The sequence below is a fragment of the Ammodytes marinus genome, assembly GCF_949987685.1.
Source record: "Ammodytes marinus genome assembly, chromosome: 15".
NCBI classification, from domain to species: domain Eukaryota; kingdom Metazoa; phylum Chordata; class Actinopteri; order Uranoscopiformes; family Ammodytidae; genus Ammodytes; species Ammodytes marinus.
This window is the reverse complement of record NC_137219.1, coordinates 4,582,966-4,645,962: the sequence shown is the minus strand read 5'-3', so window position 1 is coordinate 4,645,962 and position 62,997 is coordinate 4,582,966. Positions and strand designations below refer to the sequence as shown.

At 40.8% G+C, this 62,997-nt stretch overlaps 2 protein-coding genes across 3 annotated transcripts; both read left to right on the top strand.

Moving 5' to 3' along the window:
* Nucleotides 1-12,359: 12,359 nt before the first annotated feature.
* Nucleotides 12,360-37,601, top strand: rab11fip5a (RAB11 family interacting protein 5a (class I)). The gene is made up of 5 exons (XM_080041831.1): nucleotides 12,360-12,992; nucleotides 26,815-27,326; nucleotides 27,856-28,447; nucleotides 34,321-34,477; nucleotides 34,849-37,601. The coding sequence occupies exons 1-5, from the start codon at nucleotides 12,643-12,645 to the stop codon at nucleotides 35,104-35,106; spliced, it is 1,869 nt and encodes a 622-aa protein (XP_079897957.1). The 5' UTR covers nucleotides 12,360-12,642; the 3' UTR covers nucleotides 35,107-37,601.
* Nucleotides 37,602-41,492: 3,891 nt separating this feature from the next.
* Nucleotides 41,493-57,426, top strand: sfxn5a (sideroflexin 5a; the record flags this gene model as incomplete). 2 transcript variants are annotated; one of them, XM_080041764.1, is made up of 12 exons in its annotated part: nucleotides 41,493-41,566; nucleotides 41,701-41,727; nucleotides 43,766-43,820; nucleotides 44,188-44,213; nucleotides 44,349-44,402; nucleotides 44,599-44,655; nucleotides 45,267-45,332; nucleotides 46,634-46,724; nucleotides 49,093-49,208; nucleotides 49,613-49,698; nucleotides 53,205-53,322; nucleotides 56,065-57,426. In XM_080041764.1, the coding sequence occupies exons 3-12, from the start codon at nucleotides 43,769-43,771 to the stop codon at nucleotides 56,140-56,142; spliced, it is 744 nt and encodes a 247-aa protein (XP_079897890.1). In that variant the 5' UTR covers nucleotides 41,493-41,566; nucleotides 41,701-41,727; nucleotides 43,766-43,768. The 2 variants fall into 2 exon arrangements, with proteins under 2 accessions (XP_079897890.1, XP_079897891.1); XM_080041765.1 differs by lacking the exons at nucleotides 53,205-53,322; nucleotides 56,065-57,426 and having other exon boundaries at nucleotides 49,613-49,702.
* Nucleotides 57,427-62,997: the final 5,571 nt, after the last annotated feature.

Below are 62,997 nucleotides of genomic sequence, written 5' to 3'. Positions count from 1 at the left end.
ACACACACACACACACACACACACACACACACACACACACACACACACACACACACACACACACACCACTGGGAGCAGATTAGCCCCTCTCCATGGGGGATGTGACGCCCAGAGAGGAAGTATCAGAGCAGGACAAACACAAGGACAAATCACCCGGCCGTCGGTCACTTAATATTCAGCACAGACACGCAGACAGCAGGAGAGCCAGGCCTTCCTCAGACCTGCAGACACACATTTCCTTTTCTCTCCTCGGCTTTGTCCCCCCCCCCCCCCCACCCCACACACACACACATTTTGATCTCCATTAGCGGATACTGAGATGATTGTTGGTTGTCAATGGAGGTTAATATAGGGACATTATTTGAGTGGGAAAGACATGGATGAATTTATGATCCACCATTATGCTTGATTTTAATCGGTTTTATATAAAGCACTTTAAAAATGATGTTAAGTTTCAAAGACAAAAATATTTTCTTTTTACATTAAGGATTTATATATTGTAGAGGAAATGGCTTGAACTGCTGCAAGACACTATTTGTATAATTTCACGGTTAAAGGAGTAGACACGAGTACAGGAAATTAAGAATCTCAGAAATCGGTTTATTGCCAAGCAGGTTATCACATATGAGAAATTTGCATTGGTATTTTGGTTCACAATGGTCACAATACACATATTAAGAAAAAATAAAAGTCGATCATCACAAACTTAAAATAAAAATGCACAATAACAAAAAAAAATTAAATACTTAAGAGTGTGCAAATCTTTACAGTATGTCAAGAAGACAAAATAAGACACCAGCATTTATTAGCTATTTTTTTTAGAGATGCTCTTCTTCACTTTGACTTTGATTTCAAACAATATAAGTTACAATAACAACACAAAAATAGCCTAAGTTAAGAAAAGACAAGATAGAACTTATACAGTATATGCAGAGAGAAATTGTTGCAGTTGCATTAGAAGAAATGACTGCAAAAATCTGAACAAAATTAACAGTAATTTTGCCTATTATATTGCATTACTTAAAATATATTTATTTCTTGAAATGGCACTTTGAAAGGTCAGAAAATCTTTCATCTCCTTGTCTCTTATTTCTGCAAAGATGGATTTCTGACCAACAGATGGCGTCAAACACAAAGTTATTTAGACTGAACTGATTGGAGCCTATTAGAGCATCACTTGATACTGACTATGTATCTGTATTGAAACCCTTAAATGTATTGAACTCAGTATTGTAGAAAATAAAACTTCTTCACAGCTGCATGATCAACTTTACGATTGAAAATGTGTGTGTGTGTGTGTGTGTGTGTGTGTGTGTGTGTGTGTGTGTGTGTGTGTGTGTGTGTGTGTGTGTGTGTGTGTGTGTGTGTGTGTGTGTGTGTGTGTGTGTGTGTGTGTGTGTGTGTGTGTGTGTGTGTGTGGAAAGAAGACAGTTCTACGCTATAAACAATATCAAGAATATGTCATAAATTCCTCCTCGTTGCTGGGTGATTGGCAGCAGCCGGGCCGGGGTCAGTGCTCGTATCTTTCCCACATGGCCCTCAGCCGCAGTTTAGCAGATAATTAAAATATAACTCGGACAAAGACCACTAAGTCGCTGGTTAAGCGTTACAAAGGGAGAGCCCCACGTTCCCCAGAGCTGGTAAACCAACACCGCATTTACTGAAGAAAAACACCCCCGCGCACCACCAGCTGTTCACCGCAAGTGTTGTTGAGTCGGACCCATCGGACCGCGGAAAACGAGTCCGGACCGCGGGAGGCAAGAGGATGCGTTCATGGGCCGTGGAAAATAATAAGAGAATGAAATTGAGCCAACTGCTCAATCATAAATCATCATATCTAGGCCACCATATAACATAGTTTACATTAGGCTATACTTTATAAAAAAAAAAAAAAAATTAAAGAACATGACCAGATTTCTCATTCTCGGTTAGGCCTATATTATTCAGTCATGTGTTGTTTTGACAAAAGCCTTCATTCATAAATCAATTTAACAACTGTACAGTTAAGAATAAGACAATGTACAAGGAGGTGTTCAGGCCTTTTATCAATAAAACGTGTGCTCCTGCATGTCAGTGCAATGACTTGCTGAGGGCCTAACAATGCACTCATATAACATAGATAAAGAGACTATAAACTCAATGGATTTGCCCAAATCATACTCCCTGTCCGTAGATTTTTTTTTTTTACAATGAGAGTCTGTACAATGTTGACATCGAAACAGAGTTTGACTATGCACTGTAAAATCCTGTTCTTTCTACATTTTGACAAAGTTTATGAAAAACTTGAGGTCTGCTGCAATTCTCTTTTAAATCAAATCTGAAGACTTTTCTGTTTCCCATTTAACCTGTAATTATTTTTTCTATTAATTTTTCTATTCGCTTTTCTAATGTCTATTCTATACTTGATGTATTTTAATCTTGATGTATTTCATGCCCCTGTAAAGCACTTTGAATGGCCTTTGTGTCTGAATTGAGCTATATAAAAAAAGTTGCCCTGCGTAGTTTAGAGTCTTATAAAAAAAAGGTTTGTTTCATCCTCATCTAGTTGGAGATGGCTCTTTTACATTGACAGACCTGAACACAGCTTGGTGGAGGCAGACTGCGGGGACTGAGAGACTGGGAGTCTGCTGCTCTGTGGGACTTCATGGCTTTTGTCGCTGAATTAATCTCTTGTGCTTGTGTTTACAAAAGGATAACACTCATCTACCGTCACAGAGCTGATCTCCATTTCACAGATCTCTTCACAATCTGAATAGAGTCCTCCAAAAAAAATCCTTCTATCCTGACCTGACTTTGAATAAAAGTCTCAAGGATGTAATGAAATAATACTATTCTAATTCAGACCCCTTTAAACTTCTACTTACCACAGATGAGGCAGAAAATGATGCTTTGATTAAATGAGTTAAAAGAATGCACTGAAAACATGTCTTTTCGCCTGTCTTGGTATAGAATAAAGGATACTGTGTAGAGGTTGTTACCATGAGTTTGACAGCTAGTTTCAAATCAATCTTGCCTATATTGCATTTAAAAAAAACAACCAAACTGATACAAATGAAAGTCAATGGAGGGACAACAATGATGAGTAAGTGAAAATATGACTAAAAAACGTACAAACTATCTAACCAATTTAGCATGTCCGTAAAAGGTGTAGTAAGAATACTTGTTGAGAGAATGCACCATATGGACTTTGTATGAGAAATAAACCGGCTATGTGAGCCATGTTTAGCTGCTTGTATGTCACACAAAAGAAAATCTCTCTTTACCTCAGCACTTGTTTTTAAGCAGACACATTTTTTAGTTTGGTTGAGTTTTGCCCTCCCTCTCTCTCCTCTCTCTCCCTCTCCCTCTCCCTCTCCCTCTCCCTCTCCCTCTCCCTCTCTCTCCCTCTCTCCTCTCCCTCTCCCTCTATCATCTCCCTCTCCCTCTGTCACCCTCTCCCTCTGTCTCCCTCTCCCTCTTCCCCTCCCTCTCCCTCTCCCTCTCCCTCTCCCTCTCCCTCTCCCTCTCCCTCTCTCCTTCTCCCTCTCTCCCTCTCTCCCTCTCTCTCTCTCTCTCTCTCTCTCCCTCTCCCTCTCCCTCTCCCTCTCCCTCTCTCCTCTCCTTCTCCCTCTTCCTCTCCCTCTCCCTCTCCCTCTTCCTCTCCCTCTCCCTCTCCCTCTCCCTCTCCCTCTCCCTCTCCCTCTCCCTCTCCCTCTCCCTCTCTCTCTCTCCCTCTCTCTCTCCCTCTCCCTCTGTCACCCTCTCCCTCTCCCTCTCCCTCTCCCTCTGTCTCCAGTCTCTAGTCCATGATCTCCTGTTCCGTCCTGATAAAAACTCATTACGGCCCCTCAGACACCGGATCCCCCTCCTCACAGTCTAAATATTTGGGTTTACATAAAGCCCAGTAACACCAGTATCACCAGCGCTCACTTCCCAGTAACAGCTGTCACTAACCAGCAGGGTAATATGACAGAGGTGAGGTCATGTTGAGGTTTCTGGTAGTTTGTCCATCACAATTATGTCAATGAGGGTTCGGCTAAATAACAGAAAGTCCCTTTTTATTTAATGCTATTAAAACATAATCAATTATTATTTCATTAGTACTATCAATTAGAATCAGACGCTCAATCTCTACCCCTTCTGAGAATTTACAGAAGCTACGGTGGCCTTCAAAGACAAGAAACTGGCAACTTAAGATGGCATCATCCACCACTGCCTCAAGTCTTTCCACAATATCAAGTGATGAGGTGAATATGCATTTAGTGATGTATTCTATAGTACATCTTCTTTCTCCAACAACAGGTGCATTTCCAGCAGGCACCCTCTCTATATAAAAACGCATAAGGCCGGTAAGGTTTGTCCGTTCTGTGCCACTGATACATGGCGGTGCAACATGGCGAAGCACCTCGCTCCTGTGTAGATACAAAGGGTTCATTCTAAGGTAATAAAAGGAACAACAACTTTTATTTTCAAGCGATAATACACTTATTAAAACATTTATGAATATTATATTCCATTTCTACTAAGTCTGTTCTGAAAAAAATGCCAAGCAATTCTACACACTGCACCTTTATAATGTCACAACTTTTCTTTAATTCAACTTTTTGGATTTCTTCATCCAAGTGTTTTGCTCATATCATGTCTGAATCTCGTGTGTTGTGTGTGTTGTGTGTACATATCGTGGGCGTGAGGTGTGTTTACAGGCAGTCACAGCTGTGTTAAGAATCTGTGTCGAGGACAGGAGCGTTTCATTACGTTTATCAGGGGTGAGACAGTGAGCCCCTGATTAGGTTTCTAATTGCCCAGTTTAAACTCTAAGTAGGCCATTTGCACTCCGCTGCTTGAACTGGCTCCATCGCAGGCCTCTTCATCTATCTGTTTCTCTTGGCTCCACAGAAAGTGTGTGTGTGTGTGTGTGTGTGTGTGTGTGTGTGTGTGTGTGTGTGTGTGTGTGTGTGTGTGTGTGTGTGTGTGTGTACGTGCGTGTGTTTGTGTGTGTGTGGCAGCTGCTGGCCCTCATTGTCTACCAGTGTGTGTGTTCATATGAGTGTGTGTGTGTGTGTATATATCTATCTTAAACGTGGATTATCCGGTGGTTATGTAACAGCTGTTGAGACCTGATCAGTGGGATGATTGGCAGCTCGGCTCCCAGAATAGATGGAGGCATCTCTCTTTGATGAGGCCCCGGCCCCCCTGTTATAAGCTCCCTTCACGGGGCTTTCTATAGAAATCTCTCTGTCGACTTTTTGATTGGCGCGGATAATATCTTAGTTAGACAGATTAGTTTGTAAACAGATATCGCTAAAACATCCCGGGCTTCTCATTTGGAGCCTGTTAGGCGCCTTTATGGCCTTCTCCCGTGATTAGAGGAGGTCCAGGGATTTCTGACATGGCCCCCTTAGAATCCTACACAGCATTAGGAAATAAGAGGCAATTTGGAGCTGTATCATCATGGAGAATTGTACAACAACGTGGTATGGGAGTAGCTGTTTTGTATCACAAGATTTTTTTTTTTAAATTTGAATTTTTCAGAGCACTTAAAGGACTTCTTGTCTTCAATTTAAAGTTTTGATGTGTGAAACAGAGATGACAATAACAATCTTAATAGGCAAAGTTAGTATCTTAAAGTGTAATGTGGTGCTCAAACAATCAGTTGATAAACAGCACTTTTGATAGTGAAAAGATAATGTGATAGTCAATACAATTGATGAAGTCATCCATCAAGTAGATTTTTTCCATAATTTTAAATTGAATATTTTCATGTAGAAAACTTGTAATTAATTGATTATGGGAACTAATTAATTGACAAAGGAAATAAAAGAGCTAGTTGCAGCCTTGAGAGAGAAGAGATGACTTCCCAAATATTTCCCAGTCAAACTTGTAGCTGTTGTTGCCTGTTATGCCCATTAGAGGGCGCTGTACACCTCCAGCTAGCCTCCAGTTAACCGAGTTAACCCATGAGCACTGTGCCTGACTGCAAACTGGACAACGTGTGTTAACAGGAACTGGAATGCAGCATGGAAAGAAAGCAAGAAATAAAGGTATGTAAAGTAATTAAGGTGTTAACAGACTTTCAAGTGACCATCAAAACTCTCCCTCCTTTGTGGGTAAAACCAGAGGGGGCCCATATAAATAATGCAAAGCGTGTCAGCCATTCCTACACATTCACTGCGCTTTGATTTGCATGGATGCAGCACAAATGTGTTTATGAAGTCATCAAGGTCACAATAAGGTCAACATACTTCTTGCATTGTATGTTTTTCTTCGGTTTTGACAAACAAAAAATTCTACATTAAAGTAACTCTAAGTCTAATTTTTTGTAGGTTTGTAGATTGTATGAACTTGTTGGATGTTTTATTTATCAGCATGTAGAGTTAGCACTGGTATATCGTAATTTACGAGGGTATCTTATGACTACTTCCTTTTTACCTTCTGACCTACATTAAACAAAATAGTAGAACTTACAATCTTCGTTTCTTGCTGTCTGTTCAGAAGGTCAGAACTGAATTGGGAAAAAAATGTGTTCAGGTTTGCTGGTCCCTTCACTTGGAACAAGTTTGAAAATTAATGGCTGTTGAGAGGATGTTAAATGACTTGGACAGAGACAGATCTGGAGGTAGATGTTTTGCCTTATTTATCTATGATTGTCGTCAACTTTATGAAAAAGTTGCTGCTTTACTTGTTATTTCATGTTTTTAATGTATTTATGTATTCTTTTGTTTATATCTATACGACTGTACTGCTGCCTGTCTTGGCCAGGACACTCTTGTAAAAGAGATTTTGAATTTCAATTAGGTTTTCCTGGTTGGTCAGGCATATCAATTCAATGTTATTTTTTTTTTATTTTTATTTTTTTTTGTGAAATCATATGAACATATTTTTTTATTGTATTTTCATGCTTTTAATTTTAATTTTTTTTGATATGTCTGAAATAAAATTTAATCAATCAATCAATCAATATAAAAACCAAACTGCCAACCTTACTGAGCTATAAACACATGTTTTATTTATTTGAATATGTATTTTGATGCAAGTCAGGACGTAACAACCATGACGCCTGCCTGCTGCCTTCACCACCTGTATGATACGGTAAGAAATATCTGGATTTTTCCAACTTCATCTTTCAGCCAAAATCAAATCTCTCAATGGCCAAAACTTCACATTGGCAGCACTCACACATTCCTCTAGCATCTTCCAACTCACAGAAACTCCATTAAAAGTCATAAAAAGTCAGACTGGTCCATTTATCAAAAGCCCTTTTCCACCTCCACGGTTGATTTATTTGAAGCGAGAATGGTCAATTCGGAGATATCAAACCCTCTCGCTTTTGACAACTGAGGCCCCTCAAAACTAATTTACTCTCAAAAGGTCATAACTGCCTTTTTTAATTAACGTTCCTATAAAACATTCTGAATATATTACTGGTATCTAAAATAATGTGGCCACTGTGGACAAATGGAATTTTAATGGCGGTGATGGCGCTGGACGTGTGGGAATCAGAAGAACATCTTAAATATTTAAAATATTCTCTGTAATAAATATTTGGCAGTCAGTCGCTTTGTGCAAAATACATCATAAACAAATCACAGGTGGAAATAAGCCAAAAGAGATGACAGAAAGTCTGAAGTAATAATTGGTTGAGGCAGCTTTGTTGATGAATAGAAATTACAAAGGGAGGAGAGAGAAGGAAGAGTTAAAGGTAGAAGCAGCGATTATGGAGAACGCTTGTTGTCAAAATAACTTTTATCAAAATCAGTAAATACCTCCTCACGATCTACTACTGTCTATGCACTGAAAGGAAATCCAGTGTTAATTAACTAGCATAGGCTCTGCAAACTTGTTAGCTATGGTGGCCTCTTTTGTTTACTTTATTTACATACCTGTTTACAGAGCCTAGGCTGTGTTTTTCTACCAGATTTGTTTTCAGAGCACACACAGTAGACAGGTAGCGGATCATGAGGAGATATTCACTGATTCACTTTTTACAACAATTGTTTTCCAGAATTGCTGACTCCACCTTTAATTGCTGCTGGATCACCCACATTTCCAGCCTCCCTCTTGACTAAATAAACCCTCCCTTGCACTTGAGATTTCATGGATACAAAGATTTGTTAAGTGGCCTCTGTCTCCTTGGTCGCCTCTTCAGAGAGAGTCTGTTTACTCAAATCTTTACCTGAGTGGAAAATCTCAAGTGCCTCTGTCAAAATACCGTCAAAGAAATCCCCTCATAGACAGACAAAATCATCCTTCTGACAGCACACAGTGGCCCATGACATTATATTTCATACGTGGGCGACAGTAGACTAAAGACTATACTGACTAGAAAAACAGTCACTTAGAAATTTGGGTACAAGTGGCACTTCAGACATTTAACAGCTACTGATAACGGGACTATGTCTTCAGCTATAGTGAAGCTGCTTACCGAAACAGGGATCTTTAAGCCTTTAAAGGCCTACTTCACCGGTTTGAATATGAAGGTGTATTGAATTCTGAGATCCTATGTAGTATAAATGTGCAAAAAAAATTAAAATCGGTTCATCCTAGCCTGAGAAAAGGCAGAAAGAGTGTTTTTTTTAACCCTATATTTCTCTTTCTCGTGACATCACAGAAAGAGAAATATAGGGTTAAAAAAAAACGTACTTTGTAAATATTACTGTGATGTCACAGTAAAAGACATCACAGTAATATTTACAAAGTAAGTTTTTTTTAACCCTATATTTCTCTTTCTGTGATGTCACGAGAAAGAGAAATATAGGGTTAAAAAAAACACTCTTTCTGCCTTTTCTCAGGCTAGGATGAACCGATTTAAAAAATTATCGCACGTTTATACTACATAGGATCTCAGAATTCAATACACCTTCATATTCAAACCGGTGAAGTAGGCCTTTAAGTGTGTATGTTACTTTAATTTTTGATTTGTCGAATTCAATGTATTTAGCAGTTTAGCCGAGTATCACAACTTTTTGGAGGAATGATCAGCATTTAGTTCTATCTAACTTTGACTTTCTTGGGAAATACATGTGTGTTTGAGTAGAAAGGAAAAAACACAAAACTAGACAGATCTTATAAATGTATTAGTGGTCCTCATGTAAGCATTATTTGGAAAATGCTTGCAAAAAAGTAATTAAGTTCTATTAGATATAAAAAAAAACTTAACCTATCATCACAAAAGTAAAAAGAATCTTTAGAAAATGATTTAAAATATTTCTTACTTTTAGGTGAAAGTTGCTTCGGGTTTTGCTTTCAAACCTGCACTCTGGTTGGATGATGTATATTCACATTCACTGCATGAAGGATACTAACACCATTACTCTGTGTAATTGAACCAATTAAGTTCTTCTAACCTAAATGAATGATCCCTTTAACCTGTTTGTCGATAAATAAGCTTGGATATGACTAATGCAGCTGAGGATATCCACTCTCCTCAGTGGCAAATTCTTCACTATTTATTGATTTCCACATATAATCTGTGCCCAGATCAGCATTATATCACAAACAGCAGCAGCAGCAGCATAAACATCAACTGGCCTGGTCCTTCCATCAGTCACTCTCTCACTCTCTCAAAGCCATTTTCCACCATAGAGACATGACCTCGCAGGCCCGGGGCTGAAATAGGCCACACAACGTAACGACACAACGGCACAATACAAAACCAAAACAAAAGCGAAAAGATAAGACAATTTCTGGTATGCCAAAGATCAAAGAAGTCATGATTTTAAAAGATAACTAGAAATACCGCCTGGCGATTACATGCGCCCCCACGAGGCATTACATTTGCCGAACGGTGAAAGTACAGTGGTGGATAGGCAATGCTTCAAAGAACGTAAAGCTCATAAGAAGCTACACTATGGTACAAGATCATTGCTACTTCACAATATGAAGGTCGCAGTAACCTTTGACCTTTGACCATCACATTCTATTCAGTTCATGATTGAGTCAGAGTCGACATTTGTGCAAACTTTGAAGAAAATCCCTTAAAGGGGTCTCAAAATATTTATTTTACAAAACGTGAGGTTTGACATTGACCTACAAAATGTAACCAGTTTATCCTCTATTCAAATAATGAGTTTGTGCCAATTTTTACAAAATTCTTCACGAAAATCCGAATCTCTCCTCACACCTGAACATGGCAAAAGTTGACTTCACTCTAAAACCAAAGTGAATTTTATTTTAATTCGCTGCAGTATGAGATAATCTGTGTCATGATCTTTTGTCGTCATGTCCTGGAAACATGTAATGCAGTGGAACTATCATGTGAAAACACCAACAACAACAACAGGATGTGCCAGAAATATCAGCCAGTATTATCTCAGATGCATGTGGTTCATTTACTGTTGTGAGGCTTGTGACCTTTAGCGCTTTGGTTTGGAAAATCCTGCCTGCAGCATCTCTGATACATAATAGCTCACCTGAAACCTGCCCTGTACCATGCACACTGTAATCACCTGAAGACGAGATAACATAGCTTTTTTCCACTCAATACTTGTAATACTTAATACAACTTAGATAATATAGGCCGTTATCTTAAGATCACAGTTAAATCACCCCATCAAAAATAAAAAAGGTTTCCGTTTATCTTAATTATCTTTTTAAACAAAACTTGGGATCTCGAAAATAATGGCTAGACGAAATACATTGAAATCCATGCACTCATGAAGTCATTTTACCCAATAAACACTTCCACCTCATGGTGGCGCTAGAAGAAGAGCCAGTGGATTACTAGTCAGCAGGATTCTCCCTCTAGAAGACATGAATGTGTGAACAAGGTTTCATAACAATTCATTTAGTTGTTGTTGAGATATGTCAGCCTGAAATGAGGTGACAGACTTATGTTGTCTGGCTAACAACCGAAAATAAACTTGATAAAACAACTGACTGCTTGCTTCTTATTGTGAGTTTGCATTTAAAAAACAGACAATAGGCCTAACAGATGTCTAGCTCCTACAGATTTACGACCTGGTTCATACTCACATTTATTCATTTGGCAGTTGTTTTTGTTCAAAGTGACCAATACAAAAGAGTTGCTAACCTCGCCAAAGTAGCCCCTGAATAATTAGTTACAAAGTGCTTAAATTCATGTTGCATCGCTCACACAAGGGCTACAAGGTTTGCAGGTGCATGAAGCTAAGACATAATGGAGAAGGAAATTACAAATTTGTTTTTAAAGACAGTAAAAAGAGGAAGAAAGAGCATAGCATATGATGTTGAAATATCTAAGATAGCGCTGTATATTTATCCAGCAGACTTATCTCAAGGAAGTAGGTTCAGTAGGTCATATCACATCTTCCAAGTTTATTGTGAAATGTTGTTTGTCTTTCCCAAAAGCCCTTTGAGCAAAGCGCTAATGTGCATTTGTTATCTGATCATCACATGTGGGCTGTCAGAGAGATAGATAGATGGCTCACGTAGCAGAGCCATAATAACAAGACTACAAAAATGGCTGCCAAAAGTCTGGGATATGTGGTCCAATGAGGAGCATATCTGTACAATCAACCTCCACATCAGTTCTAGTAGTTTAAATGCTTTAAAAAGGGTCAATAATGCTTTGTGCATGTTTACTTTGTAAATAGTCTTCTTTGCTACTTTGAAAATATCCAGATGAAAGAAAACATGATGATATGGCGTGATCATAAATAAGCATGATTTTAGGCTAGATAATCTCCATGACAACTCCATCCGTTTATAAAGATCAACTAGGCCTATGGTTGAAAGCTCTGGGAAGAACTAGTAAATTGGTTCGTGGACCCTGAGTTGTTATAATTTGTAATATTTTTTTGTCAAATGAAAACAAAACAAATTCAAGCCATTTGGTTTTCCTTGTGAAGTAAACTGAATGTAGGCCTACAGTATTTGGGGGTTTCGACTGTTATTTGGTCAAAACAAGAGACTTTATGTCACTTTAGACTAGGCTATGTTGTGATTTTCACAGTTTATGGAAGTTTTAGAGATTCATCAAGTCTAAATAATGACAATAGCCTAATCATTATTTGCAGACAAATCTCTATGTTGAATAGCTTACATCTTTGCTTCTGTAATTGCATACAGTTTCCAAAAAAATTAAAATGCTTTTATAGCTTTCAGGGGGCCCTCCATCAGGGTATCATTCTGCAGGCGAGTTTTAGCCTCGGCTACATTCCTGCGGAGGAGTGGACAGGATTTGGTTCAGTGATGCAGCTCGCGAGCAGACACACCATCCCCATCACACCCTGCATTCCAGCACGAGCTCGCAGCATTGTACTAGTCGGTCTGAGTGCGCACGCGGCCCATGTGGTTTTGTAGTCGAAGTTCAACTTCCTCGTCCTGCAGAAGAGACGAAGAAGAAGAGGCAGGAGGAGGATAGAGGCGTGACGTCGCTGCCCGCAGAGAGCAAGAGACAGGCCCGGACGGTACACTGACATGGACCTATTCTAAAGGTAGGCTACGGTACGGTATCTACGGAAACAGGGACAGGCGAACGAGCACGGACCAACCGGTAAAACCAACGGCAACTTTGCAGAGACGCCACACTACACACACACAAAGCCATAATGCGGCACCGCCACCGCCCGCCGACCTGATACTGATGTGACTGTGCACAGACACACACCCAGAGGAGCAGGTAGTGAGAGGGCGGACACTAGCAACACCTCACGCCGGGTTTACCTAGCCTCTTTACGGGGGGACATGTCCTCGCTTACCGTGGAGGCTGCGGAGGACCAGAAATGGATTCCCACACACGTCCAGGTGACGGTATTGAGAGGCAGGGGCTTACGGGGCAAGGGCAAGCACAACACCAGCGACGTGTACACCATCATTCAGCTGGGCAAGGAGAAATACTCGACGTGCGTGGTGGAGAAGACGACCGAGCCGGAGTGGAGGGAGGAGTGCTCGTTCGAGCTACTGCAGCCCGACGTGAACAATGACTTGGTGCTCACCGTGATGCACCGGGCGGTCATGGGGCTGGACGTCTTCCTAGGACAGGCGGTGGTCCACCTGGAGAAGATCTTCAACGAGACCAGATACGTGAAAAATGAGTGAGTTTCAGCTATAGCCTACATGTAATAGTTTGTGTATGTATGTGTGTGTGGGTGTACTTGTACAGGTATCTTTTTGAGGACCATATAAGGTTTAAAACCATTTGAGTGAGGGATTTTTTGGGAAGTGGGGACATTGTGCCTGGTCCTCACTTCTTCAAAGGCCTGTCTGAGGGTTAAGACTAGGTGTTAAGGTTCAGGTGAGATTAGATTAGGTTTGGGTTAGGGTGTAAGGGTTGGGGTTATGGCATTTAGTTTAGATGGTTAAGGGCTAGGGAATGCATTATGTCAGAGTGTCCTCATAGAGATAGAAGTACAAGAAGATAGTTTGTGTGTATTTTTTTAGCCTACTACTACTGTATGTCACCAAAAGCTACATGAATAGCTTCAATTGCCTTTACTGTTTCTGTTTTCACATGTTCCTTGAACTCACCAGGGTTCTTCTTATGTGCTGTTTTTGGTTGCTACACAGTTTTGTTTTTCGGATACAAACACAGCTGTCAAATCTCTAGTGCTGCTGCATCAGGGCCCTGCAGACTGACACACCCTCCCTCCCTACACACACACACACACACACACACACACACACACACACACACACACACACACACACACACACACACACACACACACACACACACACACACACACACACACACACACACACACACACACACACACACACACACACACACACACACACACACACCTAACTGACTCCGAGCAGACCTTCTAGAAACATCACTCTCACCACCTCCTCCACTCTGTCCACCTCAGGGGATTCTTCTTTTGTTTTGATTTGGATTCGTAAAACTGTTGTTGCCCAATAGCCGAGGCCGGACACAGAGCAGGAGGTGGGGTGGATTAATGCCTGTCCCAATTCCAGGGATTATCTAACACATTCATGATCCCAAAGGCTCCAAGGTATTTTTAGCATAACATGTTGTTTTACTTACAAAAAGACCACCCCACTGGAGCACAGGCTTGGACGTAAAGAAGTGATACAAAGATTGATGTTGCATATACTGAACAATGAACATTTGCCAAATCTTAAAGATTCAACATTCAAGACTATATTTTTCGTATGCACAAACATTACAGCAACCCTGAAATTCTCGAGTCTCAGGCTCCCTCCAACAATGCAATATAAAAGAAGAAAATGTATAAGAGAAAAATAAGTGAGGGGAGCCATCTGAGGTCTAAGTAAACATTAAAATAGTACAAAGACATAGTGCAAATACAAATTCAATTGTCTAGAGCTCTTCATCAACCCTAAAGGAAACTCTTTTTTTTATTAGCATTATGTCATTTTAGGTAGAGTTATGATGACAGTGTTTTGGTGCACCAATTTTCCATGAAGCTTAGTGTTATATTGATAGTCCCCCATAATGCATTTTCACACACCTCCCAGAGAGCAAGCCCAAAGTTATTGCATCCAGATGTAGATGTAGGTTTGATCGTTAGAAGTGATATTCTGCACTCTTAACTTGTATCACAAAAAAGCAATGCATTATGGTCAATTGAGTTAACTGCCAGTTAAGGAATAATACTAGTTTATTTTGTGAATGATATCTCCCTGTTTGGTTGTAGATTTGTGCAGAATTTGGAGCCTACCAAACAGTTTTTGATTCAGAGATACCGACAGCTAAACCTGGCTTTTACTGCTGATGTTTTGGGTAGCTAAACATTTCCTTCTATCAAACCATAATGAGACGGGATAGCGCTTTGTTTACGTTCTCCCTGACAGAGGGAAATGACTTGTCGACCTTAGAATCATCTTATTAAAGACCAACTGTGGTCAGAACGTCTGTTTAATAATTGGAGCTTAGTGTGTGGTTGCTCCCCTTTTTTAAATGTCATTGCTTCATCCAGGATTACAGTTTCTGTTCATTAACAAGATCTTAAAGCGATAGTGCACACATTTTTCCATATAATGAATGTCGGTTACATTCAAGCCATCGCCAAATGAGTTGACACAAAGTTGATGAAGCCTATCAGCTCCACAAAACTCTCTCTGTATTTCTCAGTATGGCAGCGTTTACGAACTGGTGTCACCCCCCCCGACACTGGCGCAGGAGCTCAAGAATGTTTTGGTTGTTGATTTTTCTGCTAAGAGAAAAATCTGGACGACAGCAGAAGGTATAAAATCCATGCGTGATCACCGAAAAGGCTAACCTCATGTAAATGTGCCTACAGTGTTGTTGTAATTACTCAGAATTTCTCATGGGGGCAACAGAAGCTACACACACTATAGCTTTAATAAAAAAATCAATGGTCAAATTTAACCTAAAAGTGCATTACCAGTAGGTGGATATTTAACAGGTGCCATAGTATTGTCAGGTGGGTTTATTCTTTAATTAACATGAATCCAGTAATCCACAGAGGGCATATTATTTTGTCTCGGCGATAAGCACAAATGTTCCCCTAGCCATCTTTTAGTGGACTGTTCCTGAGCTGAGATAGAGGTGTGAATGTGAGATGAAAGGGGAACCAGTCTCCCTCTGTCTGCCCTGTTAGGAGCTGGTCACTTGAAGGTTACAGTCGGCCTGCGATGTTGAGGCGTCAGCAGTCTGGCATCTTGGTACATTCAATGTCTCCGTGTGGTATTCAGTGAATCTGGGCTCGTCAATGGAAACGACACATCCAAAGGTCAACACGGCTCATGTATGACAGGTCTTTGCAAAAACAAAAAAAGACATAAATCATCTGGGGTTTGACGGGAAACTTCCACCATAATAACATGTGCAGCATTTTAGAATAAAGGTTGTTTTGTGTGCTATAGAATGAGATGTACTCAATATCAAATACATGTTTTAATCGAAGGATTTAGTCTAAGGATTTTAAGATTTAAAACCTGAAGAAGATTGATTGTCTAAATGAGCGAAATTGGAGCTGACTCTTGTTTTTGAGCTGTAAATAAAAGCATAACACTCATTATAAAACAAGTTTAACATTATTCAGATAGCCTACTTCTACAATATTCATTGCCTACATTACCTAATACCCACAATGCTACTAACACTGAGGGTTTGGTCGTAGATTTGGTTGTGTTATGCTAGCAAATGCTAATTTAGCCTCAAGCTGAGATGAGGAGTGACGATACGAAGAGGTCTGGTTAGCTCATTTCTTTTGACCGCCTCAGATTTGTTTAAATTTCAGGAAAATCCCTACACTGACTCAAGTTACATGTCACTTGAGGACTTTTGTCAGACTTCGTTCAGCTCCGTCTGAAGCCACAAAAAGCTTCTTACAACACTTAAGAAGTACGTTACGTGTTAGTAGGCTACTCCCTAACACCTGCAAACATAACTTGATGTGTGAAATTGTTGTAGTTCCCCTTTATTTAAGTTTCAACATTTTATTAAGAAAGTCGTTTCTTTCACACTTTTACTGTGAGCTGAACTTGTCAGGGATGTAATGCACTGTCCTTGCTACAGACACAAACTTAGTCAAGGATTGAGGGGTGAAAAGGACCAGCCATAGGAGTGACACTGCAGTTATTTTGCTTTTACATAGGTGAAATGCCTTGACGTCAGATTGATCATGATTTGATTTGATCTTTTTGCAGCTTTGGAAACTGGTTGAGAGTAAGTGAAAACAGCAAACTGTCTGTGTAGAGTTATGGTAGGCCACTGATTACTTTCCCTTTTAGGGTGAGTTGCGGCTTTGGACTTTTGGGCAAGTAAAGCGACATGATTTGTGTTATCGTTGGTCTCTCGTGATAAAGTAACGAAATATTTTGTTTTGTTTTAAGGTGAGCTTTATTTCCATGGCAATAAAAACCCAGTGAGAAATTAATGATAAGTTGGCATAAAATCCTATAAAAATGCACAGAAAGAAAACCAAGTGCAACCAATAAGCTGCTTAGGTGCCTTCAAAACAGGCTCAACACAACACAATAGTCAATGAACTTACAGATGACTACATAACATTTCTGGTGAAAACACATAGATTGCTTTTAGAGGTCATTTTCAGGGGCATTTTGTATTAGAGGTCGTGGACCTAGGCTTGTGCCAACTGCCAAGGCTCTTTCGCTTTGCAATTTCTAATATTTATAAAGCCCTTAAGAGAAGGCAGGGGCTCCACAATGACACAGTGCCCCTGGTCGTATATTAACGCAAATGGAGATAGGCTACAGCAGGTCGGAATGGCTCTTTTATCCTCTGACTAGTTTTACTCTGTGTAGGATTCATCGGTCTCCATTGTGTGATCCTCTGATTCAGCGTGTTCCAGTCACAGTCGGTGGAAATGACAGATGAGCTTTAAATTTAGAAAGTGGTTATGTGGGAGAAAATGAGTTTGTTCTGCACGTGACATGATGAAGGAGCAGCAGGGATGATTAAACTGGTGATGTCGGGCCAGAGGTTCGGACTGTGGTCACATGGCTGGGACTGGAATCGTGAACATTGCAGTCATGAACATTGCAGTTTTAAATTAGGCAAAAGTCCAAAAAGAACCAGAACCAAAAAACAATATGAACCCAAAAACATGACAGCATAAGGGTTAAGTGTATTTTCTGACATTTTACACTCTTAATGATTCATCAATAATAAAATAATCGATGGTTGCAGCTCTGCAGCGAGGCTATAAAATTGAGTACCAAACAATAAAACAAGAGTACAGCACTCTTGAATATAAGAGTGAAAACCCAGAGCAGCTGTCATCATGGCATGGGTGGCATCGGAGGATGCAGTTGGCTGTGAAGTATTTGATGTGTTTGCGTGTTGAACTATCAGTGCAGAGCAGGTTCCTGGAAAGGTGGGCGTCGGGTGAATTCCCCTTGGGGGGGTCACCCGAACGAAACTACCAAAATAAACCAAAATAACAGTGCAGGATCAAAACACTGTGGGCAAAAACTATAGCAGGCAGCAACCCACGTTATAAACAAAACATCAATTTCAGTTATTTATTGCGATGTTTAAACTTGTCGTTCATTAGACAAATTTCCTCCTAAGAGGGTTAATTAAAATGTTATTTCTTTCAGGGATCCTTCACGCTATTGGTCGGCTGGTTTTTGAGGATTTAGATAATTGGATTTGGTCTTTTTTACTGTACATCCAGTCCTTTCTAATCCACTTCTTTCTCAGTTTCACATCCCTCTGAGCTCTGATGCTGTGTCAGACCTGAGTGTTACTGTGGCAGGCCTGAAAACTGAACCTCCATCTGCTGAGTGAGGCAGAAAGTGTGTGTGTGTGTGTGTGTGTGTGTGTGTGTTTGTGTTTCTTTCCATGTGTGTGTGATGTACATCCAGAAAAATCCCCCTACTAAGAGTCGAGAGACTTTGTAGCAACTGCCAGGGGGAGTATGATCTAATGGACATCAAAGTTATGTAACAGATGACCAGTGACCTGATAAGTCATCCTACATGATATTAAATGTGCGTCAGCTTGTTTGAGGACATTTATCAGATTAATTTGAGTAAATGTCGTTCCATAGGTTGCAGGACTTACAGCAGACTAGCCTAGATTTTACCACAACAGCAAAGAAAGGAGATGCGTGCAAATGACTGTTGTGGTTCAGGCAAAGGCCCTTTAACCATGTCCTTTTGGCAGAGCAGTGGATGCAGTGTTGTTGCCAAATCTAGGTCATTGTGTGACACAGCAGCCTAAGTGGTCTCCCCTTCAGTTCCTGTCGGTACATCAGCTCTATTCAGAGCACACTAAGCAAAGGAATTAGCCAGCGGGCTAACGTAAACAAAGCAGCCAATGCTAAAGGATGCTAGTACCGGCCATGAGTGGTCGAATGTTATTAGTACATTCTTTCAAGTGCTGTACTTTAGTTTTATTTTGAGGTACTTCTACTTTGAATATTTCCCTGTAATGCTTTTTTATATTTCCACCCTGATAAAATATTGTGATTTTTGTTTGAAGTGAAACCCAGGGAGTTGGATAGTTTTCTTTAATTGTGTTTCAGCCTGATTGGTATCAATGAGTATCATTGTTGAATTGACCTGTCTCCACTCAATGTCAAAATCCAAATTCTTCTTTTGAAACTGTTGGCTGTCGACGTTTTAGACATTCAAGTCTGGCTTTGGTACATACATGTCGTATTGGTAGTGCAGAGGTTAAAGGAGTGAAGTCTGTCCTAATACAGAAATCCACGGAGGCATAGTGTCAAATTGCTGGACAGTTTCTTCTTTTCTGACAGAAGCATCTTGACACAAAGTTAACTGGAATCTTTTGTAATTCAGAAATTGGCCTTGAACTTCACATAAGATGTGGCCTTGTAAAGTAGCAGCTTGGTCTCAGGATATGTTGGTTTGGTAGCTGCAGCACCGGATTCTGTTTTGGGTGATCTACTTTTGCTCACTGAGTCATTGTATTGTTGCTTCACACTGAACACCCACCTAACAAATTTCAAAGCTCAGCACCGTTTGAATGGCTTCACTGAAACTCTTTTCAAAGATGATCAGTCAGGTATTTTGGTAATCCTTTTATAATGCGTTGTTGTCTTGCTGCTATCACAATGTATTTGTTATGTGATAAGGGCATAAGAACCTTAGGTCTTCCCCTTGATCATGAGATATTGGTTATATGATCACAAACCTTTATCAATCTCATCCATTTCATTATCTTCATCACTTAATTATTTAATGATCTCAAGAGAACTAGCTTGTTTTATGAAGAGCAAAGATTAAGTTTTCCATCAGATTTTCACATTTTCCAATCAGAATAGGTTGAACATATTACAATATATCTTTGCTTACCGCAACATAAACACTTGAAAGTTGGAGTTTGAGAACTACAACTAGTACAACAGACTACTTATGTATTTTTTGGGTGTATGTATTTGCTCTAGCTAAAGGTCACCTAATATTTACCTGAAGAAGTCTGTTACCGTCTTCTCAGTATGCTAAGGTTTGACAGCCTTTGCATGTTTTTATCTATTTGACGCAACCCTTACTTACTCTTAAAAATCCTCGATCCCCGATGTGGGCCCAAGGAGCCTACAATGCTCGGTTGTGTGAAAGTATTGGGAGGGAAGTTGGTGGTGAGGTTAGAGCTCATCGCATCCAGATGTGGAATGTGGTCTTGGTCTTGGTCTTGCGGCCGGTCCGTTCATGAGGCAGGAATCCAGGCCACATTAGCGGCATTACCTAGGGCGCTCCTGGAGGGTTTGTTGTTGGCCTAACTCATTGAAAGAGATGTAATGGGAAGCTTCCATATGATGATTCAAGTGAAGTAGAAGTTAACCACATTACATCCGCAAGACCCTTTCACACATACACTGTGACTCTGAAATAGTTCTAGAGTTTATCCAGGTGAGCAGTATTTGTGAACCTTGGGGGCCCCCTATAGTCCTCTTTCCGGTTGACATAAATATTGACGGGTATATTGCGCGAGTGGCTCTTGACTGGAAAAATACAAATTTGAGTGGCTGAAGGAGGAGAGTCATTTTGAACAATGATGGCGAACATGTCAGAAAACTGGAGGGATGTAGAGATCCCCAAGCTTCTAGCGGTCCGATCCGTGCAATGTAACGTAAACACTGAGGTCTCCGCACCGCACCTTTTGCGTCATATCCGGCCTCATGCATCCTGCCACCCAGGCACCACCCCTTGCCCAAACTACATGGACCTCTTCCAACCTATATGTGTACAGGTAGATCCGCACATTACCCAAATCTGATTCTCTGGATATTGTCTGGAGTTCATGTGTGAAAGGAACGTAACTGGCTTGGCGTCACCTTTGGGGCGTCTTAAAAACTAGACATGGATTGAAGTTTTTGCAGCGTTCCCAGCACCTTTGGCTTTATTTGGACATTGCCCTTTGCTGTTTTGCTGAATCAGTGTTTATTTTTGCAGCAGACGCAGTTGTTGAAAGAAAGCTCTCCGAATGTCTCTTCAGCCTAATTAATCAAAGATTTCACACTTTAAGAAAGTCCCCATTTCTTTGGACAAAAGTCCCCAAACTATGAAGGTGAACATGTCATAAACTCAGCATGTTAGCATGAAGACGTTATTATGACGACTTTCATTCCTCTGCTCTGGGATTAACAAAGGATTATCTCATTTTAACATTTAGCTCAAAGAGACCATTCTACCTTAGTACAACATCACTGAGCCGGTAGCGTGGCTGTATTAGTTTAGTTTCTAAATGTGATGTTTTCCTTTTGTAGCGATGCTTTTTTTCTGAATTCATATTGCATCAAACTCTCTTTGTAGAGTATGTTGTATTGTATCTCACAATCAACCCCCTGATTCAAAACTTAGAGCGATACAACCTTACATACCAATACGTCTGGTGAATAAAGTGCAGTTACATTCCACAGCTGACACATATCCTGCGCCCTTGGCACCAGTTTTTATTTCAGAGAGTCTCTTCTGTCTGGCTGTGATACCACCCAGGCTCAAACAGCCCCACAGAGACTGAGAACATGCTGGATAAAATAAGATGATAGCCTACTTGTCTTGTAATTTCAGCCCTGTCCTGCCTCGATGAGTGGTTTCTAGGGATCTAGATCTAGCCGTTCTAGGGGACTGGCCATGGAAATTAGCAGTCGCTATAAATGCTGTGATGCAGTACATTGGAGAACGTTTCTATGTGGTAGCATCTGTCCCTATCAAATAAACATGAAACAAAATCTTACGTGTTCTACGATTGTAAGCCAAGGCCTAGAATCAGTCGTCAGTAGATAGAGGACGGGATGGTGTCATGCTGGTTTGGGATGGGGTGGGGAGTGTTGTGATTTCCTGTTTTGGAAAGATGAGGGAGCAGATATGCAGTTCTGCTCGGCTGCTCTGGAATGGTACTGTTTATAAAAAATATGAAATCTGTGTAGACTCCCACTAACTCCCCCTCCCCATAAAACTGGCAGAACATTTGCTTATAGAAATTGTTTTGGAACAAGGATGTCCACAAGCCTTCCAATGGATGTTTATAACCAAACATGCATTTACAGTTTCTGCACAGTGGCCATGTCGAAGGCATCAGTGTGGGAAGTTGCTTTCGGGTAAAAACTGGGTCCTGTCCTGTAACAGACTGTTCTCTGCCTGACTACGTGGGTTTTCAAAAAGTAGACTGCAGCTTTTGTCTGTGTTGCAGTTTCTGTATTTAGGGCCTCATGTGCGTTTTGTTACGTGAATGTTTGTTTTCGTCAGGCTTTAGCAGAGATCACATGATGTGCAAACACAGGTGCATCTACTTAAATAGACCTGTATCTCTATTTTTTTTAGCATGGTCTGACTCTTCAATGTTTTTTTCAGTCAGCAAAAGCAAATTGTTTCTCCATTTATTTATATATATATATATTACAGTTTCCAGTGCGATTTGGCCTACTTAAGTCACCAAAATCTACTTACTCTTCAAATCCCATTTTTGCAAGTTTTCACTCCACGATATCTTAAAGTTGGAGTCAGCTATTCTGGAGAATACTTGTTGTCAAAATCAGTTAATGTCGCCCAACAATCTGCTTCTTCTCTGTACTGTGTGTGGGCAGAAAAAAAATCCAGTGTTAATACACAGCCTAGGCTCCATAAACGGGCATGTTGACAGCTACGGTGGGCCCCCCTTTGTTTAAAAAACAGTTTACAGAGCCGAGGCTGTGTATAAATTGTTAGCTGTGTGTAATTTTCTTCAGCGCGCAAACAGTACATACAGGTAGCGGATCGTGAGGAGATTGATAACAAGCCTTCTCCAGAATTGCTGACTTCTCCTTTAAAACCAAAAGTCTGAGCCTTTCATATTTGTGCCCTAAACTACAATCCCTGCATGCTCCGTAGTATGATGATAGGTTGTAGTAGCTGTATGTTTTGGCAAAAGAAAACCCTTACATAGCTCCACGGTCCTGTGTTTGGAATGTGAGCCCCACCTTGGCTACAGGGAGTTGGCTGCTCATATGGAGGAGGCACTGATACTATTGTTGGAGCATCGGTGTGAAATATGAGTCCACACCTAACAGGCATTTGAAGGTACAGACAGCGGCACTGATATATAAATTTACACACTTGAGCAAGAGCCTGTATACTCAATAGTCAGAATAAAAAGACTCAGGATCTTCGGAGGTGTGTGTACTTCAGTATTACACGTAGCCTGATAATCCGGAGATAACAGGATTTGATCTAATGAAGTGCTCCAAAGTTAATACATTATCTGGATTAGGATACTTAACTCAATGTCGAGTTGATTTTTATGCAAATTCCAAAAAAACTAACAGCTTAGTTTATAGTCTATGCACTTGCTTCATACACTTGCCATTTTTAAGATGGCAAATCTACACACAATTAAGTAAACATAACACAACTTTTAATTTAACTTAAGATATAAAGAAAACAAAACTCAAGGGCGAATAGTTTTATTTACTTAACTTGTTCAAGGCATCAGTATCCTAGATTTTCTTGAGTAAGATCAACCTTTCAAATATTACAGGGTGGGTGTGTCACTCCATCCTACGTCTTTTAAAAGTCCGTCAATGATATCTGGATGAGGTCATGAAAACGACGTACATTCCCAACGTCTGCTCATTTGGCACATTTCCTTTTGTTGCCCTGCTTATGTGAGATCTAGGGTTTGTTGTTCCCGCGGAGCTATAAAAAGCAGCAGCAGCATTCCTCTCTCAGCTGCGTTCCACCTGAAATGTTATTTGTGATTCTCAGAGCTGCACTGGAAGCAGGTCTGGTTGCTAATTGTTTTCACTGGCATTCTTCTTAGGGTGTTACCGTGTTTTTCGGGGCTGAACTCAAGGTCGTGGCAGGATGAAGACGATTACATAACGGCCTGTGCTGTGAATTATAAGGCTTGTTTTGAGTGTGTATTATTTTTTTTTCTTTCCTCCTGCAGCCTAGAATTACGCCAATGTTTTTGTTAGAGCAGGGAACTTTCCTGTGTATTTTCCTTTTGGCCGGCAGTAGCTCAGGCTAAAGGAACCGAAGGGGGTCGCTGGTTCAAGTCCAGTACAGACAGTGTTGACAGGTGGCTGAATTTGCCAGTTCGACACTCATAAGGTGACTTTGAGCAAGGCACTGAATCCCTGATGTTATTTTATTTCTGTGGGTGTTTTTAATGCAATAATACAGTTATTGTTCTGAAGATTGCCTTTTTTTTAACAGGGTCAGTGCTCAATTTAATAACAATTCCACCAGAGAATTTCAAGCATTTGTTTTTAAAGAGGACCTATTATACTACTTTTCTGGTCTTAATTTCTTGTTTTACACTGCTATAGAGCAACCTGACACGAATCACATCACAAAAAACTATGTAGATTTTCGGGAAGCTCTTTCTCTTATTTTGGCGATCCAGCACGTCCTGTCAACACTTGAGTGTGTGTGCTTCGGCAATCTCCGCTCCCTCCGCCTGTGCATCGGCCAACTCCGCTACCCTCCCCCCCCCTCCTGCAAACCCCACTCCGTTGTGATTGGTTACCTTCCTTCCGGAACACTTTCAGTGGCGGGAAGCGCGAGCATGGACCTATAAGGGCGCGAGGCAGACGCGAGGCAGACGCGAACAGGGAAGTGACAGCATTACCATACATGGAAACATCCGCGTGGGGACTTCACGAAGTTTTATGCGACGTCACGAATTATGAAAGGGTAGACCGCTTTGAAGACGTGACTTCTCGACTGGCTAGAATAGTGTTTAGTGCTCGGCACAGACACCCCAGACGGTCAGCAGGGAATACGTCGAAATGCATGTAAGTCATTATTTGATAATTTAGTATGGTTAAGCATGACTATGAATCATCATAACAACGTTTATAGGTCATAAAAGTCAAAAAGCATCATAGGTCCTCTTTAAAGTAAAATTTTGGGCGAACCAAAAATCCCAGTGAAACTGACTGCTGAGTGCACTGTACAAACCAGGGGCAGCCTTTTTTATATACTTTTTAGAGGTGTTTGGGTCAGGTGCCTTGCTGAGTTTCGTGCGTTGTCATGCTGTCGGTTTACAGAAAAAAGGGAGGGAAGTTTGTGGGAGGAAACAAAACGATAGCTGTGCTGTACGTGTGAGTGTTATCTTCTCAGATCATACACACATCAGTAGCTTTGCTTTAGTCTCTCTGTATTCTTTCATGTTTGGTCTTTGATGGTTAAACCTGCGTTCATACATCTGTCTGCTTTTGCACATTTGATTTTTCCACAGCGTGACATGTACATTTTTCTCTGTGACTCGACAGAAGTCTGACAGACATACTGTTTTATATTTATGAATTAAGACTGCACTACGCTTGAATGAAGACTTTTTTTTAGGATTTCACAACCACATAAAGTTATTACAAAATGATTGTTGTATAACTATTGGGAGAAGATTCTTCTTAGTTCCTTCATGGTTGAATGCACTTTATTGGAAGTCGCTTCGGCTAAAAGTGTCAGCTTAAAGTGTCAGCTTAATGTCTGCATCTGAACATATTCACATTTTAGTTGAACATTTTGCCTCTGCCTCATGACTTTTCACCTTTTTTTTAATCTTATCTACATGCATTTATGATAAAACTAGTTTTAACCGATACAATTAAACAATTATTTATTTGAGGCAGCTCCATCCCGATTCAACTTATCCTTTAATTTGCAGTCTGTATACTGTTAAACCTACACATTGACCTGTTTAAATTGTACTTTTATCAGACAAATATTGTGAAATGTAGGTCAGTAGCTAATGTGTCACTCAGCCTCACAGGTTTTTTTTATATATACGAACAATAGAGAAAGGCCTGTGGTCGAAGTGTGAGGAGAGAATAGCCAAGCAGCACAGGAAATGAAACAAATAAAAGCAGGTCTTGGTTTCAGGTTCAGTTTACTGATAATTTCCCTTCGGCAGCAGCAAGTGTCACAAACACATGTTAACGGGGGAATTTTTCTCAGTCATATTATGTATTTTAAACTGGTCACAAGTTAACAGATGAGACTTTCCCATGAGTCATAGTGTGGGGAACTTGCTGGCATTGTCACCCACCCACCCACTGGTATGCTGCCTTTCAAAGAAATGCATCTCTGTTCTAGTCCAGTGGTGAAGGAATTTACAATTGCGGCAAACTGTTTTTCACTCGGGGTCTGGCATGTTTATAAGGGGCACTCACTATTAAATCAGGAATCAGCATTGTTTAAATGCATTGTTCTTGCCTACGGGGTCTGATGAAAAAAAAAACAAGAGGCCTCTCCAAGTTATTGTGTGATGCCTGGCCACACACAGACACACACTCATCATACCCTGTGTGGGGACAGATTAGCCCCATTCTTAACAGATACAGTCATTCACTATATATATACTATTTTTCTCGACCCGACTCAATTCTGAACCAATTAATGACTCAGTGAAGTGTTTGGGGGATGTGGTTTGTCAGTACACCTTACATGTAGTTTGAAATTTGAAAATGTATCCACATTTTTCTAATTTTCCACTCTGTGAATCCTGTTTCACACTTGGTTTTAATTATGTTACCATCATTTAAAATGAATAATTAGATTTGTCAGTCAAGTCAGTCAGTCATTTCTTCATGATTTTTTTTCTTATAATGACTTTCTCAACGTTTCTCTTGCATAGAAATGCTGGACTCTCCTGCTTAATGAAATGATATACTCCATATGTATGTAATCAATGGCAACCTTATTTCATTATCAGGGCTTGAGAATTCATCTGCATCATTTGGCACAGCTGACAAGTTTACATACTTAATACTACAAGACCCATAGGATTCGGCTATGCCATTGAAATAGCAATAAAGTAGTGATTTCAAGACACTGCGCCATTCATCCAAATTTGACCCATTTTGCTCGATAAATGATCAGATACTGTACTTGATTGAATGACTCATTATGTCACTTCTAAATGAAATGCATAATCCCTATATTCCTATCAATCTCATGTCGATTCCTTTTCCCCCTCTGCTGCAGGTGGTACAAGCTCAACTCCAAGACGGGTAAGAAGGAGAAGGAGCGAGGAGACATCCAAGTCACCATCCAGTTCACGCGTAACAACCTGACAGCCAGCATGTACGACCTGGTCATGAAGGACAAGAGTGCCTCCACGTTCGGCAAGTTGAAAGAGCGCATCCGGGGCAAGAAGAGAGCCAGCGAAGAGGACTCTCAATCGGCCGTGCTGCCCGGCGGCTACGGCAACCTCTACAAGATGCGCCAACGGCTGCCTAGCGACGGCGGCGGTGAGGAAGAGTATGAGGATGACGAGGGTGGGGAGGCCCGGCGCAGTAAGATGAGGACCTACTTCCTGAGAGGGAAACTGAGGAAATCGTCGGACACCCGCTCCAGCACGTCGCTGGGGTCGGAGAGCAGCGAGTCGTCGTCCAGAGGAGGCAGCCTCAGTCCCACGGCGGCCATTAGCCTGGTGGTCTCGGACCTGTCCAACTCGCCTAGCAACAGCAGCAACCTGACCGCAGATAACAGCCCAGGTGAGAATAGACCACAAGAAGAGAAACAATGAAGAATATTTCACTATTTTACACACAAATACATTCATTGGATGGATGGATTGTTAGATGTACTTGGAATTTTTTTTTTTATAGCAAGAAAATTGGAGTCATTAAATCTGTGCATCTCCTGTTACATACTCAGTTGATAGTGTGCCTGCAAACTGTGAAGGATTAATTATCTTCAAGTGAAGATCCCACACGTGTATTCTCACAGTTATATAGACTTTATGGAGTTGTGTGCTCCCCTGAGTGTCATCCACTGTGCATTGTTAAATCACCTGATAGGAGAGATGTTGAACCATGAAACACATTATACTATAAAACATTACGTAAACACACAAAATTCAGAAATGTTTACACCTCTGCCAGTAATATTGACCCACCCTGCTCGGCAAAATTGTGTTCTTTAAAGCCATTAGAAAGTTTTATCACCCAATTAGACCTGCTTACTATATTTCTCACTCTCCCTTTCTTTTTTTCTCGCTCTATTTTCCCCTTATGTTCACAGAGCACACAGGCAACACGTCGCCCAAATCCTGCTCTCTCATCTGCGAGTTCGGCGACGATGACGACGAGGCTGGCGAGATCACCATCCTAGTGCCTCAGCCCACCGTGTGCGTTAACGGCAGCCATACCTACGACTTCCCCCGACAGCCCCTGGACCCAGGCTCGGGAAACCCTGTAGATTCCTTAGGACTGGGACTGGGACTGCAGAAGTCTTTGCCTATGTCCGTATCTCTGCAGAATCTCAACCCGCGTACGACAGACGACCTCCCTCTCCCCAAAGGCGTGGTAGTGGGAGACGGGCGTCGCTGGTCATTCGACAAACCCGATGAAGAGGAGAAGGCGGCCATAGCAGCGGCCCTGGAGCAAAGCGGACCCATGGTGGCGGACGACGAAGACGAGAGTTTAGGATTTGACGCCGTTTCGCCAAAAGCAGCGTCTTCCTCTTCGTCGATGACGGAGTCGGAAGGTCACGGGAAAAAGCCGAAGAGGAACTTTTTCTCTCACGGCGGGAAAGGGCAAAAGGATGAGACGGAACAGGGAGAGGAGAAACACAGGGGATGGTTCGGATCAAAGGAAACGCACAGCAAACCCAGGTGAGAGATAGAGAGAGAGAGAGAGAGAGAGAGAGAGAGAGAGAGAGAGAGACACACACACACACACACACACACACACACACACACACACACACACACACACACACACACACACACACACACACACACAGACACACACACTGTGATCACAGAGAGAAAGCTACTCACATACTGACAGGTGCATTTGTTACAACATCACAACAGATGATAAATTATCATTTCAGTATGAATATGGAGCGAATTAAGAAGGTCAGAAATGACCCAGGAGTCTCCTGAGAGTTTTTACCTATACATAAAGACCCCCCGCAGAGGAAAACATCTACCCTGGCTTTGTCTAAAGTTCAAAATGCTTATAAATAGCTCTAGATCTCAGTTATTAGCACATATTTTCTTTTACAAAAAGACTCATAAGCCTGGCTTTAGCTCCACTTGCTGAATACACAAACAGGCAGCTATCAATCTTATCATCTCACTCTTGCAATATAAGCATTTAAAGGGTAGCCTAGTATTTACTGTGGGGGTATTTTGGTTACGTGATATCTCAGTGTTATAGCACCTAAAGTTAAGAGTATATGTTGTTTACCAGACTTCTCCACTAAAACAACCTACAGAAGCTTACATTTGAGAGAACAATGAACATTCACCCAACAGCAGGAAGGTTCAATTGTATCTATACTCTTTAATCTATACTTAGAGAAGTAGCTTTATGTTGAAAATTATTGAGTAGTTGTTTCATTTTCACTTCCTGTGAAGCAGCATGGCTGCTAGAAGTTGCTCTGTACACGTCCCTCAGCCCCTGGTCTCTGGTTACAGCAGGTATCTGCAATGCAGATGGAGGAGGGGAGCTGCTCTGGGGGAATTAGCTCCATCAAGCTCAAGCTGCATGTGTGTGTGTGTGCACACTTTAATATGGTTCAGTAATAACAACAAATTCATTTGAAAGATGATGATGTGAGCTGGAACACTCCTCGTCCTCTGTCAGGTTTTGTGTGTGTGTGTGTGTGTGTGTGTGTGTGTGTGTGTGTGTGTGTGTGTGTGTGTGTGTGTGTGTGTGTGTGTGTGTGTGTGTGTGTGTGTGTGTGTGTGTGTGTGTGTGTGTGTGTGTGTGTGTGTGTGTGTGTGTGTGTGTGTGTGTGTGTGTGTGTGTGTGTGTGTGTGTGTGTGTGTGTGTGTGTGTGTGTGTGTGTGTGTGTGTGTGTGTGTGGGTTGGGCAGGGAGAAGGGAGAGAAGAAAATGCCATCTTATTTTATTTCCACTTCTAACACAAGCACATTCTTAAGTTGGTCATTTATTTTGTGGGTGTCACGTCCTGCACTGTACTGTTTATAGTGCTGCTCACATATTGAAAGCATTGCTCATGCAGTTTGTATTTATAGTCTTTGTATAAATATATAAAGTTAAACTTTTAATTCAGGTCTACAAGAACGCTTAAACAGTTTTTTTTCTATTAAAACCCAAGTGGTGTCATAATATTTCTATACACTGAGCCTAAACACAATATTGGACTGATAAGCAGTTGCCGATTGAAGCGAGGTCAGCTACTCTGGACCATAGTATACTGAATATCTGCCAGCTCTGTAACATTTTCAAATTCTACACACACCACATGCTTTTACATCCTTGAGGGAAAAGTGCCAAGTTGGCACCGGCAGCAATAAGGTATCGCTACTCCAAGCAGCATCAACTTTTCCTGCAAAATGAAACATAATTGGCCAATGAAAACACAGAAGGCACCGAGGTGGATGTTTTGGATGTGGATTGGTGCCAGTTTTTTTAAAGATATGAAATCAAAAAGTAAAGTGAATATAAGACTCTAACTCTATAGGCTGATGAAACTGTAGATGCTGCCACCAAGTGTCCAACTAATTATGCTACTACAGCTTGATCAGTGTGTTCTAGTTATGAGCCTTAAGTAAAACAGAGTTTAAGGGGAATAAAAAAGGTCTGTACATTTTTAATAAATCGTGTAAAAACAGATTATACACAAGCCAGTCCGTAAAATTGTAGGATTAAGATGTGATTTGAGACCTTAAACTTACTGCAGGCCTGTAGTTCATCTGTTTTGAACAATCTTCACTAATTAAGAGGACTGTGTGCCCTTCCTTTCACAGCCTGGTGGTGTCACCTAAAGTACAGTCCCCCACTAACCCCCACCCACCACCCCTCCCACGTAGTCAGCACCCCCCGGGTCCCCCTGTAGATCCTGGTTCCCCACTGCATCACTCTAACCCTTTCTGTCGCTCACAAACCACATCACCTCCCATGTCACCCTGCAACCCTTTCTTCTCACTTATACAGCAAAACCCTTTCTATGAAGACATTCTAACACCTCAGCCCTCAAACCCTTCTTCACTGCCTCCTCTGCCCTATCTCTCCACTGCTCGTCCCCCCATAGCTACACTCTTTCCGCAATCGAATAACCCTAACCCTTACCCCAATCTAACCTATAACAGCCCAGCCTCAGAGGACTCCATCATTGGTACAGATACAAAGCAGGAATTGAAGGCCAAATTGGAAAGACGACCACTACCTCCGATTCCAACGAAAGAGGAGGAACGTTTAAACAACAATTTATTCAAAGACTTTAAGTCTGCCGGGCGGCTGGAACCAGAATCGGAGTGGGACGAAGGCTTTGAAGCGTTTGCAGCTGGCAGGCTGCAGTCTCCTGAGGAACTGACCACAGATTGCAACACACAGCAGAACACTCCCAGTGACAATCCACTGGAACACTGCAATATTAAAGGATCATCGCAACACATAACAGATGCTGTTCAAAACACTAATGTGAATGACGCACTACAGCATCAACCTTGCACAGAATTGATATTCCAAGCACATAAAACCATCGTCCAGGCGACCAACACTAACACGCATCACTTTGACGCATTTGCACAATTCCTTGAGACAATCCCAGAGCACACAAGCTTTGAAAGCGACCCAATAACTTCAAATTCTCCTGCTAACTCACCAAAACTGGATGCTTGCACTGAAACTAATGAAGCTAACAGTACTTCTACTAACACAACCGATTTAACCGACACTAATCTGCATCAAGACCCCCATCAAGCCTCGTCCGTAAAGCCCAACAACGTCTCCCCAGATCATACGTCTTCAGGAATCGGCAGTTCAGCAGAAGAGGATTTAATCTCCTGTCTCTCTTCTTCTTATTCGGACAAATTCTCTGCATCGTCCTCCGAAGAAACTGAGGCACAGAACTTCGAAAGCAACATCCTCTACTTTGAAAAATCTGTCGAATCAGCTTTGGATAAACATTTGCAAGCCTTACACTCCAAAGATGACATTACTGACAGGTCAAATGATCTGTCTTTAGTTGCCCAGGACACTTTTATTGGGCACAGAGATGGTGATGAAAAGGCGGATATAAACGGGTCTGTGGCACCGCAGTCCCCGGTGCTCACAAATCAAGAGCCTGCGATTGCTGCAATAGAGACAGGAAGTGAGGATGCAGTTTCTCAAGCACTCTCAGAGCTACAGCCAAATTCTAACGGCTCTCCACAGCATGACAATGAAAAGGAAGAAGAGAAAGGCATATTTGAATTCAGTGGATCTCCAGAGGATCTTTCAAAAGTCTTAGATGAATCCTTTGTATCTTTAAGTAGCACAACAGATGCGATTTCTACAAATAATGAACTCTGCTCCGCAGACCCATCCATAAACATCATAACCTCCTCTACTGGACTGAGGCAGAATACTTCGAAAAATACTTTAGAAGGGCAGGATTCAATCCAGAGTTCTCCCATACCATTCGGGCTTATTGGCGATTTCCTCAATACCAGTAGCATCACCAACATTCCTAGCGAAGGCTTTGACGACCCACTGTTGAACACACCGGTGTCCAATCAAAGCACCAGCAGCTTTCTCACAAGTCTCTACGTCACCACCTCGTCACAGGATTACCAATCCTGTGGGTCTGACCAGTCCTCCAATTTCTCCTGGCCAAACAAGATGCTACAATCCGCCAACTCAACGCTCTGTGGGGAACCAAGTGACCTTCAGTCGACTATTGAGGATGTTTTGGACCAAGATGATTCCACCAATGCACCCAAGCCGTCTACTGAGGAAATTAACCAAACTGAACAATCTGAAGAATCCATCCTCGAAGCCAAAGACAAGACGTCAACCCTCGAGCCAAGGTTCACGTTGGGGGATGACTTTGATTCAGAATTTTTCACTGCAGAATCGACAGATTCTTATACAAGCTGTGATCCAAGCAAGATCGCAGAAGGAGTTGCCGAAAGTCCACACGTCAACTTAGATGACGTGCTTTCGAATTGCCCCCAGGCGGAAAGCGCTACACTACACCGCTCCCAGTCCGAGGGCACCCTGATACCCACCTTTGACGAGCTCCTCTTGCCCTCCTTTGGGAGTGATCCTGGTGCAATACAGGAGTCAAATTATTTATCTAAACCCGGCCCTGACCTCAACCTTACCTCTCTGACCTCCTTTGCTCCTTTTCTAACTCCTGGCAGTAGTAGCTCCCCTGTAGTGCTCTGTACCTTCCCTTCTCTTGCAACTGCTATAGTGAGGTCGCCACCCGAAACGACATCAACGCCAAAGCCTCAGGAGACCCCTCAGCAGGCAGCCAGTCAGCAGAACAGGTGAGGGTTGCAACATGTGGTGTAAAGGTGGAAAAGGAAGCACATTTTCCCACTTCCTAAAATTCTATCCTGTGGTTTCTTCAGTCTGGTCTCCCTGTACTGCTTCGCTTCCGCCTGCTTTTCTTCTATGCCGCCGACTCTCCAGGGGTTTCTCCTTTTTGTGGTGTGACCTTCTCTCACTCACACACACACACACACACACACACACACACACACACACACACACACACACACACACACACACACACACACACACACACACACACACACACACACACACACACACACACACACACACACACACACTGGTGATAACAGGATTCCCTTTCGCAGGTGGCCTGTGTGTCCTGCCTCTGTGGTAACGGGAGTGGAAACAAAGCCTCAGGCCAATTAGCAGTTATTATTTTGCCCTGATTCTTACTACACACACCCCCTCCCTTTCCAACACACACACACAGACACAGACACACACACACACACACACACACACACACACACACACACACACACACACACACACACACACACACACACACACACACACACACACACACACACACACACACACACACACTCCCACAGGGCTAGCTAGTTTTCTCACACACCAAAACCCGCCTTTTATATCACACGAAAAAAGGTGTTGTTGTGTCACTGATAGCATTTCCTTTTCACCTCGAGGTAATGGCACATTTAACACAATTTCTACATGTTTGATTGCACCAACGCATGCAATTACCTCTTTTAATTTTGAGCTAATATAATTTCAATTTTCACAGTATTCACTTTAATGGGGAGTCTTCTACGTGTCTAACTTCCTTTGCTCTTGATCACTAAAATGGAAGGTTTCTGGGATTCTAAACGGTCGGTCTTTAACATCTATGTCTGGTGTCATACTGGAGGTCCAGAAGACAATGCATTGTGCCTAAATAATGGTTTAACCTAAAGCTAAAAAGAGATGCATGTAATAAACATATTGAATATTACACTAATGCACTAATAGACACTACATTTGTTGAAACTTAATATTCCACATGAATTGAAATAAGCCTCGAATATTACCCGTAGCCACAAGAACGTTCAGTTAAAAGTGGCACACTCCAGATTCTCAGACCTCCAGCATGGCAGCCAGACGGATTCCTAACAGTACTTGATTGTCTTCCTTATAAAACATTAGAATCCCCATTAGAGGTGTTATCATATGAAGTGTGATACCTGACCGTATGTGTCCGTGCTGCTTGTGTTTCCCCCGCCCAGCCCCCACCCGGTGAAGCCCCTCAGCACTGCCCCGCTGGCGGAGGAGAGGCGGACCGAGGGCCGCTCTGTTCTGGCCACCGGCCTGGAGAAGCTCAAGTCCACCATCCACCCAGGGAGAAGCAGCCATGTCAGCGAGCAGGAGACAGAACGGAAGAAGGTACAGTATGTTATTATTATAAAAACTGTAATATACAGTATAGATTATGTAATGCTGCAACACTGCCCTGCAGAGGATGAAACAGTTACTTTAATTTTGAAGTTTATATTTGTATGACCAAGTCATTAACTCTGCAGAACGCTTGTTGTCAAAATCCTGTTTAAAAAAAAAAATCAGTGTATCAGCTACCTGTCCGTACTGTGTGTGCACCCAAAATAAGGTGTTCATACACAGCCTAGGCTCTGTAAACGGGCATGTTGCTAGCTACAGTGGGCTCCCTCCAGAATAGCTGAATCCACCTTTTAAAAGACATCACACTGCTCCTTATCTTTCTAACACATTCACTCTGCTCCCTTCCTATCTCCCTTCAGTCCCTGACGGAGGGCGCGGGCTCGTACTACCACCTGAACCACAGTGAACTGGTGGCCCTGCTGGTGCAGCGGGAGTCCGACCTAGAGCGACAGAAGACGGAGTTTGAGCGCCAGAGATTTTTACTGGCGAAGCGCGAAGTGGAGCTGAGGAGGCTGAAGCCGCAGGTCCGAGATCTGGAGGATTACATAGACACGCTGCTGGTTCGCATCATGGAACAGAAGCCCACTCTCCTGCAAGTGCGCTCCAAGTTAAAGTGACGAAAAAAACAAAGGAGTTCCACACAATCCGTTCACTCTCTAACCTCCACAACAGCTCTTCTAGTCTTTTCACTGCTATGCTGTCCTTTTTGATACAAATATCTTAGGCACCGAGAAAGAGATGTCCAGATGGCGACGTTTTTTTCCCCAGCCGGCATGCTTTTTCTGTGCTGACAAACACGTTTCCTCGTCGAAAAGGTTAAAGAAGGTCTTGGGTCGGTTCTTGAATGTAGCGGGTCCCTCAGGTTGTTTTCAGGTTCTCATATAGACCACAGTTGGTTTTTAAGTTCACAGAGAAAGGAGATTTTTGAGCCCAGAGGGTTCCAAAACCCAAATGCTTCCATGTTTTTTTCCGGGATCCTGATTGTAGAATTAATGATTTGACCTTTTCACCTCACCTGTCACTGCTATCACCTTACCACAATAAGAGAGACATGGTAGAGTTTCAGTCCATAACACCGTATTATCCAATTAAATCCTCCAGCCATTTTTCAAAAATATACACTTTTTGAATATTGTCAGAGTTCTGTAGAGAGAAAGGAGCTAAAAATGCTGGTGGTTTTGCCTGTTTTGGGCCATTAACTATATATTGCATTTACTTTAAATCAACTCTGGCCTTTGCTGTAACATACCATCGGGTTTGGATTGATTTTATACCTTCAAGGCAGCCGTTGGTTGCAGATAATTTCCGTTTGGAAGCTGGAAATATCAAATGATTTAAACAATTCAAAGTTAAGGGCTGTTCAATGCAGCTGATATCAAATAGGATGCAAGTTCCTTCAAGTGCTTTTTCATGCTTAATGCTAATCTAAGCTAATCGCCTCCAAATCCATATTTACTCGAGATTATAGAGAGCTCTAAGTGTTCTCATCTAACTCTTGGCAAGAACGCCAGTAAGCGTATTCTTCTAAATGTTGAGCAGTTTCTTTTGAACTGAAATGAACTGAAACCTGTAGCACTATCGAAAATGTTTTGGAAAATATCCTTTCACTATTTTACAGTATTCACAATATTGGGTTAATGAGGTAAATTCATGCTAAACCACCGTCATGTTCTTGTAATTGACCAACACCAATCCTATTGGCGTCACTGTTTCTACACGGTGTATATGATGTTTTGGATTGACACTCTACAAAATGTTCCCCAGTGAATATCAAGTGCTCTGACTTAGTTTTTTAAAACTACAAACCAAATGAGCGGCGCTGGAGTCCGGCCTTGTCACGTGCACATTTGCTGGGAACTGTTAGTAGCTTACGAATGTTCAAAAGTGTTCTTAGCCAGCAAGCGAATGGTTTATTATTTTTTACTACGCACGATTAAGTGCTGTTTATCTTTTGCTTGCTCTCTTCCTTAATAATTTTCCCTCTTTCTCTTCAATGGGCATGTCTTGAATTTACCCATAATGCTCAGCCTAATAAGCTAACTGATTCTAGAATGGGTCACGGTGTTATCAGGTGAAGACAGTATCACTCAGTATCACTCAGTATCAAAGTCAGTGTCAGCCATCACAGCCTCTTCTCTGTTCTCCGTGTGTGTGTGTGTGTGTGTGTGCGTGTGTGCGCGCGCTTGTGTGACTGTGTATGTGTGTGTTTTATCAACAAGGCCTCACCGTTGAGAGAACGCCTGCAACATGCTGGTACTCGACTTCCCTCCCTCATTGTCTTTGTCACATCTGCTTCCTTCTCAAGCGCTACTGCTTTAAAGGTGTTACAAAGGGATTTATAATGCATTTTACAGCATATATGCCGTATTGAAAATGCCAAATGCTGCCTTATTTTTTGTCTTGTTTTGAATTTAGCACTCCATTTTACTTGTTGGGGGGAGGGGTGGGGGCTGGTTTTGGAAAAGTAAAAGCCATCTGTTCACTGAAGATTAATTCTGTATTTTTACCTTCTTCCATGCTTTGTTATTGCATTGTTTAAGATCACTGCACAAACATAAATTGTATGCATACCAATACAACATTGGCAGAAACAGTTATTTCTTGTGACATGCCAAAAAAAAAAAAAAAAAAAAAAAAAAACGCCTTGAAACTTAAATCTATGGAGCAGATAGATTTCACCGTAAAGTATTCTGATGTGATGCCACTTTTAACAGCAGTTTGTGGATGTTCTTGCACTACTTAATCGTCAGAACATAAGTCTACTGTATCCGTCCGTCGATATCGGTATATAGTTAGATCTACTCTTAACACCGTACTGCACTTTCTATTCGCTCTGTGATTCAAGCACTTTGGGCTTCTTTTGACACCACAACCATGATTTGCCAGTAAAAAACCATCCCAAATCCGTCCCTGCCATCTCAGTTTTCTTGCGGCCCCATTTGCAATATCAAGTGCATAGACATATTTTACTGTGACTCTGCACTTATGAAGTTCAAGAATTAAATGTCCCTCTTCCATGTCTTCCATATATATTTTTTTTAATTTAAGTTTAGACCGATTGTATTTTTGTCCTCTGTTGTGTAGCTGGTGGAATGTGCTTAAAGGTAGAGTGTGTAAGAAGATTGGAAAGTTTACAATTCGTGATGCAATTCTTGTTTCACAAATTTTGTATATTTAATAAAGAATATTTTGTGTTTCTTGCTCACCGTATGTTTGGTTGTAAATCTTTCTTTGAGGTGTGTGTGTGTGTGTGTGTGTGTGTGTGTGTGTGTGTGTGTGTGTGTGTGTGTGTGTGTGTGTGTGTGTGTGTGTGTGTGTGTGTGTTTTATCACAGGGCTGATTGTGGTTATACAGTATTTGTTGATACAGTAGGCTTTTTAAATGTTTGAATTTAGAGTTTGTTTCTGATAGCTATTACCTAATTGGGAGTACTTACAAAATCTACTTATCTTGTTATATAATTTCTTTCATGATACATATTTCGTATAAAGTTTTAGTTTTAGTAGCCTATATCATATTATCCTTTCCTATGTTAAAAAACAAAACTCCCACAAGATGAATAGTGTCCTCGATCACAAGCAGTCCACCAGACTATAGCCTACACTGAGTTACACAATCCATTGAACATGTGCATCCCCTTGAGGCTCTCTCAGTTTATGTTATGAATGGGAAGGGTTCATATTATGTTGTCCAACCTCTGCACATTTCACTACTCCTGCCACTGGCCGCCACTAGGGGGCTATGTTATACTCTAGAAACCAGCTTCCGCCAACAACACTGCAATTCATGCTGACCATAGATAGTATATAAAATGCTGCCTCATTCTTAATGTGTTGTGCTCCAAACTATAAGACTGTAGCTACAAACTAATGCATACACGTTTAACCGGCTAAATTATCTTTAAAAGAATAAATGACAAAGTGTGTTCCTCTGGGAGGTGTAGTCTGCTGTGCAAAGGTCTAACCTGCATGCTGTCAAAGCAGCCCAGAGAAACTACATTACCCGTGATGCAACGCGGTCACTTATCAGCTGACCGTTGAGCGCGCAGCTCTGCAGCTGCACTTCCATAAAGTTTGGGTAAACAAACTTTTTTTTAATCATCCCAGAAAAGGAGAAAACTGGTGCAGGTTTGTGTGTATTTGCAGCAGCAGCAGCAGCATGTCAGGATATCCGACCTTCCAGCATGGCAAGTCTCGCTTCGACCAGGTGTGTTGGCTGACTAATAGGCTATCTTTATTAGAAACTGTACTTTACACTGTATGTTACTGTATTTCAAGTGCCAGGCAGCTGCAGACATATGGCCTACTGAAATTCGCGATAGCCTACTAACCACCAGATAGCCTACAGTCGTTCAGCTGTAGCCACACTCACTCACTGTGTGCGAATGTCAACATTACATGCACACCAGCATTGTTTACCTGGGGTGTCTTGTGCAAAATGTATCCGAAGGGAAAGTGTGAATTTAATTTGAAAACAGCCAGGGTCATTTGAACTAATATAGTTCATAAAATCCCAATGGTCAAAGTTCTGTTGGGGTCTTCCCTTCTCCAGCTGTTCCTCATGTTATTGTGTATTTTGTTCTTTGAATAATAATAATATAATCATTTTCCGTAATGAACTTATGACTAGAGGAAAGAAGGGACCACTAGTAACCATGAGGTCGCAGGTTCGATCCCCAGCACTGGACAGGAGAGTGTTAGTAGCCTATTCAAACTAGTGGGGGCTGGTATTACCGACGAATTTCAATGTGCCCTGTGTACAATTGACCAAATTGACTTACTTAGCCACCTAACTTATAGTACATGGACTGTTTTAATTAAAAATCTATGATCAATAATGGAAAGACTTAGGAAAATAATGTCCATTGGAAAAGCTGTCAAAAGCTGCTTGAAGCACTGGTAAGATTAGTTCCCCTTTCTTCCACTCATCACCAGATTGATTTTGGTAAATAACTACATTTAAAAGATTAAAAAAAAGAAATTCCCCCATGCTGTGCTTTTGCCATATGTTCAAAGCGCGTGATTCAGATAACAGATTTTAATTCAAATTAGCAGATAGTGTAATTAAACTCAAGTTAGTGAGGTACTGGCGTCTCTCAAGTCTATGTGGTTATGTGTCTGTATCCCCCGAAATGATTCCTTATGCTCGGTTATGAATAAATGATTAAGAAAAGGTATTTTTGGCACTCAGTCATTATGGAAAGTAATTGCAAATGGTGTGAGTGTATCGGGCTCCCTAAAAAGATGCGAATAGGAACCAGTTTGTGAGACGTATTAATGAGGAGGCTCCACCTGGTGTGTTATATAACAGCTGGCATGTAGCGCTGTTTACTGGGTGACACCTGGAATATCACTCACTCTCTCTCTGCTTAAAGGAACAATCTGTCTAGCATGTGGAAAAGTAATGGAGTGCTAAAAAAAAAAAGGATTTTCTGCAAACTTTAAAAGAGTTGCATCCAATGTCTTGTGTTTATGTCTCAAAGACAGTGATGTTAAAGATATAGTGCGTAACTTTTTTATGCAAACAAATGTGGGTTACATTCAAGCCATGGTCAAACGAGTTGACACAAAGTTGAGTAAGCCTATCAGCTCCACAAAACTCTCTGTATTTCTCAGTATGGCAGCGTTTAAAAACTGGTGTCGACCCCCCCCCCCCCCCCAGACACTTGCGCAGGAGCTCAGAAAAACCTCAAGAAGCGACCTAAGAAAAATGTTTCAGTTGTTGATCAGTTGGTTTACCTCATGTAGCTGCGCTGACAGTGTTGTTGTTACTATTCAGAGTTCTATATGTTTGTATGGTTTTTATGATGTTTTTTTCTCCCTCTCTCAGAACACGTTTTCTGGTCGGTTTAGACACTTCCTGGATGTGATTGACCCCAGCACACTCTTTGTGACAGAGGTAAAGGTTTCTGAAACTTGTATGTTGTCCAAAATTCCTATATAATAACTTGTATTTATACAGCCGGACCTTAATACAAGTTCCCTTTTTAGCTGACAGAGACAACTTCCCTCATTGAATGACTGAGGACTTTTATTTAACCCAGATTCTCTACAGGTGAAAATACCCCCTTTTCCTGTCCAAAATGGTAGCACAATAATACACAAAAGGCATTTGATTTTCCTTGTGTTGTGATCATTTTTTTTGTTCATGGATTCATCAGTGCACTGCTGCTCTGGGTAATGAAGCTGTTAGTGGCTCTGGTGACAGTAATCGCTCCTGGGATGTGATGAGGTGTGGACATGTGGGAAAGCTGTGATGGGGGCAGAGACACACACACACACAGACACACACACACAGACACACACACACACACACACACACACACACACACACACACACACACACACACACACACACTACTCACCCACACCCCTTGCATCCTGCTGTGCCAGGCCTAGCCTCAACTTGCCCTTAATGACGAGAGTTGAACAGGGCAGCCGTGATTTTAGAATACACACACACACACACACACACACACACACACAAATGACCTCATGTGCACACAAGAACAAGTTCACACCTAACACTGTCACACACAAATGTAGAGAAAGGGACACACACACACACATACACAGATGGCACAAGCTCATTAGAACAAATTGGGCCCCATGACCTTGTATTTTGCCCGACATTAGACAGTGATCGCACCACAGAAAACTGCTCATTACCTTTTAGGAAACTCATTTGTCAGACGAAGATCAGCATGAAAGTTTTTAGTAAAACACAATTATCACACATCAAACCGTGTGGCTAAGATAGTCGAAATAAAATAAAAACATCTTGAAACCAACCAGGACTCTTCAGGTCAGGCTGCCCTGACTTAAAACTTTGGGTGTGTCAGAGAAATGATCATTTTCTAAGGTATATTCTCATAAATGAATAAACAAACTTTACTAAGAATTGCATGTAGAGAAAATATGTAAAGTAACTGCTGGATCTGCAATAGTGCACCTTTTTAACTTCACCATTTACTGACTTACAACTATTTTGTCAAACCAGAAACGGCTGCAAGAGTGCGTGGAACTGCTCAATGGTTTCAAGCGAGGAACTCTGCCTGTGGGAGTGACTGATGCTCAGGTGATGGAGAGAAGCATTTTCCTTTTTTGAAGAATAAAATTGAATCAATTTGGCAATGTTTTAAATGCTTATTTGCTTTTATTTTCTACAAATTAAAGTGTTTCTCTTGTGTTTATTATTATTTGTCTCCACAGCTATGGCAAGCACAGAAAGTAAAGCAGGTACTTTGTCTCTCTCTTGCGCACACACACACACACACACACACACACACACACACACACACACACACACACACACACACACACACACACACACACACACACACACACACACACACACACACACACACACACACACACACACACACACACACACTCACACTATCTTTTCTCATCTCTTGTTTTTGTGGTAATGTGTCAGTAGATATGCAAACAAAACTTTCACCAGTCTTCACTTAAGCTTGACCCTTAACTATTTATACAACAAGCATTCGGACAAAAACATCTATAAAAAAAACCTAGCTTTAATGATGTGGTAAATACATTTAAAATAATATGAAGCAGACAATTATTAACTTTAGTGCTAATTAGCATTAAGTGCCAACGTCTAAACATGTCTGACAGTCACTGAACTGCAGGTGCAATCGGTTAAACAGACAGAAAGGTATCTAAAGAGTTATGGAATTGAAACAGCTTTCTTTATTGAGCTCAATAAAACTGGCGTTAATTGCTTAATTAAACTTAATTTTTATAGATAGATTTCCATTTTAAATAACTAAACAGAGTATGAAATTAAGTTCTGTATTCTTTTGAGATTTCACTTATTGATTATATTCACATAATGAGTTGCCTTGTCCGTTTTTTCTAAATGTGTTAATGCATTTGAAAAAAGTTTAGAATCGTTCAAATCTATTTTTTTTGTTCAACCTATACTCGGCTCTAAAATACATTTGATCTGGTATCTGTTGGACCATGATATATTATAGCACACATATAAACATGTCTCTGACTATAATAAAAATGCCGCTATGTCAGTTGTGTTATGTGTAAACAGTATGAAGAAATCTTCCTAGCTGAATTGGATACAATTTGAATATGGAGTCCAAACATGAGGGGCATCAAAAAGGCTCCACAATCATTTTCTCTACCTGTATTGCTTGGTATATGTTTTTTTTTTTTCACTTTTTCAGCTGTAAAAAAATCTAATGTGAATCAGTGAAACCTGATCTCTGTAAACGGTAGTCTGTCTAACAATCAATCAACGCACTCTATCTAGATGTAATAAATCCACATACAAGAGGTTAAAATGGGTCTTATTTCATATACTTTCTACTGAAAATGTTCGCGTTTTGTAATACCATGACCTCTATGGCTGTAGGCCAAATTACATGGAGCCATTTTGGGGCAAAGTTCCCACATTCAGACACTCTGCCCTCATGCGCGGCGCTTCACAGGTTCCAGATTAGCTTGGCGGGCTTCAGAAAAAAACAGGATTCCTTCCGTTCTTTTAGAATCAGCCGATCTGATCCACGCTGCATCAGTACGGGAACGAGATCTCTATCGCTCTTATCTCGTGGCGGAGAGGATACGGCGCTGTCGTTTGTCTTTGGTGCGTTCGTATGTGAAGACAGGCCAAGATCAAAGGTTAAAGAGATGATGATAAAGCGCTAAGCAAAAGTGTTCTGGTTATATATCAGTACTAGAACCAATACAATTCATTCAGGGATAGAGGGCAACAAATACATCTAAGAAAATTATAATGTCATGGAAAGCAAACTGGGCTAACCTCCACGCCATTCCACATTGATGCAGTTATTTGTGTAAAAGCAGCCCCAACCCAAAGTATTGCATATAGTGAATGAACATCCTTTTTTATGTAATATTTTAGAGACACTGGGTTTTTGATATCCATAAGCTAGAAGCCTTAATCATCAAAATGATTCTTTTTCAGTTGCATATTCACACAAATTGTTAATTTTTTCCTTATAATGTAAAACCTAAATAAACTATTCATTATTGTTGTCATGATCAGGGTAAAGGACATTTAATTAGTTCAAACTAATTAGTATAAGCTGTAATAGCACAAGTTTGTTATATATGTTTCTTTATAAACTTTTTTTTTTAAGAACACAAAAACACAACTGAAAAAGTGAATTTCTTTCACTTTTTAACCCTACAACACGACTTTCTCTGAACCCATTAACCTGAATCATTCACTACTCATTATCATCTGATTCTGACCATTAATCTCTGACTACAGGCCATGATCCACCCTGACACGGGGGAGAAGATCCTCATGCCCTTTAGGATGTCAGGTAGGTGGCGCTGGGTGTGGAAGTCTTGGGGGAAGAGGGGGTCTCGAGGCTTGTTATGTGGCCCAACACGGAGGCCTTCACCCTGGGTATCTGTCAGGGCTCCACGGGGCTCTGCAGGTTGTCTGGAGAAAGGTCACACTCAGCTGGGCGCTGATTAAAACCAAATCTCCCACGGTGATGATGGGGAAGTTCTAGAAGGCCTTTCGAACTGAAGAAGCAAAACAGTAAAAAAGTACTTTGGTCCAGTTTCAGTCAGAGCACCTTTTCCGCTTTGAAATGTTGGAGATAAAAGTTTTATTTGTCAAATATGTGTCCACTCAACATTATATAAATATAAAGAATAAAAATAGTCTCTGTCTTTGAACAGGTTTTATCCCTTTTGGGACACCAGTGGTGAGACTTTTTACATTTTTTAATCTACATCCATTTCTAGTAATGCAAATCTTCACATTTATTGTTATTAATCCATTGTTTAGCTTAATTATCTGTGTCTTGTATAGGTAGTGAACCCTTGTTATCTTTGTGTAGGTTGTTGGACTACTTCTCCCAAATCAAACATTGGTGTCAACTATCTTCTGGCAGGTAAGTGTTTACTTCTTGACCTGTTCAACCCAGACTGAAGAAAGTGAGACACATTTTGAAAGCTCAATTTGAGCTTAAAATATTTGATCCACATACTGAATCTTAAGGGGGATAACAACTGGTGAGCCCCTGTAACCACATAGTAACACATCAGGTGTATCAGCACATCTACTAACCAGCTCCTCTCCTTCCACAGTGGCTAAACCAGAGTCACAACGCCTGTGTCAACTACAGCAACCGAAACGCCTCCAAGGTACTGTATCAGGATTTAAAGGTCCTACAAGGAATTTTTAAATATTTCTGAAACAGTCTCATTTTTCCTCTGATGATCATAAATAACATGTAACGGCAAACGAGGCTATCAGTGCAAAGAATACTATTTTCATAGTTTTTCCGTTATGCCTTTGTCATGGGTACGCTCACCCTGGAACCGCAGATGGCGTGGTAAAAACACACTACTACTTTTGTCCACAGGGGGCGCTAGAATTTACGCAACCCGAATGTTCCTTGTTGCCACCTTGAGTGATTTATCTAGTTATGACTCATTTAGGCGGATACACCGTGTACTATATACAGCTCCGGAAAGAAGTAAGAGACTAGTTTGTATTTTTTTCTTTTTTCTTCATTCTACATACAAAAAATGCTCTTAATGACAAAAAATGTATTGGAATTTGGTAGAAATGTTGTCAGTAGTTCAATTATAAAACCAAAATGTTCATTCTACTCAAACATATGCCTATACATAGTAAAACAAGAGACACTGAACATTTGGAGTGGTCTCTTAATTTTTTCCAGAGCTGCATATACAGTTGTGAGTTGCGAAAATTGCTTTCCTATTGTAACCTCACTTCCTCTTCACTGTAGCCGGCTCCAGCTTCCAGATTCGTCCAGGGATACGTGGGAGCGGTGACCAGCGCAGTCTCCATCGCTGTGAGTTCCCATCATGCATCTGCTCTTGACTTAACAGGACTAATTAGTTGATATCATTATTACACAATTTGCCAAGTCACTTATTGAAAGCATGGGGTGGCCTACAGTATACAGTATATTAGCATTACATTTGACTTTTATCTTTATATTCTTAAAGCTATAGTGTGTAACTTCTGTTGCACTGTCAGCGTGTCGACTATCAACAAGAGTTAAGCCTTTGGAGATAGCGCATGCATGGATTTAATTCATCCCGCTGTACATCCAGGTTTTTTCGTAGCAGTTGAATCAACAACTGAAACTATCTTAGGCGCTTCTTGGGATTTTTCCTAGCACCAGCCCCATTATCGCCATACAGAGAAATATTTTTTTCCTACATAAAAAGTGTAAAACCTGCAATTTAATTATTTTGTTTTGTATAGTTATGAAATATTTCAAAGGTTCCTTTAAAGCAAGGTTTAAAAGTTGTAATGTAGTTTCAGATGCTTTCCCACACGACTCCATTATATTTTTTAACTATTTTGACTGGAAAAAATTCACACAAGTTAAATATCAGCATGAACCTTTAAGCACCAGGCCTCACAATAACCTTATCAGTTGAACTTTTTCTCCCCCTTACCTTTTATATCATCAAAGACTCAAATGTCAAAAGAGTATAATACATGTTCACACACCTGCCTTGTGCCTCGGACACAGGGCTCAAACCGAGACCAATTACAGGTCCCGCTGGGCGCTTGGCAACAAGCACAGAAAAAAAAAAAAAAAGAAAACTCACGGGGAGTCAAGAGGGGGCGGACCGACGAATGGGAAGGGGTGTAGGAGCGCTCCAATTAAAGGTCTGCTCTGGTGACGACCCCCTGCCGGACTCTGTATAGCTGGGGGCTTCAGAAGTGACATGGTGGGGTATGTGTTATATAGCAGAATATATAGGCACAAAGTTGATTAAGCCTATAAGTGACTTAAAACTTGCTCTGTATTTCTCAGTATGGCAGCGTTTACAAACTAGTGCTCAGAAAAATCCCAAGAAATGTTTCAGTTGTTGATTCAAACCCATGCGCGATAATCGAAGGCTTACCTCATGTAGATGCACTGACAGTGATGTTGTAATTAATCTGAATTCCTCATGGGGGGCGACAGAGGTTACGCATTATAGCTTTAGTTGTTTTTGCAGAAATCCGGGAATTTTATGCATTTCAACCATACCATTTATGACACTTGTTTTATTACTTTGTGCTTTTTTTACTGTTTGCTTTTTTTACTGTTTGCTTTTTAAAGTGAAATATATGCGTTTGGGTTTTCTTCAGGTTGGATTAAATGTGTTAATCAAGAAATCCAGCCGTTTAGGCCCGACTACCAGGCTACTGGTGCAGAGGTTCATCCCCTTCCCAGCAGTGGGTGAGTTCACAAAGCCTTGCAGAGCAGGGATTAGACCCAGCGCTCTTCTAAAATGGCCTTTTAAAGTGAATTAGTAGAAACTTGAGTTCACAATGGAATTTTGGTTACCTTTAAAATAAACTTCCAATGTGAAAGGTTTCCGTGGAAATTGAAGATATCTGTCAATACATTATTTAGCTTTTTCAGTAAAAAATAAAACATATATATTACATTTTTTAGTCAATACTTATGTAGCATGTATGTTTTCTTAAGCATAACTAAGACAGACGGAAGGACAGACGTGTAAAAAAAAATTAGGAGGTAACCATAAACAAATATTGCTGAATTTAATGCTTTGTTTCCTTACTGCTTGAGCTATTTCCATGATACACAAAATTAAAGAAATTAATTCTTAAAAAAATAAAATAACAAACCGACCTTATATAAACTCTTTCGGTCAACCGTTTAAACTCATTTGTATCCTTAGTGTTGTTAAAATGTCTTTGTCTGTGATCATTAGAAAATCACTGTTTTTGAAATCCAAACACAGCGGAGTGATTTGTTTCACTCTGCCCGTCAGCGTTACAAACGTGTGTGGAGCCACAGAGCAGATTGTCCTGCCACTCTCCCACAAACACAGTCACACCCTGGGGCACAGACCGTGTCCCAGGGTGCCCGAGGCTGCTGGCTCATAATTAAATTGTCTTGCACGCACACACACACACACACACACACACACACACACACGCACACGCACACACACGCACACGCACACACACACACACACACACACACACACACCCTTTCGTAGCACGGCGGTTCTTTCAATTAAATCAACAGGTTTCTGCAGCGCTGCCTTTGCCTGGTAATTGGCTCCTTGTTAGAACTCTGCTGCCGCAAACAAATTGGATAATTACCCCCAAAGTGGCGTCTATATGTCAAGGCCTCGTTTACCTGATTTCTGTTTGTTCATTGTTGTTGTTGCTGTTGTCGTTGTTTTGTTGTTGCTAGGCCCCGTATAAAACGGTAATTAAAACGGCCATTTGAGGTTGTAACCTGCTTGATTTTGTTTGCTTACTTAAGGGTAGATTTATTTGTAATAACCCAATCAAGCCTTTTGAATTAGATCATAAAGACCTTAACTGGATGGAAAACTATTGCCGCTAGAAATGTATTGGCTATGGGGATGATTCATTTGTTGTGTTTAGAAAATGCATTTCTCATTATCTATGATTATTTAGGAAGCAATTACCTTAAAGGTTCACGGATGCATTTAGTGTACCGCTAGTTTATTAGATGACAATTAGAATGTACAAAATGTAATTATTTCAAATAATTATAAATTGCTGCCACATAGTTTAACATGCAGCTTTACAGACTTTGAAGTTAGTTTAATAGATGTATTAGTATGTGTATTAAGTCATTTGAAAAATGTGTAAATTATCAATTGATAAAGGCATTACAGTAATTATAATCACTTTTTATTATATAATTATTTGAATCGAATATAGGAACACTTTTTTGAAAATGAGTTTATGTTTTGATGTAGTTTTTCTAATGCCTTGCCAAATTCCCACTATCTTTCCCTTTTATTAATTGGTCTGGATAAGAAAAATAAAAAAATCCCTTGTAGGTAAAAAGTGCTATTTGCTCAGTCAATTGAATTCCCCTCACAAAGCGAGCGACCTGCCAGCCCCGCAGCCCTTAGCAAAGATAACTCTGAAAACGCTGTTGTCTTAAATTAAAAAAGCTTGCGGCGCCCGTCACTAAACTCTCTAAAATGAGTTTTCCTTATTCCTATTAGAGTCAAGGAGAAAGGTCCGTCTGTATTAACATACATTTGTGTTCATTTTGCCTCTCGTGAATAAATCACAGGGTAACAACACAGCGCTTTGTCGACCTATCAGTCACCTTGGTTACGCTGTTGGTGGCTTATTTGACTGTTGCTTTAGTCAAAGTTCGGCACACACACACGCACACACACACACACACACACACACACACACTCGCACAAAGTTGTTCAGTTTTATGGATTATGACGTTCATGTATATTAACTTAATATTCCTAAGTATGTTTTAAACAGTGTATAATTGCTTGAGAATTAAAAAAAAATGTATTACCTTGAATGAGCCTTTTATAACATGCTGCACCGCTATGTTTCTACAGTAGCAAAGAACGGACATCCTGACAAACTTAACGGCCTTACACGTTTTTGTATATAATGGGCGTCCTGGGAAAATGCACCTGTTGGAAGACGAAGAAGTACTATAGAATAAAAAAACTAAATACAGGCTGCTTGATCTGAATCTCAAACCAGAAACACTATTTGTACATTAGTAAAATTAGACACTTTACTTTAATGTTTTAAACATTCTCCCCTCTCTACAGCGAGTGCAAACGTGTGTAACGTGGTGCTGATGAGACACTCTGAGCTGTCGGAGGGCATCAGTGTCGTCGACGACAACGGGAACGTGGTGGGGACGTCCAAAGTAGCTGCCAAGCATGTATGTGACTCAACACAACTTTTGGCCTAATGTGAATTCATAATGTGCAGTTTTTTAATGTAATTTACTGTATGTGAATGTGGAAAGCTTCTTCAAAGTATGGGGGCAATTTATAAGATTCCTTGAAAGTTGAAATCCTCAGAAATTATGGCAGATCAGGTTGAAATTATTTAAACATCTTTTTCTTTTTTTAAGTTGATTTAGTTGATTTTTGATTTGATTTTGATATGTTATGGGATCTTTGAAAACTTTATACATTTATTTCTCAAATTAAATGTATGTGTATACAATATAGTGTGAATGAGGAGGTATGAAGTTTAACTCTCAATTTGAACATAATTAAAATACTGCATTTTTCTTCTTGATATTAACACAAATTGAAATCTTTTTATTTTCTGTGACAGGCACTTCTAGAAACGGCTCTGACCCGAGTTGTCATGCCGATGCCTATTCTGGTTCTCCCTCCCATCATCATGGCTGCTCTGGAAAAGTAAGTCTTTTTATCTTTCATGAATTGGTCCGTTTTCTCAACATTAAAATGGCCATGAGGAACTTTCACTTTTTGTTGATCTGGACAAATGCTGTAGTGTTTAGTGTTCAAGTCAGTCACAATGGCTTTTGGTCTTGGTAAAGGCATGAAGGAAGTCTAGCTTTGCCTCATTAACCTCTTTATTTTCCCCTGTATTTTTCTGGCGGTGTAGTTTCTGTAGGTGGCGCCCTTTTCTTTGTCTATTCAGCCATTGGGATTTTCTGCTCAGGATTTTTTAACAAAGCACTTTTCACTGGAAAAAGACACCTATGACTATGTACATGTTGAATCACTGTTTGAGAGGCAGTTCCTTAACTAAATAAGAATGTAATGAAAGTGGTAAAGGTTCTACTTTTCTCATATTATGCTAATTTCATAGCTTAATCAAAAATGCAAATGACCCCTAATTAAATGACAATTCACAAGGCATTATAGAATTGTCAAAAACTTAAACATTGCACAGTCTCGGGCCACTTCATCCTTGATGGTGAAATATAGTAATTATAACGCATACGAATGTTTATTTGTCATTCTATTGCTACTACGAAATGTGTGTTGGCACTGTAGTATTGTAGTGGATGAACCCTTTCCCACCACAGTGTTGTGAGATGTGCCTGTAATGAAGTCTTAATGATGAGATGTGTTCGTACGGCCGGCCTGTGACGGATGGCCCGCCTGTCTCTGTGGTGTGCAGAGGAATGTAAAGCCCTGACAGCACTTGTCCCGACCGCGGTGAACAAGGCGGGCTGCCCAGGTGTGTTTTGGATTCTAGCCAGCTATATGAATGAATGAATGGAGACACACACGCACATACACATGCACCTATATGAACACACGCACACCTATACACACACACACACACACACACACACACACACACACACACACACACACACACACACACACACACACACACCTATAGACATACAAACGCACACCTATATGAACACATACAGATACACACACACCTATAGACATACAAACGCACACCTATATGAACACACACACACACCTATATGAACACATACAGATACACACACACCTATAGACATACAAGCGCACACCTATATAAACACACACACACCTGTATGAACACACACACAGCTATATGCGCATACACACACACACACACACACACACACACACACACACACACACACACACACACACACACACACACACACACACAGTGAGTTTGGGGTCTGTGAGGTTGACTGTGGTTTCAGGTGAGAATGGCCCAGCTCTCCTCTCTGTCAGCTCACCTTCACTGGCTCTCAATGGAGCGAGAACAAGGGGACAGAGAGTTTCCCCCGGGCGGCCCCCCCCCTGATGGATTACTCTGCTGAGAGGAGAGGGTTAGGGCACTGACAGCAGCTTCTGGAGAACGCTGGTTGTCAAAATCACTTTTTGACAAAATCATTGAATATCTGCTAAGCTACCTGGGTACTGTACTGTGTGTGCGGTGCGCTGAAAAGAAAATCTGGCATTATTACACAGCCTCCTAACTATCAACTAATATGAAAACAAAGAGTATGTAAACAAAGAGGGCCCATCGTAGATAGCAACCTACCCATTTACAGAGCCTAGGCTGTGTATTAACACCAGATCACACAGTAAGGACAGGTGGCCGATCGGAGGAGATATTCAACGGTTTTCCAGAATCACCGACTACTGCACTATAAATGAAAAGTTACTGAAAAAAATCTGAAAATTGCCCTGATTCTCTCGAAAGAACCAACTCTGAAATAGAGCGGGAGGATGTTGGTTCATGTAAGGACACACAATTGGTTTCAGTCAGACCCCAATAATAACATACAATTATACTTTATAAACAGAAGAAATGGTGGAAGTCCTGGCCGCATGCTGTTCTACCAATCAGAAAATAACTCATGAACTTATTAACATTTTAACAGCAGCTTTTTCTTCTTCCGCTGTTGACAAAGAAACGCCTTCTGGCTTTTATTTAATCATGTTGCATTTTCATGTTCATAATCACCCCCACCTCCTCTGTGAGGTGTTTGTTTATTGTGTAAATTAGAAACCGGCTTCACAGTTTAATTGTTCCCCCTCACATGCCTCTGTTTGCACAGTGCAGCAGGCTCTGCAAGGCTAGACAGAAACATAATGTTTGATATGTATTTTATTTGATGAATACACACACACACTTAAAAACTTAAATTATCAATTTATTTGGCATTTGGCATTTCCTTCACAATGTGAAAGGTTCATGCAAACACAGATCGTACTGCACGACATTGGGTCATTTAATTCATTTAAGATAACATCAAGTTTTTCCACATGATTTTAAAGGTTTTTTTAAACTTTTGGCCAAACCCTCCATCACATCGAACCTTACAACTTTTTTCTCATTGAGTTTCGTCTTTGTAATCCAGTTCTGAAGTGTGTGTGTGTGTGTGTACACGTGTACGCCTGTGTCTGTGTGTGCGTGCGTGTGTGTGTGTGTGTGTGTGTGTGTGTGTGTGTGTGTATGTGTGCGCCTGCCTGCCTGTGTGTGTGTGTGTGTGTGTGTGTGTGTGTGTAGCCTAATTAAAGCATGGCAGCCATATGTGTTAATGAGCTCCCTCATTAGCCGTTAGCTCTGCTCGTTAGGCGGAGAGGCGTTGCTGGTTGGAGCGGTTCGTTTCTCAGGCTCCTGCTGCGTTCCCTGTCCCACTCACTGAACAGGGGATTAGACTACGGAGGGAGGAGGACATGGGCTGAGACGGGGACATTTATTTCTGGAGAATTGTCCTCAAAGAAACTATTTTGTTCTAATTAAGAAAATACAGCTTTTTAAATTTGATGGAATTTTTTTTTAATTTTTTTTATTACATTTTTTACAAACTTACTATACATTTTGGAAGAAACATAGACGAGTTATTTAAGTTCACACAACAAATAAATGACTATGTTAAATCATTTTAATTCCTTAAGCGATACAAAGGAAATATTCAGTTGTAAACGGGAAGTGATTAGTTGAGTGAACTGTCAGTTGTTGAGTCAAACTGTATCTGTGCACAAATCATCAGGGCATACTTTGCATACTTCTCCCTTCCCGTGTGCAAGATGTTTTCTTTCATATCATACCTGACATTGACATTGGCAAATGGGACAAATAGCCAGAGTTCACTATCAGTGTTTTTTTATTTAACTTTTACTTACTCCTAAATAAGATTTTTTTTTACTTTTTACTTTGTCTAGAGTTGGAATCTTTTGAATGCACTTTGGTTTGGGTAACACATTTATATTTTATTTCAAAGTTAGGTTAGAGGTATTTTAGACACAACTTTGCTATCACTTCGTTTGTCAACCAGAGAATATTATGTAAAAAAAAGAATAGTGGCTGAAATAAACTGTGTGTGTGTGTGTCTGTGTGTCTGTGTCTGTGTCTGTGTGTCTGTGTCTGTGTGTCTGTGTCTGTGTCTGTGTGTGTGTGTGTGTGTGTGTGTGTGTGTCTCTCTCCCCAGGCTCCCTCTCCTACAGAGACATCGTCGGCTGGTCCTGCCGGTCCACAGTCTGGTTGTCCTCGCTGCCTTCGGCCTGGCTCTGCCTCTGGCCATCAGTCTCTTCCCACAGATGTCCCAGGTAGGTCAACCTCCCAAAGACTTAGAAGAAAAAAAACGGCTTTATAGTCCTTAGGCCACGTTTCAAGCCATTGAGGTGCTGTACCACGGCTTCATTTCTTGACACACTTTTTAAGTTTGACTCTTCTTTGCAGTAAAAACACTTGGTCTGTTTATTTCCACTTGAACTCAGCATATGTTTACCAATGTACAAAACCAAAGCCATGAATTATTGCATCGACAAGTCCTGTGGTCAAAAACAGTTTTCTTCCCGAGCAGAACACTTGACAGACGAAAGATATCCAAAGATTGGTTCCTATTTGGCGCTTGAGCTAATTGGCTCTAAAAACGCATTTCCACTTGCAAACAATAAAACATCATTTAATATTGCATTAATGTACACAGTTTGGTTTTAAGTGATCTTTGCTTTGGCTTTTCTCAATAATCAGCTGTCAATCAAACCACGTGCAGCACAACTTTTTTTATTCAAAGTGCTGTAGCCAGACAATCATACATGAATCGATGAATCTTTATGAGAAAGTCTTCCTATTTGCGTAAAATGGAACACTTGTACATTTTTCATTAAAACATTTTTTTTCTCTGAACTGCCTACTTATCTATGTTCTATACTGGCTGGCTCCTAGAACCAACAGTACTCGCAAACACTCGCTCTCTCAGTCTAATAATGTATTGTGTATAATATCTCTCGGACCCGCACTGCCGTTTGGTGAAAGTGCCTTAAAAGCTTTTGCACCCACATCGTGGTGTAAGTTACAGGATCACTTTAAATTAGAGTCCCTCATAAACTGGATGATAAATTATAAAAGCAGGAAGCAGGAATATAACCCCACAAATTGCACATGTTCTGTTATTGAGCAAAACTTTTTTTTTAATTTCCTGGTTAAATAAATGTTAATGAAAGAAAATTGAACTGGTTTTATGTTAAACCAGTATATACATGATATCAAATATCACAGATGAATTAATTTCAAAGCCCATGTTGTTGTTCTGATAACAACGGTAAGGCTCAGTGTAGAGTCGATTAAAACTTTTTACATTTTTAAATACCAGATCAATGTCACAATGAATTGTAATTTTAAATTTTTTTTAACCTTTATTTATACAGGTAAATCCCATTAAGACCGTAAACTCTTTTTCAAGGGAGACCTGTTTCCATTCCCATGTTACCATTCACACACACATTCATACACCGATAGCAGGCTAACTATCGACATTCACACAAGGCAAGGTGGGTGAAGTGTCTTGCCCAAGGACACAACAACCATGACACAGATGGCAGGGCGGGGATCGAACCGCCAGCCCTTCGATCACTGGCCGACCCGCCCCACCACCTGAGCCACAGTCGCCCCAAAATACCAACAGCTCCTTGTTTTCACTTCTTCACATTCTGACTGTATTGAATGTCTTCATTACTCAAAGCTGCCGTGACTCTGTTTCAATGAGTGATATTAATGACCGGAGTGTCCTGACCTCTTTAACGTTCCCCATTGAGCTTAACACAGGACCCCCCCTCCCCCCTCCCCCTTCTCCTAATGAGGCGTAGTCCTGTGAGACTAAACCCTGCCCCGAGCCTTATAACCTCCATTCACTGCTACCATCCAGGATAGCAGGCTCAGATCTAACATTTGTGTTATTACCTCACTGTGTGTGTTGTTACACTCATTAAAGGTGGAGTCAGAGATTCTGGAAAGCCCTTGTTATCAAAATCAAGTTTTGTCCAAACCAGTATCGTCAACATTTGTTCCCTGTTCGTACTGTGTGTGTTCTGGGAAAAAAAATCTGGTGTTAATACGGGTATGTAAAAAAAGGGTATGTAAACAACAGGGGCTCACCGTAGCCAGCAACATGCATATTTACAGAGCCTGGGCTGTGTTTTAACACTATATTTCTTCAGCGCAGACACATTAGGCTACAGACAGGTAGGTCTAGCGGATCGTGAGGAGATATTCACACATTTTGATAAAAAAAGAGATTTTCACAACAAGCATTCTCAAGAATTGCTGACTCCACCTTTAAATGACTATGACGCGATTCTATTTTTTTCACTCCCATCTCTCTCTCTCTCTTTGTCTCCTCTCTGCCAAATGACACGCTGACACAAGCCAACCAGCTCCGGCTTTAAGATGTTTAAGATCTAATTACCCATTGGAAATAGCTCAGACAACCATATGGCAAGAAAAAAGAAACAACAACCCGAGACATTCAAACATATGTGCCGCCAACAGTCCTGTGAAAAAAGCCGCCTCGCGATCCACCGAGGGGCCTGTTATTTCACTCGCAAGTCCGTTTTTTCTGTCACTTTTTTTGGCAAGAAAAGCAGAGGAAAAAAGACCTTTTAAAAAAAAGCAACATGAACACCCTGGACCCCCCGCCTACTCAATTTGTCCCACTTCCCCATTTCACACCTAAAACCAAGATGTCTGATTAGGCTCCTGGCTCCAACTCACAAACAACCATCTGTCCCTCGTTCAAATATTGGAGAGATGCGAACCTCAAATTAGACTTTTCAATCTGACAAATTGGCTCTGTTTGCACATTAGCGGTAAATACAGAACAGTTGAAGCTTTTATAGTTGGCCTATTATTTAGTTACAAATGAAACTGTTTTCTAATCTTGAAGTATTGGAGGATCGTGAATGCCTCCACAGTCTATATATTACTGGCAAAGTGTCCTATATGCTTCTGCCAAAGATATTGTCGTTTTTTTTTCAAATCTCATCCTCTTTTCCCTTTGATTCCAACAGATCAGCGTGAATCAGCTGGAGCCGGAGATCGCCATGGCAACAGATTGTAAGACTGTGACGTACAATAAAGGCCTGTGAAGTGAGTGAGTGGTATCTACGGCGACACAAACACTATGACGATTGGGACCCGGGATTTTCATAGTGACATGAACCAACAAAAAAAACAAGAAAACCTGAAGCTGCCAGAGAAATGAGTGATGGTAAATTTGGCTGCGTTCTCAAGTGAGAAGTTAACATACGTTTACAGAGAGAGAGAGAGAGGCAGTTAATGTGAAGAATACATTGTTGTTGTTTAGGCCAAGACGTTGGCTTCTAAAAATAAGAAATAACACATGTTGATACATTGTGATATAGAACAATATAAATAACCACTATTTAGACTGTTTTATCCACTAAGAAATTTTACTTACTAATTAATTTCTTTTACCTGCTAAGAAAATCAGACCAAAAAATTAAGGCAAAAGATTCCTGCAAGGTTGTGCTTGCTTCGTTTACCCAGTGTGCCATCATTTCAATAGCTAGGATGTGGTTTCCTTTGTTTTATACTTTTCATTTCTCCCTTTTTCACTATGAAAAAGCATACATAATTGTATGTATGTATATTAATAATCATGAAAGAAACTTAGGTGGATTAAGCTAGGACCAGGATATGTGTAAATGATTGTATTTGTGATCTGGATTGTATATAAAAATACTGTGAATGAATTAAAGATAAACGACTTAATCATTTGGAATATAAAGCCATGTCTCCCCCTGCAACCCAATGTGATAGGCTGCATGTCAATACGTTGTGAGCTGTTAAATCAAAGTGTGATTTTCTCCTCTCATATGTTTTACATGAGAAAACTTCTTGAAAGTAAACCCTGAACTAAGATGACCGTTTGTCTGATTTTGTAAAATAAATGTGAAAAATTCCTTTAAACTGAACTGTGAACTGCAACGCAATTCAAAACACTATCAGTATTCTTGTAGAAAAGGTGATATATAAATAAAGGTGCTACGAGGAACTTTTTAATATTTCTGAAACAGTCTCATTTATGATTCGATGATCATAAATGACATGTTACAGCAAACGAGACCATCAGTGCAAAGAATGCTTTTTTAAATAGTTTTTCTTAATGCCTTTGTCATGGGTCCCTCACCCTGGAACTATAGCTGGCATAGTTAAAAACACTACCACTTTTGTCCAAAGGGGGTGCAATAATTAACACAAACCGGAAGTTCCTCAGAGCAACTTTTAATATAAGTATCTCCTTCAAATTCCATCCAATTTACAATGTTGTTTTTAAAGTTTATTTTTCCACGAAAGCAACTGTTAAAAACATCATTAACAATATTATCTTTGGCTCTCTCTCAATGGAATCTGATTAATAAGTCATTCATGTATAATAAAGTGTATTTGTTTTAAGTTTGATGGATGTTTTATAGACAAATCATGGATATGTTTTGAAGTCTTAACCTAAAATGTTTATTCAGACATACAGTATCTCACAAAAGTGAGTACACCCCTCACATTTCTTCAAATATTTCATTATATCTTTTCATGGGACAACACTGAATAAATGACACTTTGATACAATGTAAAGTAGTGTGTGTACATCTTATATAACAGTGTAAATTTACTGTCCCCTCAAAATAACTCGACACACAGCCATTAATGTCTAAACTGCCGGTTACAAAAGTGAGTACACCCCTGAGTTAAAATGTCCAAATTGGGCCCAAAGTGTCAATATTTTGTGTGGCCACCATTATTTTCCAGCACTACCTTAACCCTCATGGGCATGGAGTTCACCAGAGCTTCACAGGTTGCCACTGGAATCCTCTTCCACTCATTCATGACAACATCACGGAGCTGGTGGATACTGGAGACCTTGCGCTCCTCCATCTCCTGTTTTAAGAAGCCCCAAAGATGCTCAATAGGGTTTAGGTCTGGGGACATGCTTGGCCAGTCCATCACCTTTACCCTCTGCTTCTTTAGCAAGGCAGTGGTCGTCTTGGAGGTGTGTTTGGGGTCATTATCATGTTGCAGTACTGCCCTGCGGCCCAGTTTATGAAGGGAGGGGATCATGTTCTGCTTCAGTATGTCACAGTACATGTTAGCATTCAATGAACTGTAGTTCCCCACTGCTGGCAGCACTCATGCAGCCCCAGACCATGACACTCCAACCACCATGCTTGACTATAGGCAAGACACACTTGTCTTTGTACTCCTCACCTGGTTGCCACCACACACACTTGACACCATCTGAACCAAATACGTTTATCTTGGTCTCATCAGACCACAGGACATGGTTGCAGTGATCCATGTCCGTAGTCTGCTTGTCTTCAGCAAACTGTTTGTGGGCTTTCTTTTGCATCATCTTTAGAATAGGCTTCCTTCTGGGACGACAGCCATGCAGACCAGTATGATGCAGAGTGTGGCGTATGGTCTGAGCATTGACAGGTTGACCCCCAACCCCTACAAGACCTGCAACAATGCTGGCAGTATTCATACGTCTATTTTCCAAAGTCAACCTCTTGGTATGACGCTGAAAACGTGCACTCAACCTTCTTAAACTGGGCCGCAGGGCAGTATTGCAACATGATAATGACCCTAAACACACCTCCAAGACGACCAATGCCTTGCTAAAGAAGCTCAGGGTAAAGGTTATGGACTGGCCAAGCATGTCTCCAGCCATAAACCCTATTGAGCATCTTTGGGGCTTCTTAAAACGGGAGATGGAGGAGCGCAAGGTCTCTAATATCGACCAACTCTGTGATGTCGTCATGAATGGGTGGAAGAGGATTCCAGTGGGAACCTGTGAAGCTCTGGTGAACTCCATGCCCAAGAGGGTTAAGGTAGTGCTGGAAAATAATGGTGGCCACACAAAGTATTGACACTTTGGGCCCAATTTGGACATTTTTTCTTAGGGGTGTACTCACTTTTGTTGCCTTCAGTTTAGACATTAATGGCTGTGTGTCGAGTTATTTTGAGGCGACAGTAAATTTACACTGTTATACAAGCTGTACACTGACTACTTTACATTATATCAAAGTGTAATTTCTTCAGTGTTGTCCCATGGAAAGATATAATGAAATATTTGAAGAAATGTGAGGGGTGTACTCACTTTTGTGAGATACTGTATGTCGTCTGAAAGCACTAATGTTAAAACCAATGCTCAGTTTATTTTAATGTATTTGCACTTGATTTATATAAAAAAAAATTGTTCTCGGATAATTATCTTTTGTCACGATCTGTGTGATTAGTATGTTTGTTTGCCCGGTTGCCGAGGGAACGCGGCACGGTAGAATGCGATGCGACGTAATTCGACAAGAAGAAACATGCAGGGTGAGTGGAGGATATGACACACACACACACACACACACACACACACACACACACACACACACACACACACACACACACACACAAAACCTGGGTGAGACGCACTGAAACAACACCCAGTTCATTAGACATACTTTGCTTCAAACAGCTGTTTTTTTTTCCATAATATTATACAGGTTTTTCCTGTTCCAAATACAAATTTTGTAAAGATATATATATATATGTTTTTTTTTGCATTTTTAAATACAGTATGCAGATATCGTCTATATATCTTCTTCCATGACTTTTCAACTAAATTTAGAATTGGTTGCTAATATCTATATCTATTTATTGCATTTTCAGATACAGGTATCACTTTTAAAATGTCTCAAACACTTTCAATTAAACTGTCAGAATTGTTTGCAAATATCTCTAAATAATAATTGACTAAATCATGACTACAGGTTACATTTCAGAAATCTGTCACAATCCACAGTACACTGAATACAACTGCTTTGACGTTCAATTTTGAAATAATTAAAAAAATGTCAGTAATTAATTTGTTCATAGTTATTCAATCAGCCTACTGCCGCTTGACTGATGCAAATTGTAAACTGTAACAACCCTGCATGATTCCTATCACTCAACATGCAATTTTCTAACCAACAATCAACACACACATGTAATTTGTAGTGTGTAGCTGAGAAAATTGAAGGCTGAAAATAAGTAATCAAACAATAATGATTGAAACGTTGTTGTAATTCAGCTGAGCTTTCTAACACCTTTGCTCTAGCAGCAGTAGGGATCTGGTGGCTCCTTCCCCCTCCTCACAGCACTCTGTTCCTCCAGGGAGAATCTTGTTTTTCACAATAGATTCTTGATCTCAGCCCAATATCTTTCCTAACTGCTGACTCAGGCGACAGGAGACGCAGCGTTTAGGGAGTTAATAATGCGCACGCACGCACACACACACACACACACACACACACACACACACACACACACACACCCGTTACATGATGTTTAGGGAGATGGCTGGGTGTGATTTTCCCCTTAATTGTTTTCCTAACAGACAAAAGAATGGTGCAGCTCTCATTAATCGTGCTGACCTTTTTACATATGATGGGCCTTAACCACAGACATTTAAGCTATCTACTTTACTATTTAAGGGTTGAGTCAGTGATTCTGTAGAACGCTTGTTGTCAAAATCAGTGAATATCCACCCCACGATCCGCTACCTGTCTGTACCTGTGTGTGCTCTGAAAAAAATATGGTGTTAATACACAGCTTGTGAACCGGAATGTTGTTAGCTATGGTTAACTCCCCCTTGTTTACATAACCTTGTTTACATACCCGTTTACAGAGCCTAGGCTGTGTAGTAAGACCAGATGTTTTTGTCAGTGCACACACAGTATGGACAGGTAGCGGATCTTGAAGAAATATTTACTGATTTTGGAAAAAAAGTTATTTCGGCAACAAGCGTTCTCCAGAATCACTGACTACACCTTTAATTGTTCTGACCTTATTACTCCCCCACCATGTAATGGGCCTTAAACCACATGCATTTAGAGTGTCTATACTGTACTGGTTAACCTTTTGTGTTGCTTTATTCGGACAAACGAGAAAAACGCTTAATCTCACTTTTTTAAAGGTGTATTTTTGCACCTGCAGTGAGTATAGGATATCCTGTGAACTCAAAACAAAGGCATGTGGCCCCTTTTAGCAACTGTGCAGATGTCTGACGTTTTGTTCAAAAAAAGGTGGATTTTTGTGTGTCTCTTTTTTTTTTTTTTACCCTAGCATACAAAACAAGACATCAGGGTTCGACGTCAAGGGTCGTCGAGTCATCTCTGAAGACTCCGAGTCATTAGCGGGCGATTCCTTCCCTTTTTTTCTTTTGACAGGTGTTTACTGAGGCGTTCTGGTCAAAGGGCCGCAGCACAATAGTCAACTACTTTCTCTTTTTTTTTCAGAAGGTTGGAGCGGAATTATTTGTGTGTGTGTGTGTGTGTGTGTGTGTGTGTGTGTGTGTGTGTGTGTGTGTGTGTGTGTGTGTGTGTGTGTGTGTGTGTGTGTGTGTGTGTTCGTTCCCTTTCTGCTGGAATTCCGAGGAAATAGCAGCCGATAGGTAACAGCACCTGACACCTGGGCCAACTGTCCTGCAACATTCCTGACACCTCGGACTAGAACAGTGGCTCCCAAAACAAGAGAAAATAGACTGCGAATGGGGTTTAGGGTCTTTTGGAGGGTGTTGTGGAACATTCATATATATTAAAATGTCCCAATTCTCTTTATGCTTTTTGGTAATTGGGATTATTAAAAAATATTTTTTATTTAAAATATAACATGGAACAAGGAAAATGCTCCTTTTGTTAAATGGATAGTCCCTTCATGTGAGTGTCTTTTTAGGGTTGCCCTCCAACCAAACACTGTAGCAGTATGTTTCTCACTGATTTGCACATGCACTTTTAGCGGGCGGGGACACACTTATGGAAAACCTGGATTCTAAAAAAACGCCCCAGACTCTCTCCAGCATGGTTGACACAATGTACAAAGTCAGAGCCCCGAATTACACACAAACACATTAACATTTCGGAGAATATCGGAATAGTTTTTTCTTTTTATTTCTAAAACATCTCTTTGTAATTACACGTTTAGCTTGAAAAGTATGAGCTTATATTTGTTTTATACTACACACAGCGCTTATTTAGTGAATTGTTCTTGTGGATGGATTGTGCAGAAATTCAACAAAATGAAGAGGTCAGCCATCACTCCACACACTGACACATTCGACATAATCAGTAGAAGCTCAGAGGTGTGAATATGCTTTTGGGACACAACTTGCCCCTCACTCTGTATTTTCTTATCTGTCCCAGAATCAAGCTTTCTGTGGAGAATATTGATGAGGAAAATGGTGCTTAAAGGCCTAGGCTCTGTAAATGGGCATGTTGCTAGCTACAGTGGGTCTCCTTTGTTTACATGCCCATTGTTTGCATACCAGTTTACAGAGCCTAGGCTGTGTATTACCACCACCAGCTGTTTTTCAGCTCACACACAGTAGACAGGAAGCTGATCGTGAGGAGATATTCACAGACTTGGACAAAAAGTGATTTTGACAGCAAGCATTCTCCAGAATCACTGACTTCACCTTTTTTAAAGTCACAGGTGAAAATAAAATCATGGCACCAAGCAAACAATGTTGTATCTTCTGTGACACATGGTTGATTTTCTGCTGCTTTGTTCTTCTGGACGGTCACCAGCTTGGATTAAAAATCGTGCGACAGGATCTCGTCGAATCTAAATTAACACGTCGCGCAGGTGGCAGAGTGGGGTGGGGGTGGGGGGGGTGGTAAGCAATAAGGTGTTAATGACCTAAGCATGTGGTAAAAACAGCTTTAATGGAACAAATAGCCTCTTTTCAAAAAGCAACTTTTCACAAGTGGCCTATGTATGTACAATAAAAAAAACAAAAAAAAACGCTATGATGGAGGTTGATTTTCTTCTTCGTTGGTCGTCACACACCAAAGATCATTGTCTCTCCCAATCCAGAGATATTCAAGATGGATGACGTTAAATAAGATGTTCTTTTCTTCCAGTGTCATAGCTTATAGCACCTTGATGAAGAGATG

Excerpts from the sequence above, each read along its gene's own strand:
- rab11fip5a (XM_080041831.1), top strand. The coding sequence starts at position 12,643 with ATGTCCTCGCTTACCGTGGAGGCTGCGGAGGACCAGAAATGGATTCCC. Across the intron at positions 12,993-26,814 it reads ACCAGATACGTGAAAAATGA|GTGGTACAAGCTCAACTCCA; the intron begins GTGAGTTTCAGC and ends CCTCTGCTGCAG. Across the intron at positions 28,448-34,320 it reads GAAACGCACAGCAAACCCAG|CCCCCACCCGGTGAAGCCCC; the intron begins GTGAGAGATAGA and ends TCCCCCGCCCAG.